Raw genomic sequence first — 71,178 nt, 5'->3', positions numbered from 1 at the left:
TATATTAACTACCTAAAACAAGGATGACAGAGACCATCCGTGGGAAAAAAAAAGTATTTGACATGTTTTTTAGTGTTTTAGTTCAGCCCAAGTCCCATCTACTAACATGGAGGAGGTGGAGCTTATGACCTATACTGCAGCCAGTCACCAGGGGGAGCTCTGCTTGCTTTGGCTTCACTTTTGAGGAGCTGCTGTCCATCTTTATTTACAGTCTATGGTATGAATATGTGGAGAGGAGATTGTAAAGAGCACGAGAAGAGGTGGAATTATTTTCGTCCAACATCCCAATGCCTCAGTTTCTTCCCACCCATGGGGAGGAGACAGACTATATTAAGAGTGTGTGACTTATAAAATTAATTCACTATTTTTTTATTAGTGCCACCTGAAATCCATATTAATGTTGTGTCGTGGTTATTCTAGGGTTCAGTGAAGGCCATCTACTGAAAAGAAATGAACTACAAATGATGCATGTCATGTTTTTTGTATATATCAAAGTGATGGAAACATCAGAGGAAATTGCAGGGTTATATATTTACAGAGTGATAGCTGGTGGAAAAACATGCACAAAACCACACATCAGAGACATGGCAGCAGTTCCTTAGGCAAAGGCTAATTAGGCTTTTCTCTGCTCATGCATTTTTGCATTTGTATGCAGTAAAACTTAGGTGAGGACTAACCATTACAGTGAAAATAAAACTAATTTGCTCAAAGGAAACACAGTAAACACAGCAGGTCGTGGACGGCAAAGAGATCAAGTGGGAAGGGGGAGGGACAGTGACTCTAGGAAAAATGAGTACAAAGGTAAAGATTAAAAAGACGGTGGGCAAGAAAGCAAATGAAACGAACATGAAAAAAATACCTTTTTAAAGGCAGATGCGGAGGTCATTCTTGCTGTGAGGCAGCAGGTGAACACAAGTCTCTTACTCTCCCTTTTGTCAAATTACCGATACATTCATCCTCCCTTTTGAAAGCACATCCAGAGCAGATGCATGAAGCTGTGTTAGCCAGCGGTACATCATACATCTTAATAGTCTGAAATAACATGCATGCTAACAAAAACATTTCCAACTGAGCCACTTCCTGCATTGTGCATCTAACATGACTCATGCCCTCTTACTCCTTTTGATCCAGTGGTACTGTAACTCCTTAGATGCTAAACCTTTGTTCAGTAGCCATGTATTCATTGACTTTTAGGAAACAAATGAAGCCTCCGTCGCTCCAAGTCAATTTTCTATAACAAGCTGTGGTGGCGCTTCTGCTCCGATGCTGCTTGTTCCAGACACATTCTGTGAATGCGGGGAGTGGAGCCCGTAGTCTGATATGCCAATCAGGTGAGATTCAAAATTAGTGTCAGGCCTGCGCTCACCCTTATGAAAGGTAATAAGGAGAATCGAGGCTCTGGCTTGATTCTTCATAATAATGAGGATGAAATCCTGCTCATTAGAGTTGTTTCGAGCTCACGTTTCAAGCTTTTATGCTTTTAATTGAGCTGATTTCTCCTGCATCTTGTTTTTAGTCTGTTCGTTTCATTCTTTATATTTCTTTCTTTTCATTTTTTTATTGTTGTAAGTTAGAGAAACCTGCAAATAATTTAATTGTTTCTGCTGTTTACTCTGCATATGACAATAAACATTTTGAATATTGAATCCTAGAATTCTGTTGAAGCCTCACATCAAATAGGGTTTGCGTGTTGGAAAGGACAGGATATCTCAAAAGGGTGTATGTTTGACTTTCTGTCAAATATTTGCTTAACAGTTAAAAAGCGTATTACCATTATTGGTTTTAAAGCGGCGCCTGTTCTCTGGGTATACTTGCACACGGAGGGAACAATGTTCTTGGCAGGATTCTTGAAGAACTCGCGCAGTTCTTCTGTGGATCGTCTCAGCTGTTTCTGTCTCTACATGTAATCCTGACTCCATGACGCTGAGATCAGGGCTCTGTGGGGGTCAGACCATCTGCTGCAGGGCTCTTTGTCCTTCTTGTTGCTGAAGATAGTTCTTTATGACGTTGGCTGTATGTTTGAGACCCCTCCCTGCTGGTGTTGTGTCCTGTCTTGCATATCCCCACTTTAAAAGTGCTGTTTAAATCCACATATTCTCATTTGATCTCAATCACTTAACTATTTCCTAAATTCTCCTATAGGCTAATACTGTTTATTCTGTTTGCACAAATGTAAAATAATATTCATAATCTTATAATCCCTTGTGTATGAATCATTATGTTCTTGCTGGTTTACAGTGAGTCCTTTCAAATCCTTAGTAAGACCCTCTTTTGTTAAATTAGCACAAATCAGTAAAAATCCTTAAGCAGCACAGTGGCACAGTGGGTAGCGCTTCTCAGGGCCTTTCTGTGTGGAGTTTGCATGTTCTCCTTGTGTTTGCGTGGGTTTTTTCCCGGCACTCCAGTTTCCTCCCATCATCAAAACATGGGTGCTAGGCGCCTTTCTAGGCTGGTGGCGGTGCACGGTCGCAGCGGCTCAGGACTAACCCTTCATCCGACCATGCAATTTCGTTGTATGATGTATAGTGTATACGTTGTATAATGACAAATAAAGCACTTTACCTTTACCTTAGTTTGAATGGATTAAAGACGTCAACTTGTTTTCAGGCTATAGGCTACTTATTGCCATTCTCTTTTCACCACATAAAGAAAAGAATAATAAAAGAAAATGTTTGCTTTGTCAAATGTTTTTTTTTATTCAAAACACGTCTGTTTCAGAGTATTATCATATCATCGCGCTCACATATGTAGTGCTGAGATGTAATGGTAATGTGCGATCAAGCAAGTCCAGGTCTCTAAATCCGAGAAAACAATTTTTTTTTTAGAGTGGGTGATTTATGCATGCGTACCGATTCAGATGGTCGCAGTGAGTTTCTAATGTCTTCTTGTTACTGTAAGGTTGCCAGCCCCTGGGAAATCACACAATGTGATTGTTTTGTCAGTATTAAACCAGAAAAACACTGCTGGCTGACTGTATTTTGGAAATTTTTTGAGAGCCAGTCCTGCTGTTTCCCCCGCTGCCACCAGTCATTATGCTGGTCCAATCCACTCCTGGCACTGACTAACTTCCCAACATTAGAGTGGTGTAGATGTTCTCATCAAACTCTCTGCATGAAATAAGTCTATTTTTGAAAGTGTGGGAACTGTACCACTGACTCTGGTACAACAATATGAAGAACAAACAAAAGTCCCATTCATCTTTATCAAAGAGCCGAGACCGATCAGTTTCAGAATCAATTTCTGCGCAGATTTGGCTAAGGTGAGGATCAGGATGACTAGGAGGACATCATCAATGTCCTCCTAGTCATCCTGATCCAAGTCTGATTCTCATATATATTTCCATTTCTATTGTACCTCTTATTGAAGTGTTCCACTCCCTGACACTCAACACCGGCGCCTTCCCAGCGCACTGCTGCCACCTCATTGCCTCACAGCGGGGATCATGGTAAATGGTTAATGAGCTGTGCCGGCTTTCTTCCATACATAGTACTTTCAGTTACAGCTGATAAGCTCACTTCTTGTTTCATTAGGCGACAAAATCTTTTGTCCGACATTTAATAGCTGTCTTTTGACAACTCTTGGCCTTCTGTTGCTGAGTATCTTGTTTTAATAGCCACTCTGCCATGTAGCACAGATTTACTAAGTTCGGCTCCGATGCTGTTCTTCCTCAAAAATCTGCCATCGCACTCAAGTGAATTTTATTATTATTATTTTTTTTTCAAGAAACAGATGTTAATTTTTTTTCAGGCTACTTCCTTCTGCTGCAATTACAGGGATTTCCCCAAAGGAAAAAAAACACAGTACCAGATACCAGAATACCAGATGGTGCTTACACCCATAAATACTCTTCTCCATGTTTGTGTCTGGCATTTAGTATTCCTTTTGACAGAATTTTGAAAATTTCAGAATTTTGGATTGCTTTGCCAGTTAGATAGTATACACCCATCAGGCATAACATTATGACTACCTTCCTAATATTGTGTGGGTCTCCCTTGTGTATCTAAAACAGTTGTGACTCATCTTCTGAGGGTGTCCTGTGGTGTCTGGCAACACAATGTGGATCAGGCTTGTTCCAGTGCATCCCACAGTTTGGGATCTAGTGAATTTGGAGGCCAGGTCAACACCATGTGCAGATTTTCATGTTTTTTGAGTTGTTCCTAAACCATTTTTGTGTGTGTGCCTTTGTCAGGCTCGTGCCATCAAGTAGTGTCATTGCTATGGGGTGGGGGTGCCTGGTCTGGTCTAGGTGGTTGGTACATGTCTAAGTAACATCCACAGGAATGCCAGGTACAAAAGTTAATCCAGAAAATTCAGTTGTTTTTTGAATTGCATATGTAGCTTAAAAGTAGGATAATTAAATTCTCCACTCTTAAAAGAATAACGAATCCTAATGCTTAAAAATCAAAATCCCCAAAGTGACTGAGTAAAGGTATTTCTTTATAGTCAGAAGCTTGCAATCAGTGCATAAGTTGCGTTCACCCACCTCATTGTTGTAGAAAAGCATTTATCAAAGCCCATCTTAGGAAGTTTTATATTTGAGAAGTATGTGGAAGTAAGATTTAGGGTTTCTACTTGAGCCCAAGTATAATGTTTGAGATATATTTAAAATTCAAATGGTTACTAGCCTGTTAGGCAGTGACAGCTCAAACTGCACGTATTGATCTTGGGGGGGTGGATCTGAGAGATATGGCTGCACATAGATTGTAGCGTGCCGGCTGCCAATTGCCTGTCAGCAAAACATTGAACGTTGACAACACATTGTATTCCTGCCTGGTCTTACTTGTGTTCTCCCAGGGAATATGGAGGGATAAGGAGGCAGATCTGGACTATTGAGATGCAGTCACGGGAAACAGACTGCAGAATCTGTTGCCTTGCCAACCAAACCCCTCAGAGTGTGAGGGTTAAATGTAAAAGATTCCCTGCCAATGCAAATATAGGTTGCCATCTGTTTTCATTACACTCCTTTTGTTGCGTATTCTAAAACATGCAAGAATGTGGCATGTAGGTGTTCAGATCAGTGGTCCCTTTCAACGGGATCCTAATTTGACTGATGCTGTCAGAGCCATTTGCATATTTGGATAGTAATTACAACACTACCGCATGCGTTTCAAGACACTGGGACTTGAAAGTGAACATATGTAGGCTCCTTTGTATAGCACACCTCATATGCATCATATAACATACAAAATGTGTGATGACAACTGATTAACTTCACTGAATTTACCCGCATATCAGCGTTGTCTGACACTCCTTATTGTGCCATTATTCAATCAAATGATTTGATCGGGATTTCACATCGCGTGCTACTACAACCTATCAGCAGAAGATACATCGTACAGTCCTAAGGCACAGTTATCCCAAAATGATCTCAGCTCAACACTCTTCTTTATTTAGACTCCACTGTGCCACATGATTTTTTTTCTCTGCCCTCAAATTGAAAGCGAACTTTTGAGAAATTGCGAAAATTCTGCGGTCTGCTTAATTTCTGTCTTTGACTGTTAATCTCCAGTGGAGCCGATAGAGATATGGTGGAGGCAAGAATACAGCAAACTTGTTGCTTAGGAACAGTGAGAAATAACCCTAACTTTTCTTGAAGCATCTGATCTTATCTCCCGTGGTGTGCTTGGTCGTGTGTTTGTGCGTGCATGCACATGCTTTTGCATGTGTGTGTGTGTGTGTGTGTGTGTGTGTGTGTGTGTAGTGGAAGGTGGGGGTTGGGGGAGTCAGGTTTAGCAGAGGTTGTTTCTAGGCAACTGTTTTTTTTTTTTTTTTTTAATATGAAACTAGTTTGTTTTTCTGTGTTTTCTGTCTTTTCCTATTCATTATCTCCTACTTTTCCCACAAATGTTATTTGTCTTCATTTAGGCAGGGTTAACTGGTTCTGTGGTGTTTGACCCAGCCAGACTCTTTGATGAGAAAATAGCAATGGAGCTGCTTTCTGCTGTTTGGAGAAGACAAGTTTCAGGCGCTCATTATTACATTCAGGGGGAGCCGTCTGGACCGGCAGACCAAGCAATTGTTTGGGGTACTGTGAAAAAAAAATAAAAAAAAGAAACCGTAGGCTAACGGATTGCTACCTATTGGCAATAAACCCCTCCTTTCTACCCATATGACAGATTTTTGTGCAGATATTTTTCAATACAGATCAGAAGCAACCCATGTGGATTCTCACACTCTAAACCCTCAGTTTTTACATGTATTTGTTTGCCTCTCCAGTCGACACTATGGTTTTATCTTCTCATTTTTAAGCTCTGGCTGACAATGTGCAATAAACTTTTCGCTCCAGTGTATTTTTATTCAGCCAGCTTTTCTGTGCAGATGCCTGGAGCAAGCATGAACTGATGATTGAGCATATGACCCAACCAGTTGTTGGCTGGCTGCCTAGTTCTGCCTCAGATGCGAGCGCTTCGTTAAATTAACAACCCAGGCTGCGCTTGAGCAACCAAACAAATAAATACGCCTTTGTCTTCATCAGGTTTCAAGCGATATCAAGCCCGTCGTACACTTGTTGGGGGTGACATGCGTGTGTCATGCAGCGATTTGAAATGTCATCTCGTGACCTTATTATGTTCTTGTTTTAATTAAACCTGCGCTTGTGTGTCTCTGTGTGTGTGTGTGTGTGTGAGAGAGAGCGAGTGCAACAGGTGTAGATAAATTTTAATAATGTTTCAGGGAATTTCTCCACCTTTACATGCATGCATGCATCTTATGTAAAACATCTCAGCTTTATATTGTATAACACATGAGTTGCATCGTTCTTGTGAGATAATTAAACACTAATTTATTTTATCACTGCTGAGTGTGCACAGCGGAAACCTAGTGTACTCTCCTATACACATTCACTTTCACAGTAGAAGCAGAGCAGCGACTAATTACAGCGTCTACCCCCTACCTCTCCACACACGCGTACACATCACATTGATTGAACTGATGTCTTTCACAGAAGAACCCCTTTGATCCGAGTTTTAATTGGCTATATGTGAGGTGTTTAATTATGATCTTCAAACTGGATGTTTCGAAAGAACCGGTGGTGGATTCAGTGCTTTGTCACAGCCTAATTAAAAGTCCCTTTCTCAGCCGACATGATCTCCACATCACCCAAACATGCTCAGTGTGCATGCCAGTGTGCAAGCGCACTAATAGCAAGTTTGAACGTAGAATCCCTGTAATTATCCAGGGCTGTCCTTTGCCCTCATGATCGAGACAGTTTGATGAAAACGCATTTTATAAACCGCCCTCAGTGTTGATGGGTTCCTGCTGCCATCTCGTCACACGTACTGTAGGTTAACTTTAATTAATGGATTAGAAATATTGTTGGACTTTTTCTAATAATGTGGAATTTGTTGCTCTTTGTGACCTTCTTCTGCACATTTCTAGCTTTTTAGTTGATAAATGTTCATCAAGTGTGTATAATCCAGAGATAACAATGCAAATAAGTCTCGCACTATGCCTTCATTCTTGACAAAATCTGATATACGTACTTTATTAAATACACAAGGATGATTTCAGTAAACCATTAGGTATAATAAGTGAAAAGATGTGTGTAACTGTAAGGTACATTTAAGACTTGAGAATAAACTTTTAATGCTTAAACTTGCCTAATCAGAGCGCACTAGTATTGCCAGTATTGCAAGAATAAAAACCCCAGCCAATAAATGAATGAAAAATCTTTTTCCTCTAACTGATTTACACTTTTGAGTGATTCCTTTGCGTGTTATGTCCCGCTCCAGTATCCAGATTCAGCAGGGAATATATCCAATTAAAGAAGCAAAATGCTTTAATTGTGGCACAAGTCTGACGTCAAACCACTTGAGTCTATTTCAGCGGTGTCCCAGAACAAGGGTGGAAAGGACTAAGCCGCTGGCCTAATTTTAATGCAGTTAAAAGAGAGAAAAACACGTGCTATATTCTGTTCATTGGTTTGTTTTGTTTTGATCTCTGACTGGTTTTAACTCAAGTCAAAAATCTGTAGTTCCTCACAAAGTATCCACACATCGTTTCATGAATCTCTCTCTTCTTGTTACTTCACAGCTTAAATGTAACTTTGCTTCAACAGGCGTGAAAGTCAGAAACTCTACTAAGCAGCCTACAATGAGACAGTGCCCTCTGTTGGAGGAATAATGAAATGATAGCTTTGATCATTCGAAATCAAGCCCATCATGAACTTTAATGCATTGCTATTGTGGTTGTGTTAAGGTCAGTGGGAGGAGGTACTTTCTGAACTTTGGCATATTAGTATATAACAAAAGTTTTAAACTTTCATACAAAAGAAAAGGCAAAAACACAAATCATAAATAAATGAAAAGTGGCTCATTTGGAGCATACAGCTGGTGCAAAGACAACCTTTCCCTGAACGTCAGCAAAACTAAAGAGATGGTTGTGATGCTGAAGCTGAGAGGGTCAGCAGTTTTAAATTCCTCAGTGATCTCATCACAGAGGACTTGTCCTGGTCACTACACACTGACACTGTTGTCAGGAAAGCTCACCAGAGGCTTTATTTCACAAACAGGTGCACCATCGGGAGGCTGCTGACGGGCTGCATCACAGCACGCTACGGGAACTGTTCCAGTCAAAGCTGGAAAACACTACAGAGGGTGATGGAAACGGCGCAGGACATCACTGGAAACGGTCAGGACATTCAGAGTATTTATCAAAAACGGAGCCTTTCTGGCAAATGGTACAGGAGCCTAGCTGCACGCACCAAAAGACTGAAGGACAGTCTCTGCCAACAGGCCATCAGACTCCTCAACTCACTGACTCACTCTGAAATAGCTTTAATACAATAAATAGGTCATTTTTATCACCTGTCTTGGTTCTAAAAATATCAAGTATCCTCTTGAATGTGTTTTTGTGCCAAGTGAGTCAGCAGATATCTACTGGTTCATAAGATCTTGAGTTCCTATAGATAAGGAGAATAAACACATTCAGCTTGGTGATCAGGCGTGTGTAGACTCAGCTGACCTTGTCGTTGGTCCAAAGTGACTGTCTGTACCTTAGGTGTCATCCAGGTCCATATCTTCTATCCTATTTTAACAGTGTCCTTCAGTCTTTAGGGCCCACATCTCCCAGTCCCTGTCTTCGCTGCCTAAATCAGTCTTTGTAACTTAAACTTAGTTTGTTTCATCTCCTTGACACAAACTTTTAGCTGGTGTCTGACAGTACTAAATAAAAACACTGTTCAAACACTGAAAAAAATTATTCAATGTGATATATAGAGCAGGGAGATGTGCGTCATTACCCTTTCACTGTATGTATGTTGTCTGTTACCGTCCAGTGTTCCCAAGGCAGCTGGTTAATTCCCATTGCACAAACATGTTTAGACAAGAAGTCAAATGTCGTGTTCCCCAGGTAACCCTATCACGTGTTTCCTCCCCAGTGACTGAGTCATCCCAGAGGACCGCTATAAAAAGGAAGAAAGTCACAGGCATTTTATCAGATTGATAGCAGAATTCTTCTTTTATATGTTGGTAACAGTTTGTATCCAACAGTTAAGCACTCAGTGTAAACCAGTAATTTAACACCTCCCTTAAATCAGCAGGTTTTTGTGATAAATTATATCTGAACTTTTTTACATTTATTCTAAGAATCTATAAGAAAACAAGTGGGAAGATATTCTCAAATCAAGATTTGCCAAGCTGATAGACTCTTATCCAAACAGACTGAGTGCTGTTATAAAATCAGAGTGTACTTATTAGTGCGTTAGTTTACTCTTGTGCGATTAAGTTATTGAGAGGTCACTTCCTATGTATGGCCCCCCTGAAGTTACTCCTCAGACTGACTGAGGACTGAGCTTTGGCTGGGCCAGTTAAGCACATGAAGCCATGTTGATTTGGATGTGTGCTTTGGATCATAGTGATGTTGAACGGTGTCATTTCTAAAATAATGCCAAAAAGTTCTGATATAATTGATCTTTGTTTATTTCAACAGGGGGTTTTAGACCTTTGTACATAAATATATATAAATTGTCAGTGCTGTGTTTAGTGTACCTTCTTCTGTCTCCAGATATGGAGTACACTTTTACTAGAAAATAAATATGGAAATTAAAAGAGTATTTAATGTATTTTTTTTTACATTTTACAGTGCATGTAAAAGCGTATCTGAATTCTGATGACAAAATAGCTTTTTAGTATAAAAATATATATATTTCTAAAAATATAATTTATATAGTATGTTCTCTGTGTTCAGAAATGATTTTTGTGTGTCTGCTTTGTTTGTTTTGTGGAGGTTAAGCTTCATTCACTGTGTAATGTTTGATGCAATGACTGTGGAATTCGTGCAACACAACTGGCTTTTAAGCCAATTTTTCCTACATGCAATTCATACAAGTTTGATATGACTACATGAAACCTTCAGTGTCCATACTATTGACTGTATATAGGCTGTAACACACTGTCATAACACAGAGGAGCCTTTTCAGCTTAGTGTGACATCCAGTGTATAACAATTAAACTGATGACATGTGAAACATTTGCATACGTATTCAGGAAATTTTCCACTAAGGAAGTACGGCGATCAGGCATAACATTATGACCACCTTCCTAATATTGTGTAGGTCTCCCTTGTGCCTCATCAGAGAATGGACATGGGCCTTCTGAGGGTGTCCTGTGATGTCTGGCAACAGGATGTTGTTAATGGGGCCTTTGGGTCCTATGGGTTGAAGAGAGGGGCCTCTGTGGGTCAGGCTTGTTCCAGCGCATCCCACACATACTTGATCAGTTTGGGATCTAGAGAATTTGGAGGCCAGATCAACACCTTGTGCTGTTTTTATTTATTTATTTAGTTGTTCCTAAACCGTTTTTGTGTGTATGCCTGTGTCAGGCTGCATCCTGCTGGGGATGGCTGCTGCAATCAAGGAGTGTCATTGCTATGGGGTGGGGGTGCCTGGTCTGGTCTAGGTGGGTGGTACATGTCTAAGTAACATCCACATGAATGCCAGGTCCAAAAGTTTCCCAGCAGAACATTGTATTGTCACAAGATGGTCAATGTTATTCACTTCTCCTGTCAGTGGTTTTAATGTTGTGGCTGACCAGTGTAGGCTGTAACACACTGACACAACACAGAGGGGCCCTTTCAGCTCAGCGTGACAACCAGTGTATAGCCGTTACACTAATGAAATGTAAGACATTTGCGTGCGTTTCAGACATTTTCCACTAAGGAAGTAGAAACAGATGGGGCCCATTTTTAAGCTTGTTTTAAGAAAACCATTTTTAAGAAAGTTTTGAAGACAAAGCTCTCCTTTATCAAGCAAATGAAGACAAAAGGGGGTAAATACTGGACATGTTCAGATGGACACAATGAATGAATAATAACACGTTGTAGCCGCTGGATGTGTAATTAAGAAAGTTCACACCACAATAACTGACAGTTTCCGCTGCCCCAAGTGGGAACAAAAACACAGCTGCTGCCGGTTTACACGTGTTAAATGTGTTTAAAAATACAAAAATAAACAAAACAAAATAACTTAAAACGCTATATGTGGAAATATATATATTTTTAAGTCTTGCTTAATTAAAGTAGTACCAAAGACATTTAAGTGGGTTCAGGAGCGCAGTGCACGTCCACGGTCTCTGTGGGCGGAGCTAACTGGTCATGTGATCAGTGCAGCCGACATGTGGCTCCCAAGAACGGCAGTGTTGTTGGGTGTAGTGGGGAACAGAGGAGTATTGAGAAGCATGGTGAGTACATACTGCGCGATTTTATCGATAATGCATGTCTTCCGGATTATGTTTAGTGTGGCGTAGTCAGTTAATATAACCGCTGCTGCCTGAGTGCTGGAAAACAAGTAGGTCATATTTAGATCTTCTATTTTTACTTGCGGTGCAGCAGAGAAATGGGTCCGATGTTGACGCAGCTACCAACGCTACCGTAATGGCAGCGTCTGGGCTTCTGGCAGCGTAGCGGTCCAGTGGGCGGATTTAGCTAACTGTTCACCCCCGTAGAGAGTCTCAGCAGCCCCAAAATCACACTCATATCCACCGTATGTTCTGTAATAATAGCAGGAGTATAGCTGTTAGCTAACAGGGCAGTAGCCTTAAGGATCTTGAGTTAAAGTTGCTAATAATCCGTAGTGATAATCAGTGATTTTTTTGTTTGTCCCGCAATGCGATTAAAGGCTCAGTCGAGATATAACGTTTACGCTGACTTTACGCTGATCAGATCTTTAAGTTGTTTGTTTCCTCATCGCTTGAGTTAGACAAACATTCTTGTAGGTCAGAGCTGTTTTCGGCTTAAACCTGTTTTGAATGGAAATTTACGAGTGGGGACAGGGATGATGACACAAATGGGCCTAAGTGCAGTGTCTTGAGAAGTGACTAACAGTCTTTCTTGCCTTTCCCGTCATTTATGATTCATCTTGGATTTATTAATACGTTTACCCTTTGGCTTACTTTTCTGGACTTTAGACCTGACATACCGCTGTCTTCAGTTGTTCCTAATCACACACACTCTTACATAATCTCCATTCTTCATCTGTGTGCAGTGTGCTCAGGCGGTGGACTGGCAAAGTGCCAAGACCATCTATGAGTTCTCTGCCAAGGACATTGATGGGAATGAGGTGTCTCTTGAGAAATACAGGTAAATCAGTTTATTTTAACAGGGTCATCTGCTCTGTATCAATACTTAGTTTGATCTTATGTTTGTTCCATGTTTTTTTTTGTTTTTTTAACTCTGACAGAGGGAATGTGTGCATCATTGTAAATGTGGCCTCTAAATGAGGAAAGACCAGGGTAAACTACACTCAGCTAGCGGGAATGCACGCCTCCTATGCTGAGAAAGGTTTACGCATCCTGGGCTTCCCCTGCAACCAGTTTGGAGGACAGGTAACGTGGATAAACACCAATAGCAGCTCAGATTCTGGGTTTCTTTTTTTTTTTTTTTGTGTGCTATATCAATCAGATATTGTTGCCATGGATGAGAGCAGGCATACGGCACACCCCTGTCACCAGAACAACCACATGGGTGGGGGAAAAGAAACGGCCGTGAAAGTGTCTGTGTCAGATTGATAAAAACTAGTGGCGCCAGCCTAAAAGCTTCTGGTAAAAGATTTCTTTACTTCCCCAAAGCAAATCTTGGTAACAGAGTAGACCTGTGGTTTAAACCATCTGTGCAGAAGATAAGATATAACAGCTGCAAAGAAATGTGGTATTCTTATGAAATGACCATGGCTGCAAGATTTGAATTTACAGCCAATCAAATTAGAGGCCTGCTTTCACCCAGATAGCAGCAGGGCTGTTTTCTCTACGTGAAAAGTTACCAGTGCTGCTGTTAAACTGTCAAAACTTAAAATACTTGTTGTTAATCTTAAACCTTTACTCCATCTCACTATTCTCCTTTTCCCAAAACGGTCAGGCTACATTGCAGCCATTTAAATAGTTTTTAAATGGAGTGATTTTTCTGCCATTTCAAAGCATATAAGCTGGACTCTTACATGTTTTGGATTTTTCTGGAGAGTTTTATTTGGAACATATTTTTTAACATGGCAGTGTATTTCTTTTTTTCTTTCATTTTAATTATTGATATATATGTTTTGTTTTGTTTTTTGTTTTTGTTTTAATTTAGGAGCCAGGGACAGAAGCAGAGATTAAAGAGTTCGCCAAAGGTTACAATGCTGAGTTTGATCTCTTCAGTAAGATTGAGGTGAATGGAGACAACGCTCATCCTTTGTGGAAGTGGATGAAGGCTCAGCCCAAAGGCAAGGGAACCCTGGGAAAGTGAGTTATTATTCTACTTTTCTTGACTTGAAAAAAAAATAAAAAAATTATTTCTATCCATGTTTCTTTGAGTTGCACATTATCGTTATTAAGGGTGAGATGTAATTAAATAATTTTTTGTGGTGTTGAGTCATGCACAAAAAAATGCATGATCAAAAATTCATAATTATGGCATTTCACTTAAATTTCATCATAGTCTGAGGACATTTACAGTTTAAAGCAGGGTGTTGTAATGTTAAAAAATAAAATCTCAATTTTAAATTAAAGTGTAAGTTCCTGGAGGAGCAAGTCCCAGGTAATAATTTAATCTATCATGCTTGGCGGATGTCATGTGTAACTCATTTTGTAATTATTTCTTAAAAGTTACCTTCTTTCAGAGAATAGTTTGTTGCAATTTTCAGTTTGTAACTGGTATGCTGCCATGACACTGTTGCGCCCTGAAATAGGAACACGACCGGTCACATCCTGTTGAGTTTGTTACTTCTTCCCACCCTCCTCATCTTCCTCTTTTTACAGCATGTAAATACTTTCATTGGTTTCATGTTAATATATTAATGCGGTCTGCATTTATCATACCATACAAATGAATAGTGTAGGAGTGTCTTCTGATAGTGGGCTGACTGAGTGATGGTGAAAGTGATTTAAGCCGCTGTGAGGACACCCATTAGTGTGTAGATAACAGTTATAAATGCTCGAGTTTCACATTTTATCAATTGCCATCTTCATTTTTTTTTATTTTTTTTTTAAAGCCCTAAGCGATTTATGAGAGGGAGAGCAAGGGGTGGATATGACTGTGAGGACATTGCACGCCCACGTGGTAGTGAGCTGTCACTTAAAAGATATCCTCGCACTAAAGCATATCATACCTTATAGTGTGTTTGACTCTAAATGACCAGATTTTATTAATTTAACATAATGCTATACTGAAGAAGGCTTAAAATGAGCAATCGGCACTTAAAACTATAAGCTTGTTTGGAAAATGTTTGCTGAGGTAATTGAATTTTTTCATGGAGCCCTATATAATTAGGTATTTTTGCCACCAGTGGAGTCGCCCCCTGCTGGTCAATAGAAAGAAGGTTCTGTCCTCCTGTCATAAGAGAAATGAACGCCGTTGTAGTCCCCCTGAAATCCAGCTAAGAAAGAAATGTCAATCTTGGCGATTTTATGCAGTAACATTTTTATTTTTTTTTTTTCTGTTTCCACAGTAACATCAAATGGAACTTCACAAAGGTAACTTTCTAATACAGCTGTCCATATACCCTTTCAGAGCCATATTAACATTTTCTGAAATGTCTTCCAAGGCTGCAAAGGCTTCAAAAAATATTTTGATATATTTTTTTCTTCAACAGTTTCTTATAAATAAAGAGGGACAGGTGGTGAAGAGATATGGCCCAACAGATGATCCCAGCGTAAGTCATGCTGTGTTTTTTCTTTTTTTTCAACTTTGTTTATTGAACAAAGCAAACAAAGTAGCAAACCATTACCAAAGTAATTGTGCATCCATGCAATTTTACAGCTACTCGTCGTCCCTCTTGTCCCTTCCCACGCCGTGACGATGTGTTTTTAATATTTCATTGCATGCAGTTTCCTGCTGTTTGAATTGGTTACTGCTTTGTTAAATGTCAATTGGTATTCATTTATTCAGACATTTTGTAGTGAACAATTATCTGCAATTTACCACCTCTGTCATAGTAATATTTATTATTTCTATCTTTGCAGGTGGTGGAGAAAGACCTGCCCACTTACTTGTAATCACATGATCTCCTGTGTGTTCGTTTGACTCCTGACCCTCTCCCATGGACTTCAGGGTATTTGTGTGTGCGTGTGCCTGGGCCAGTGACGGCCTGTCTGTAACCCCAACACTGGGAAAGGCAGTGCCTGATGAACCCAAGCGTGCAACTTATTTCCAGAGCCCACTCACACCAAACCTTGTAAGGCCATAATGAGAGGGCACTCAGTAGTTACTCAAAGCAAAAACACTTCCCATCTTTGTTCGAACTCCAAACAGCCATTCCTTTTTCTAATACCAATGCCATCAAGTTCTTTCTTCCATGTGTAATTGTCAGTCTCACAAAAAACTACTGATAATATTGTTTGCACTTAACTTTTAAAACTCCTCACTTATGTGTTGACATTAGAAAATAAATGCTGTCCTATATCATCATCTGCCAGTTTCTGTCTATCTTAATGACAGTAGTGTGCTCCTGTTGCCTGTCAGTATTAAGCTAATCTATTTCCTTCTGTATTTTCTAAGTGGGTTTTTTTGTTTATTTTAAAATCACAATATTAATAGTGGGAAAGTAGCTAATGCATTACAGTTCTATTGAAGATGTATATATTTTTGGATCCTGGCTATGTTATTGTTCTATATGATCCCAATTCTGACTAAATGAATGTTATGCTAGTAATTAGGCTAACAGTAGCCAGTTTGATTAAATTAGCCACAATATACTGCGCCACTGAATTAAAGCCTTTAAACGTGAGGGCCCACAAGTAGGTAGAGAATTACGTTGTGAACTTAGACTCGTGTGAACAACATTTACTGTAGAAAAAAAATAATAGATATGCCTGTTTTGTGTACACTCGGTTAGCTTATCTAACAATAAGGGTGCAATTCCCCTATTCACAACTTTGAGGTAGTATTTCGACTTTTTTTTTTTTTTTTTTTTACTATTTATTTTTCCCAAGCAGTAATCGGTAACTGGTGGTCGTCGCCGTTAAATATTGATTTATTCTTTTTTTTTTATTAAAATATAAGAATTAATCTCAAGTATCATGTTTCAACTGTATCCGGTTACTATGATCAGTTGGCTGGTGCTGTAGCGGCACGCGCACCAGCCGTTGCGTGAGAACGTTGACGCAGAGAGCAGCGGCGGAGATGATCGCCACCGCTGGCCCTGAGCATGCCCGCGTCTCCGCGCTCACACTGCTCCAAATATACCCGTCCGCGGAGTTGTGTCCCCCGCAATTCACCGACAGATATTAAATAAGACGAAATGGCAGGATTTATAGATCGTCTGAAAGCGCGTACCGCAACATCTGGCTCTCGCTGAGGAAAGACGCGGCTTCGTGTCGTCGTCACGAGCCGTCCTGGAGATGGACTGGGGAACTGCGGAACCCGAGGATGACGGGAGCGAGGCAGCGGCCGGCGGCTCCTGTCTGCAGCTCGACTTCGAGGACACCGGTTTGTATCCATTTAAGTCGAACTGTCAAAACAGCCCCATAGTTTCGGTGTGCTTATTCAAACCTAGCTAGTGACGGCAGGTGAACCGAGTTGAAAATAAGTGGGCAGCATCCTGACACGCTATGACACAGTATGTAAATGTGGCTAGACCCACCGATTTAAAGGAATATTTTTTTCCACCAAGGCGGATAAAGAAAACAGCAGTCTAGTTAAAGAAACTAAGCTGTGGAAATGAATAATAAATTGGTTGATTAGATAACAGTGTCAAGATTCAAGTCACTGATGTTCAGTTGTAAATGTTGGGGACTCACGATGAAGCTGGGATCAGTGTTATTTTGCCTGCGCATGCCTTTGGAGCTGTTCACTTGCAGGCTATAAACACACATGCAGTCGCTTGTATACATCAACAGGAGCTGTGTTTTCCGTGTGTGCTACTGAGCATCCTCTACTGTATTTTCCCCAGCTGTCATTTTGTTCCCCCTCAGTCTGTCTTCATTATTCTTACTCTTCCCTCTTTCTCGCTAAATCTGAAGAGTGCCTTATGTAATCTGATGGGGAATTATAATATAAATCACACACTAAATCCCCCATGGGTATCAATTTCCATCATTTCTGTGGATGTCATTGCAACAAATGCAGCGGGGGAATGCATGACATGATTATGTTGTTTATGTGGGCATGTCACAGGAACAAAGCAGATGTGGTCATCAACAGTTGACGGGGAAGCTGACTTTGCATGTTAAATTGGATGTTTGTGCACTGATGATTATTATTAAGTCCACCGGATTATACTTGTATGCAGAGAGCCTTGGGGCATCAAAATCTACTCCTGTGTTTAGTGTCACATTAATGTCACAGCAACAGGCCGCCATTTTCCCAGATAAGGGAAAGATCTAATCCTCTTTGCTATGACACACACACACAAGCCTCGAGGCATATTTCTCTTAACATTGACATAAAACACATCATTACAAGCATATCTAAGTGAGCTTTCAATAAGTCTGCATTTCCGGTTTTTAAACTCCTAATGCATAAAAAAATAAATTGTCTCACAAGCAGTCACAGATGTTACAGTGAGCGTGTCCTGCTTGTTGTTTGCAGCTCACTGACACATTATTCTGGCTTGACCCTAATCCCACAGAGACTCTTTTGTTTGTGCGCCTGTCCTGGGATACTCCTCCTCATTGTTCTCCCAACAGGCGTTGTTGCAATGTTAATCTGCAGGTTACAGGTGAGGGTAACCTGATGAATGACAGGCCTTTTCGTGCCATCACAATAAATAAATAATACTTCTTTTTTTTTTATTTATGTTTTTTGCATAATTTCACCACACTCTTGTTCTTTTTTTTTTCTGTGAACAAAATACATTTATTTACCTTCAATGATGACAGTCAGCTAGTGTGGTCCATGTCTCTACACATAGTGGATAAATTACCATTAATGTTTGTACAATACATAAATTAATTTTGCACAGAGGATGAACATTAACAACTGTGGAGGTCCCCTGATTTTTGTGATGAAGTAATGCCTCACAGAGTCACAAATTTGGGGGCAGACTTATCTTTGTTATTAATACAGTTAAATCAATCAAAGAGTCAAAGTGGGGGTATTGTTGTATGGTACATGATTCCAGAGGACTACACTAAGATAATCCTTTAATATATCCCACAGTGGGGAAGTTTGCAGTGTTACAAGACAAAGTGAACATTAAATAAACAATAAGGTTAATGTTTTCTGGATTTTATATCAAATAAATTAGAATTTTGGTACGATTCTTGCATTTTCTTTCTGTCTACTAGCCCATCAGAGAAGTCGTTATTTTATTTATCACGCCTTAGTGACAGTAACATCTGCTTCAGTGTGCGCTGTCTACTTTACCGTGGCTTAAAGATTCATTATCCCGGCTCTGTCTGTCTCTGTGGCACTATGAAGTACTATGAACTGTCTCTTTTCTCGTTCACTTCCTTCCTTTCTGCTCTCTTCATCCTCTTACACGGACGCATACAGACTCTGTCCATTTCCGTCCTTCATGCCGGTTGGAAAGATTCCTCCTAATCCGTGCGTGTGATTGGTTGATGATGTGGTCTGGAGACTTCAGCCAATGACAGACCTCAGATTAGAGAGGAAGTCAATCCAATAGAGTTTTTACCTTCTCTGTACAAATCACACTGTTCCAGGAATAGAAAACACTGACTGCACATTGCAGCAGTCTGACTGCTGAATGTCAGAGTTGGGTTTTGGTCTTTTCTCTTTTCCTGGACTATCAAACTGTTGGTAACCAGTAGGCACTGAGCTCTTCTGCTGGTGAGTTTACCACCAAATTATTTGGAACAAAGTTAACGAAAGCTGTAAAATTAGCATCTATCTGAGTGCTATAAAGGCTTTATGTGTTTTCTCTGTTAAATAAATCATTATTGAGCTGAAGGATGTGGAAAATCCCAAAGACCGTTTAAATTTAAGTTTAAATGTATGCGCTGATAGAAAGTCTGAGTAGGCTGTGTAGTAGTGTCATGTTGTGCTTATGATCTTTCCAGCTCCTTCTAACTGTCAGACATAAGTGTCATGACATATGGCATCAGCATTATAAGTCAGGTTAGCTTATTTCTCATAGAAACTCAGTATATTCAGTATATTTTTGCTGTGGTGTCTGTTGCATTTGTGAATAATACCTAAACTGCTGATAAAGACAGAGGTCAACACAAGCTCTCTGGCTTAGAATGTTCTGGGTGTACACACAAGCCATGTGAGTCTGATGCCAGAGCTAGCATATCCACCCAAATGCCTAAATAATGCATTGATTTAGGCACTTCTTAATCCGTGTATCCTGCACCTTCTCCTTATATCCACAGATTCAACCAAGAAGAGTCAAATAACCGAGGTGAGAGGACACTTCACACTATACACCTGTCCTTCTCACCTGTCTCTGTGGCTTTGTTCTTCTCTTTCATTTGGCCTTGTGTTGCTGAGTGGTTTAATTCAGCATAACCTTGAAAGGGACAATATATAATATATAGTACATTACCCATATCACATATAAATGAGCTTTTCCCTTTTCTTCTCTTATAACAGATGCCGTCCCCATTTGGCCCCGCTCATGAAAAGAAGATTGGTCACAGGAGGGTAGATGCCTCTGGCGAGACAACATACAAGAAGGTAGGCAGTTCTTCTTTGTCTTTTGTCTAAAATGTTGCTTGTAGGATTCCTTGGCATCACGATTTCATCAACTAATATCCACCCACGCTGTGTTATGTTGTTCTTTTCTTTGTTCTCTGCCTCCAGACCGCCTCCTCTGCCTTGAAAGGGGCCATCCAGTTGGGTATTGGATATACTGTTGGCAACCTCAGCTCCAAGCCTGAGCGAGATGTGCTCATGCAGGACTTCTATGTGGTTGAAAGCATCTTCTTCCCCAGGTGCGTCTTCGTGAATAGATGTGCATACGTGTTTGCGTGTGTGCGACGTACTGAATGTAATCTCTCCTCTTCTTTTACTCTTCCCGTTGCTCCCACCTTGACTCAAACAGCGAAGGCAGTAATCTCACACCAGCCCACCACTTCCCAGACTTCAGGTTCAAAACTTACGCCCCCGTGGCCTTCCGCTACTTCAGAGAGCTGTTTGGGATCCGACCAGATGACTACCTGGTGAGATAATCATTTTCTCACATGACACAAAATACATTTACTGTGTCTTGTAAATTATCGTGCAACTGAAATAGTTGATCTATGCATTTAGCATCAACACTGAATGGGATTTTTACTAAGCACTAATAACTTTCTTTTGAGGATCTAATTTTATTATAAGAGGCACCTTTTATTCTAGTTAAGATTTCACAAAACTGGCCAAAATCTGCTTTTTAAAATAATATTAAGCTTCAGTATGTATGCTGCCAATACATGCAACTCTTATTTCCATTACTATGTTATCACATTTTCTCACATACTGTAGAATGTGCTGTTTATTAGACTGAACCACACAAATTGGGAAGTAAATGAAAGTCATGAGAACATTTAGCACATCACTGACTATTACTGATGCAAACAGCCATACTCATTTATGTCATTAGCTTAGAGATCTGAAAAACAAGAACGTTTTTACTTTGTTCCATCTAACTTGATAACACCATAACATAATATGCGTGTGATACAACCTGACCTGAACTCTAAATATAGATGTGTGTGAAGTGCGAGCACTCGGCAGATGATCAGTGTTGTAATCAAAAAAACATTTTCAGATCTCTGCTGCTCTGCAGATAAAAGGGAAGCTGAGCACAGGAAAACACACAGACATGCTGTCACTCATGCCTTTGCATATCGTGTGTGTCAAGGTGCACACACATGCAGTGACATACCGTGTACTCAGCAGTACATTTAAGCTGACATTTTACCTGTGCCAGAGGGAGATTAGCAGACTAAAGCTTTTCTTTTGAAACTCCCAGCAGACAGTCAAAGTAGTTTGCGTCTGCAAGTGTTTGTGTTGCTGGTGGAGGGGTGTAGTAGCAATGTAACTGCATTTTGTTGACTGAGCCGTAGAAAATTGAGTTTCTTTGTCAGGCAAATTCACCACAAGCCACAGGCAAGTCTCAAGCCTTTAACCAAATGATTTAATTATGTTTAAAGTCCTGAGGAAGTCACTCTTAAATATTCCTTGTAAATTTAAGTCCACTAATGCTATTGGACTGTCTGCTACTGTACATGTGCAGTTAAAGACTTAAGTAAAGACAACTGCTGCTAGTCTGTCAATATGTGAGAAGATGCAATAGCTAAGGTTAGAACAAACACTGCTCTCTGGTGTAAGTGTGAGCGGCCGATACACACTTGCACTTTTAAAACAAAGCTCCCTGTTTGGTGCTGATGAGTAATCTCGCGTGAGTGGGTAGATGTATTCATCTTCCAGTTGGCTAAAGGAGAATTCTATTGGATTAAACGTCATCAGTGATACTTGGATGAAACAAACACCCAATATAAAATGACATGTTCAGATTATTCATTACAAAACATGCAACACGAGCGCAGAAGATTCTATCTTCTGTCAGTCTGTTTCCGTAGCTGTTGTTTATCACACCCATATATTTTCACAGATTGTGCATCAGATTCTCAAACTTGAGGCACGACGCCAGCTTAAACTCTTATGTGTTTGTTTTCCCTGTGTCTGCCTAGTATTCTCTGTGTAACGAGCCACTGATTGAGCTGACAAATCCAGGCGCCAGTGGCTCCATATTCTATGTAACTCGTGACGACGAGTTCATCATCAAAACCGTTCAGCACAAAGAGGCTGAGTTTCTACAGAAACTGCTCCCTGGATACTATATGGTAAGACAACCTGGGCCTCTCACTCATTAGAATCTTTTCAGTTGTATGACACAAATGTTTCTTAAACACAACCAATATTGCCATCCTGAACCCGTGTGTGATTGGAAAAAGTTTTGTGATAGTGAGTCGGTATGTGGGCGTGGTTTGTTTGTGTACATGAGCACATGCTTGTGCAGCAGCTGAAACTTCTAGTCTTCTTTATCCTCTTTATCCAACCCTCGGGTTTTGGCTCTAGTCAGCGGTGACGTCAGCAGGTGGCTTTGTGATCTGTAGGAGCAGAGACCTACGCTAAGTACTCCTTAATGGGTTAAGCATGCACACGTTAGAGACACGCATGTGTGGGCTGAGGCCTGAGGATGGATCACGCTGTCTGACAGGTGCACGTTACAGGGGTTGAAATTAACAACTGTCCAATAATGTTTTGTATTTTTTTCCTTTCTCTTCATCTGCTGTGCCAAACCACTCTCCAGAATCTGAACCAGAACCCCCGGACTTTGCTGCCTAAGTTCTTTGGCCTCTACTGCGTCCAGTGTGGGGGCAAGAACATCAGACTTATTGTGATGAACAACATCTTACCACGCTCTGTACGCATGCACCTCAAGTTTGACCTGAAGGGCTCCACATACAAGAGACGAGCATCCAAGAAGGAGAGAGAGAAGTCCAAGCCCACTTATAAAGATCTGGACTTTCTGAGTGATGTCCCTGAGGGCCTCACCATGGACCATGACACGTACAGCGCTCTGGTCAAAACACTTCAAAGAGACTGCCTGGTGAGAGAGAGACAGATAGCGAGGAGTTTGACGCACATATTTTTTTTTTTTAAAAGAAGAATAACAATGTGCATTTCATTTTGTTTTAATGAAGTAGCCCAGCCATCTGCACATAAACTATTCTGCTCAGTAGCTGACTCATAAATAAAGATTAGGGGTATCATTAAATTATAAGAAATGATAAAAGAATAGAGGAAGGGGCTTCAAAGTTGCTTATGTTAATTTTTACCATGCCTCAGGCTTTAAAACCGAATGCAAGGCTAAAGTTGGACATACTTAAAGTCATTATGACTTCTTGTGTTGTGCTTGACTTCAGGTTCTGGAAAGTTTTAAGATTATGGACTACAGTTTGCTGCTTGGGATCCACAATAAGACCCAAGCAGAGAGAGAGAATCAGTCACAGGGCTCGCCTGCAGGAGGCGGGGATGAGAAGAAGCCTGCAGGGCAGAGGGCCTTGTATTCCACTGCCATGGAGTCGATACAGGGAGGCTCCACATGCAGGGACACTCTGGACCATGATGACACGTAAGTCACCATTTGATAATGTTAACCCTCATCGGCACATCGTGTCCACACATTGGTAACTTTTCCTCTCTGCCTAGTATGGGAGGTATTCCAGCTGTGAGTGGGAAAGGAGAGCGTCTTCTGCTGTTCATTGGAATCATTGATATTCTGCAGTCATACAGGTAGGCAGTCAGCCTGTGTGATGCATTTTAAACAGTATGCCACTAGAAGATGGAAAAAGCTGAGGACTATGTAGGAGCAGAGGTAGCACCATCCTCTTTTAACTAAGCATCAGGATTCAAACCCTTTCTCTAAATTGTGACCATTTCTTTCAACAATATTTCTATGGTGTTACAAGTGTCTCAGTTAATTTTATAAAGATATGTTGGTGTTTAAACTATTCTAAATAGCATTTTAATAGCATTTTAAACCTAAATAAATAACTTTAGGTTGTATTTCAGTCAGGAAGTGTGTGATCTAACAGTAATCCAGACATGATGTACAAGGAATTTAAACAGACTAATAGAGATCATGGAGATAAAATAAAGGGTAATTCCACATGTCAAGTGTGATGACACAGAGGTGTCAGCCACCTAACATGAAATCTGATCTGTTAAAACACATCTTAAAATGCACATGTAGCCCTTGATTTGGGACTGAGTTGCCAGGTAACCACAGCAAAGCAACTGTCTGAACGGATAAATAATTGAATTGTCTTGTCTGACAGAATGATCAAGAAACTGGAGCACTCTTGGAAGTCCCTCATCCATGACGGGGTGAGTGGCTTTCACATAACTGTTAAGTAATGGTCTGTCTCCAAGCAAACCACACTAAACCATAGCAGATTTTTTATAAATGTTATGTAACTGGTTGAGAAGCTTCATGCTCTTTACGCTGTCTCTTTTATTATTCATTGCCTTCACCCCCCACAGGACACTGTGTCAGTTCACAGACCTAGTTTCTATGCTGAAAGATTCTACAAATTCTGTAGCACAGTCGTCTTCAAGAAGAGCTCCTGTGAGTTTTCACGTATCTCTAAACCTTGTTAACTGATAATACATATTTTTGTTTTGCCAAGTATTTTTAAAGCTGCGAATGAGTACAATAAACCAAATCCTGGCTTTATACAGCGTTGCGATCGTCTCCATCAAAGAGAGGACGAGGAGCGCTCTCCATGTCCAAGTCCAGTGCTGGGGCCAGCTCAGCCGGGAAGCGTCCTTCAATGAGTGATGAAAGGCAGGACAATTTGGACAACTTGGAGAACCTAAGAGGAGCTCGCAACTTCCCTGTGCTGGAGGACAATGGTATGACTTCTTCTAAACTCTGCTTGTTAACCATGCCACACAGTCATTGTATAAAATGAACTGACAAGACAAGAAAAATGTAGCCCTCCTCATGGCCTTCATAAATGTTTATCAAGGCTTGCTGTTGTTGGGCCAAAGCCCGTGAGGAAATGTCCATGCAGCATTCTGATGCTGATTAAATAAAATAGCAGTAGATATAGTGTGAACTTTGGAGTGCTTGTTTTCCCCTGTTTCACTGCGTCCTTCAGAACTTAGCACAACACACTATTAGCCTCAATTGTTTGCTGTTGAGTGCTCCATTTCCTCTTTAAATGAAATGAAGTGAACCTTTATTGATCTCTGCGGAGAAATAGAAATGAAGCAGCAGGATGGTTGGAGGGCCACAGCAAGAAAGTAAAACTAACAAATCAAACCTGCATGTGCATGAACACATTAGGATTACATAATGTGCAGCAATACCATAAATTATATTGCTACAATAAATAAAGTTGCTAGACCTTCAAAAATAATTACTGAATACAAATGTACCCAGTTAATGGACCCACTGTGCCAGATGGGCAACGCCAAACATGTAATATTTACTGATTCTAAAAGTAATGAGATACATGGAGCGTGTTAGAGTGAATGAAAATGTGGTACGAACGCACACTTCTGCTTCCTTGGCTGCATATTTAGTTTTAATAGACTGATTTCTGTTGAAGGAATCGTGTTCGCATATTTTAATCTCCTTTCCACGTGTCTCATCATCTCTTACTCAATTCTGCCCCTCAGGGAAAGAGCCTCCCTGCACTCCTCCATCATTTGAAGATGCTACTACAGCATCTATCGCTACCACTCTCTCATCCAACAACTCCCTGCCCACCACCCCGTTCGATACACCAGAGCACCCACGCTACAGGAGACAAACGTATTCACCGAACATGGCCAGGTGAGAATCATTTTATAATGATATGATACTGTTTTTATATCTGATCGGTCCGATGACAATATTCTACTTCTTCGATATGTGGTCTGTATTTTTCACACACTCTGTTTTCTCATGTGCTTTCAGGGCGCAAAAAGAGGTTGTTGAAATTCATGGTGAAAGACAGGACACCATAACGGTGGAGGTGGAGCTCAGGTACACATGTATACATGATGAAAATACCAGGATAATATCCAAATCTGTCTGGGTGGTCTTTTAATAGTGACCTTTGTCTTGCTTCACACAGTAAAATCCCAAAAAGCACGGAGCTCACGCAGATGACAGAAAGTACCTCACCCAGTCATCTATCCCCCGATCATCAGCTTCATCACAAGTCTTCTCCTCCCTCTATTAGTCCATCCTCTGCATATTCCTCCTCTACCCTTCCTCCTTCCTTTGTGTCCACCTCTGCAGCTCAGTCCGTTGGACAGTCGTCCTCCACTCTTTCTTCCTCCATCCGTCCATCCACCAAACCCCTCACCTCTCCCACAGCTGCTCAGTCTTGCACTCCTCTTTCTCCAGTCTCCAATTCAGCTGCACCATCCACACTTCTCACTTCAGCTCCAAACGCCTCCCCCCTCCCTCCCGCCTCAGCATTTACTCCCATCTGCCCGGCGTCTCCGCGCTCCTCTCACCATCTCCCCTCAACTCCTCCCTCCTCGGTCCCTCCGAGCCCCCAGGTGCCTCGGCAGGCACTGCGTACGTCGTGCAATCAGCTGTCTGTGTCCAGCAGCCACAACTCATTGGAAGGGGAGGTGCAGGTTTCCGACATATACTTTGTAAGTTCCCGTTACCGTGCTTCAGTGCTTCAGGTTTGGTTTTGCTGATAGTGTTCAAAGTGACATAACAACCCATTACAAGGGAATTAAAACAAACTAAAACGAATGAGTACATATCCAGGGAGTAAAGCTCATTTTCCCTCTGTTTCTCTTTGATCTATTGGGTCTTTTGCAGTGGGCCAGTCAGGACAGCGTGGTAGAGTTATGATGGTGAGGGGGGCTGTGTGAGCTGCAGTGTGCACGTAGTATGGGAATTGCTTCTGAGCATGAGGCTGCCAACAGCCATAGTTCATGCTTTTGAATGCATCAGCAAAACACGGGTTGTCTTTCCTGCACAGCATGAGTTATATCTGTCAGTCTGCATTCATCTGTCCTCAACTCACTTTGTTACAACATGGCACTCAGTCTCTCAGTCGTTTTCCACGCTTTATTTCTGCTTTGCTATCATCTCACGTCATTCTTTACACACCTCCTCTTTTGTATAATGATTTAATGCCTTCATTTTCATGTCCACCTTTGTTTTCATCTGTGTGTGTGTGTGTGTGTGTGTGTCCATCCATCAGTATGCAGATGGCAGATATTGGGTGTACTCTCCAGTTCTTGGCCGTCGTAAGCTAAACTCTAGCTCAAGTTACAATGTAAGTCTCCACCAAGGTAGTTAGAGTCATTTGTAACGCTAGACGTATCTATGTACCGTTATCCACTGGGACTATCAAAAGCAAAGCTACTTGTGAATGTTCAGAAGTTCTTATGAATGCAGTTGCAGCGTATATCACTGTGACTTATTTAGTGCTGAGGTCTGCAAAAATAAAAGCACTGCATATAAAAACTGCAGCTTCTGAAGGTCTTTCATCTGCATTTAAACAGAGCATGGGATTATATGTAACATTCCCGTTAACGTTACTAGTAAACGGCCATTTCATTGTTTGAGGGTCTTGGACCTTCGGTTAGTTCAACTGTAGCTTGTCTTGACTTCTAGTGATCCTTTGAGATTTCTTCCCTATAGCACTTAGGTAATACTGGAGGTGAAGATCTGATTATTGTTCCTGAAATTTGAAAATGTCTTATTTATTAAAGCTCTCAAAGTGTGATTTTAAACAAATATTTCTCAGTTACATCTGTATACGTAAAGTGGATGCCACTTGCACTTTATATAGAGATACTTTCCATTTTATAATCATAAGCCTGTTGAAAGCTGGAGTAACTTGGCTGATCTGCATCATCAGGACTGTACTGGACTGATTCGATCATATGTCATTGACAGTGCTGGCAACATGGGCAAACAGCTCCACAGCTGGTATCAGCTTCCAGTGTTTGTGAGCTCTGATTAGTGCACAGAAATGAGTATGATATCACCTCCAGAGCCCTCAGCATGCACATCTGCACAGTGCCGCTTCAAATTGTTCTATTATGCAGAACATCTCTTCAATTTATTTTTCGTCCCTTTTTTTTCTCTTTTCTTGTTCTGCTGTCCTCTGCTGGCTATATTGGGTAATAGCAGACTCAGGAGGATCGGAGCTGGGTGTACTCTCCTCTGCACGGCAGCTCAGAGTCCAGAAGGGGCTCAGATGGAGAAAGTGAGACAGTACGTGTACAGTTCATTCATGATTTAAATTTTATTTGCAGAAAATAAATGAGTGGATGCATTTGTTTGCTATTCTTCTATTTTCTAATATCAACCATCCCCTTCTTCTTCTGCACTATTTCTCCTTCAGTAACTCACAGTGGATACAGCATTGATGGTTGGAGCCAGAGGCTGTCTACATATACAAAAGATGTGAGGTTTTAATAATAAAACCACCAGGACACTATGAAGATTTAATGCTGGTTGCCAGAGCTGCATGTGGGGAGCTTGCTTTGCGAAAAGCAAACAAAAATGAATGAACTTTGGGACAAAGCATTCAGGTATAAAATAATTCAACCATGCTTTTACTCATACGTGTCTGTACATTCATAACTGTCCAAATATTACAGAAAAGCATTATAATACGCATTGGTTCTGGACAATCCGACTGAGGTCAAGCAGAGAAACAAAACAATCAGATGAGTGACACTGTGAATGGCTTTGGAAATCATTTAAATGTAAATTCTAGTTCAGATCCCAAAGTTTCCAAAGATACAGAAAACACTTTCTGCCTCTTCTAAGGATTCGTGTCTCCGTGCCCGCAAGCCAAGCAAGGTAACCCAGACGTTCGTCTCCCCGGCTCTGGTTATGCAATGTGGACGTACAATGATTTAACTACTTCAGACTTCCTTCATGCATTTAGTTTTCACTAGGGGCATGTCAGAGCTGTGTATCGTTTTATTTTTAGCACTTTATCAATGTATATGTGGCTGAGGTCTCTTGAAACTGTGTACGTTTTTTGTTATCTCCTTATCAGTTGTTGATTGAAAACACACTCAGACACAGTTAATGTTGTGTGTGCTGCGTATGCACAGTGTTCTGATCCCTCCAGTGGTGTGTGATGGTCCACCTAACAAGCTTTGGAATTGCCTTACTAACACATTATTGTGAACATTTTTTGATATTATCTGGTCATGTGTACTCATTGGAGAGAAAAAAACTAAACAATGCAGTATAGGAAATGCAAAAAAATAAAATAAAATAATGTATTCAGACTAAATACCAAGTATTTGGAGCAGAGATGAAACAACATGGCAGCCATGCTTTAACACATTTACAGGATTAAGAACAAAGAGAGAGCGAAGAAAAAAAATATTATCAAATCATCTTTTGTGACTTGTGCGTGCCCGTATGTGTGCATGTGTTTGCATGCAGATGACGTGTGACTGGGAGACATACAAGTCTTTGGGTGTTCTGTCCTGCCTATTTCTCAAATTGTCAAGAGGTGTTGTTGTTGTTGTTGTAGGCCATGGAAGTTTGAACCAGCTATAAGCATGTTGGCTGCGTGAGGAAAAACAGACACAGATACTCCTGTCTTTAATGACGCCAGATTAATCAGAAATCAGTATGCTGAATTAAAATGTCAGTTTACATAGAGAATTCAGACAATACCATCCCTCTTCCAAACACTGTGATACATGGTGTGGACAAGTCTCAACATAATTAGACTTCCTGACTGTGTCCTGAGGCACCTCTTCCATATTACTGTATTATTTGAGTCTGCTGAAGTTAACCTGCCTGATTGTAGGCAACAGGAGTTTGTAGCTAATCACTGTGTTAAAGATAATAAAGATTATATTGTGTAAAAAAAATTTTTTTTTTTAATATTTTTCTAAATTCACTTTCACAAACCAGTAGTTGTGAAGACAAATTGTCCACTAGATGGCGCCACAGTGTCTCAGAAAGCATCAACCCTGCTACTTCTTGACTGGAATCCCATACAGTACTTTTGGTTATTTGAAAATTCACTCCTCTTAGTAGATTGTAAAATTGAACTAAACAAAGACATATGCTGGAATATGAGCTTCCTGAAGGTTGTGATTCATTTCATTGTGTTCCTGATGGGCCATAAAAACCGAGGCTCATATTTAACCTCACATCACGCTGACATTTTAACGCACACAAACGTAATGATATAAAATCTTGATTGCTTTACTGAGGATGACGTTGTTTATCAGTGCAGGCCTCGCTGCTAAAAATAAAGATTCACAGGTTCAGTGTGGGATCAACAGAAAATTACTGGGATATTTATTCTCTCCATACACACAGAAGTACAGTTAGTTCTGTTAAATACAACCAAGTGAGATCACTGTACGCCTCTTGTGTGTGCATGTAAAAGTGTAAGCAAGGAGTCAGGGGCTGCGAATGTCACCCAGGGTGACAAGTCAGTCTGATGGAATGTGTGATGGGTGAGGATCAGCTGCTCCCTTCCCCATTGTCCTAGAATGAAATTGTCACCGGCTGGGCTTTTCACTCTCTTTTTATCCTTCTACCTGTGAAAGTCCACACACATGCACTTAATCCCTTTGCTCCTTCACCAGCCTCCATTGTCTTACCAGTTGATTCTCAGCCCTGTGGGGCACTGTCTGACTACGGAACAGAGTTATTACTCTAAATGTGTGGTGCTCACAGCAAACTGCATAAATAAATCAGTGGCATTTGATGAATAGCTTCTTATGCTTCTCTGCTGCTGAATTTCATATTAAAACATTCATTTCATTGTCTAAGCTGCACTGATCTCTGCAATAAATACTCACTTAGAACACCAAAGGTGTATTAATCCGCGACTGAAAATAGTCCCCAACAAATGCAGTTATTGTTTATTCAATGTTTGCCAAAATATACATCAGTACCTAGCTTTTTAAAAAAAAAAAAAAGAAGAAGTTGTTCACCCTGTTTGCCAACCCTTTTTAGGGTTGTTGACAGAAAGCTACTGGGACAACAAGTATTTTTCCATCTTTATTCTTTAAGGACCAGGAAATAAGGGTGTCAGACTTGCACCGTGCTTTTTCGGGTGGAGTTTGCACGTTGTAGCCCCAGGCTGTTCTGATTATCTTCCACAGCCCAGTCGCACGAACATCAGACGGATTGGAGATTATGAATATGTTTCTTCGTAAGCCTACTTCTGTTCCTCCCCCTGTTTTCTGCTTGTATGCAGGCTGGGACAGGCTTCAGACACCTGTGACTCTGAATGGGAATAACATCATCATGATAATAGCAACACAAAGCATATAAAAAGAAGAAGCGGCTGATGCGAGCGATCAGGAGTGGCGAACTTCTCATTAAACGACAAAAAAAAAAATAAAAATCATGAATTTTAAGAAAAATTGTGGCGCAGCATCAGCAGCGTCTGTACCTGGGGTGAATGGGCCATCACCAGGCCGAGCTTTCATCTGCAGGAAGCCTAAACAAATGCCTTTGTTCTTTCAAAGGAAAGAGGGGCGAAAGCCACAACAAACAGGGTGAGTGTGCAGCGTGTGCACGTGAAAAGAAGAGAGGGAGCGAGAGAAAGCCGAGCGAGATCAAAGCAGGGGGTATGTTTTTGAATCTGTGAGTGGGAGGTGAAGGCTCACCTACCCAGAATGCCTTGCCTCCCTCCTTCCAGCCCACTCAGGTTTTTAGGAGCATCACTTTCCTTTGCAGCCAGATTGTGTTTTGATACTACATCCAGCTATTCTAAGAGGGCCTTGGAATGGTGACTTGATGTGAACCGGCAGTCGGTGTTGTGTGATACGTTCCCCGCGTCGCCCACACGCGGTTCAACCTGTGAGCTCTTGACAATGCAGTGTGCCGAAACAAAAAGGCTGCAAAAAGTCAACAGAGTCTTTTTTTGGCTGGAGAAGATTCCTGCTAAGTTGGATCCGAGCCCATCCCCCCAACTTTTACCAAGTCTCGTGAAGGGATCGAAGCGTCTCTATTTAACTCGGCATGAGAAGCTGCAAGCAGATGTCTGTCCGTCCACGCAGAGGGAATGCCGTGCCCCCTCACACACAGATGAAAAGCCGTGAAAGTCTCTGTGTTGCGTTGTCAGTGTCTTAAGGCAGTGTTTATCTTTGGCAGGCTGAAGAAAACAAAGCCATCGATTTCTAATCCTAATCCCCTTCTCCTGCTCCTCTCCTATTGATCATCTATCCATCCTTAATGAGATGGAGGGATGGAGGGCTGATGAAGGGCAAAACTTTCCCTAACAGTGTGCTATCACCTTTCGGCTCTCTCCATCCTTTTTTTTTTTTCAGTCCGTCTCTCTCACTAAGCTGACATTCTGTGCGACGGAACAGAAAATAATCGCCGCCTGGTACTTTTGTAGAGGTTCATCAAACCTGGAGGCTCTCTGAGATGTCAGCGTTTGCCAATATATTGAAATTGGATGACATGGATGAATGCACTGGACTCACAGAGGCACACACACCGATTTGCCACAACATTATGACCACTGACAGCCAGGAGAAGTAAATAACATTGGCCATCTTGTGACAATTGACAATAGCCATGTACCACCCACATAGACCAGACCAGGCCAGGCACCCCATAGCAATGACACTCCTTAATGGCAGCAGCCATCCCCAGCAGGATGCAGCCTGACACAGACGAGCACACAAAAACAGTTTGGAACAACTCAAAAAAACATGAAGAACAGCACAAGGTGTTGACCTGGCCTCCAAATTCACTAGATCCCAAACTGATCAAGTATCTGTGGGATGATCCACAGAGGCCCCTCTCCTCAACCCATAGGACCCAAAGGCCCCCACTAACAACATTGTGTTTCCAGACACCACAGGACACCCTCAGAAGACCCATGTCCATTCTCTGATGAGTCACAACTGTTTTGGAGGCACAAGGGAGACCTACACAATATTAGGAAGGTGGTCATAATGTTATGCCTAATTGGTGTACGTGAAAACACAGTGAGAGAAGATTGAGTTTCTGTCAGTCCAAACACCGCTTATTAGATTTCTTCCTGTGTGGTACCATGTCTCTTGACATTCGCTCATCTCAGTGATCTTAAAACAAACATTGCTAACGCTGTGGTAGACCCATGGTTTCCGACTTGAGGTCCAAACCTCCAAACACTCATGGGCAATTAAGGGTATGTATATACGTGTAGAAAGATGTTTGTTTTGGTTTTCGCTAAAATCCAGTAGGCTAATTAGAAGGTCACACCTCTGTCATCTCTAAACCTCTGTGACCCACCTCTCAATCAGTACCGTCAGGTCAGTTGAATTACCCTCCACCCAGCTAATTGAACACAGTTTTGGATCAAACACGCATTTCCAAAAAAAACAAACAAGAATAAATGCAGCTGGACTTGTCAAGGTTCAGTGAAGACGTTCCACCATCATCCAAGTGGCTTCTTTAGTTCTAAATGACTGGTGGTTGGTGCACACTTGTTAATAACCACATACTCACTCGCAACTAGAGGAAGTTTAACCTGGACCAGATTAACCTGGATTGTGTCTTGCTTTTATACAATTTAATGGTTCTCTGACAACCCATAGTTGGCCAGAATCTCCAGACTCGGGGTATGAATAGAGGTGAAACTGTTTAGGGACAGATGTAAAGACTGTGTTGTAAGTGGCTGATAAGTGATGTCTCAGTCCACCTCCCCTGATCAGAGAGAAGTTTTTGTCGCTTGTTCTTCAGGTGTAGGTGACAAGCTGAGCCCTGACCTGTACTGGACTCTACAAGTCCAGTTGCTCATGTTTTGGCTTTGGCTTTTGGACATACCACGACTCGGATGACTGAGAATCTTCACAGACATCAACACGTTGAATCAAACGTCATGCAGAGCCAAGGCAGTCTCAATGCTTCTCCTAGATACAAGTTAAAAGGGCTTAAAGTCTGACTTGGTTTCATTTAGCAGCTTCTGTCCATTGATGGAGCTAAAAGGAGAACGGTGTGGATTTACAAGTAATGAAACTCAGCATGGGCGGCACAGTGGAGAGGTGGTTGGCACTGATGCCTCACAGCGAGAAGGTCCCGGGTTCGAATCCATTTCTGTTCTCCCTGTGTCTGCGTGGGTTCTCTCCAGCTTCCTCCCACCATCCAGAGACATGCTGGTTAGGTTCATTGGTGGTTCTAAATTGGCCGTAGGTGTGCATGTGAATGTGAATGGTTGTCTGTCGCTCAGTGTTAGCCCTGCGATAGACTGGCGACCTGTCCAGGGTGTACCCCACCTCTCGCCCGATAACGGCTGGGATAGGCTCCAGCAGATCGCGTGACCCTCAACAGGAATAAGCAGTTATAGAAGATGAATGAATGAAACTCAGCATTAAGTTCAATCAGCAAGACTATCTCTATCTCGTTTACAGCCTCTCTTCCTGTTTCTCTAATCAGCTGACCACAGGAGTTTAACCAATTGGATTTTGCCACAATCTCAGTCAGCCAATCACGTCATTGCTGTCAAACTTTGAATATGTTTCCCTCTTCTGCAATCAGCTATAATTTCAGTTCAAACTGCTCTGACCCTCCTCTACCCAGTTTAGCCCCAGTGTTCACAGCCAGGGCCCCGGTCCACTCCTCATTCCATCCAGATCTCCATCTTTCTTGTTCTTCCTTCATTGTCACCACCAGCATCTGGTCTAATTGTCAGAGATTCTCACGTTTCTCTTTTTGGGCACTGTAAAATATTTACAATTCAAGTTGTAGGACGTCTTTCCTGATTGCAATTCTACTGTTGCTATGCATCTCTGGGTGAGCAACTGCATGCTGCAGGAAGGGCATTCCATCCATATTGATTTGTTCAAGTTATTTGCTTCATTCCTGCAAGCTGCCATTTTGTTGTATGGGTTGTTGGTATTCCATACCATGACATTTAGGTTAAGCTGCTTGGGAGTCAATGACACCTTGACAGAGCACCTTCTGTGTGTGGGCAGTATTTCAAACCACATTTAAGTTACTGGCATCTAATTAAAATACCTCGCCTGGCGCTTCATATTCTTCATCAATTAAAGCTGTGAAGACCAGAACTCTTCTCCAATCTTCATAGTGTGTATACTTAATGTGTGCTTAATGAAGGCAGGTAACTTACTAGAGAAACCTCTTGAGTAAAATAACAACATGGCACAGGAGGATGGACGCTTGACTTCCTGTGATCCTTTATCCTTCTAAAGCCGTGATCACTGGGTGGTTTGAAAGCACGGAAAAATCTAAACTGACACAATGTCAAACACCCAATTATGTTGTAGGGAACAGAGAGAGGGTCGGGAACACCTGCTGCTGATGTTTGAGATCCTCAGAAGGTATCTGTGTTGTTTGCCCAGAGACTTGTGGGATTAAACTTAACCGCGGTGGTGTTCCCTTTCCGATGGGGGAGGTCCACAAGCCACAGCCACCCACATTCTTTAGGAGTCACCTCTAACAGAAACTCACAGGCGTCTCAGACTGAATTTGAGGTACCGTCCACCTGAGCTGACAAAAAGAGGATTATTGAATCATGGCGCTGCAACCCAAGACGAGAAGCTTTCACTGAAAGAAAAGCAGAAAGCCGAGTCCTCTCTTACAAAAACACTGCTTTGCTTGCAGAACTTTGGAGACAACTGGATGGTTTTGGCTTTATAATGCATGTGACTGCAAAAACGGCTCCCTGAGGATGTTTCTCCCTAAGTGTGTGATAATGGCTGCAACAGAAGTCATTAATAGCGGGCTAATGCGTGTCAGATGCTACCTGTCCAGCAGCAGCGGAGAGAGAGCCAGGACACGAGTGACTGGCCAGCATAATGAGAGGGACATGGCCTGCCAAGTTAGGCAGCTGCTTCTCTAGTGGGACTGAGATGTGTGTGTGTGTGTGCGTGTGTGTGCGTGGGTGAGTGTGTGCACAGATTCTCATTTTCCTGTGCTCTTTTCTACCTCTTCTCCAAACGTGTTTCTCATCAGCAGCATCTCGAAATGCATTCACGCAGACACATGCGCTAGGAGCTCACAGCATCACACACTCGCGCACACACACACCCAGACAACCTCATCAGGCTTACCGTGGGAATGCCTGTGGCATTATGTCAGTTACTGAGGTGATGCTTTTAATCCTGAAACAAATCTAGACTCTGTGCTGTGTGTCTCCGGCTCTGTGCGAGCGAGAGTGCCCGCGCATAAAGCCCAATCTCGCTCCCTTTAGATTACGGCTGGCCGCACAGCAAAGGCACCCCACTGCCACTCCCACATGGAAGAGCGGTCAGGATTAGCCGGCTCTATGCCCGCCCTAATCTGAGGACAAAAACCCACAATCACCTCCCACTGAGACACGCAGACAGAAAGATTCAATTTGATCTGCCCTTCTCAATATAACAAGAGTGGCTTTTAGGGGTAAAATTACTACTGCTCACTCTACCATCAGTCAATGTGGATTCAGCCCTAAACTGTGTCCTTTTTATCCCTAGGATCGATCCCTGTCGGGGCAATTTGGAACACCTACAGGCCGCGCTTTGTGCCAGTAAACACTAAAGTTTACTGCCACCTCTCACGAGTATCTGAACACTTGAAGACAGTTTTTAAATGGTGCATGAATTGTCTTTGGCAAACACCCCTCTCGTTGAATAGAACGATTACATTTGCAATAGTATATGTGTCGAGCCACCATTTCTGCAACCATTTCTGTGAGGCACCTCAGCTAAATGTGAAAACTGACCATCTTTGTTAGCATGCTAATACAATATGCCACTTGGCGCTAATCACATAGCGCAGCTCAGGCAGATGGCAGTGTCGTTAGTTTGGAAGGTATTTAGTCATGAACTAAAGCTAGGCAATGCATGAGTTACATTTCTGACTCATTTTAAGATGGAAAACTAATAGATCATCAGTGGCTGCAATCCATCTTAAGGTGGACAAGAAAATTGGAGCCAAATATCATGGCACTCTCTTCTTATAGTTGCATGTCACTTAGAGTCAGTAATATTAACCCCGCGGTGCCAGTGGAGCACGGTTTGGAGAATACCAACACCATTTTACTTGACCTGAAGTGCAAATAGTGATGACACCTGTGACTGGCATCAATACCCGATACTTGGCGTGGCTTTAGTCATTGGAGTTTCGAGAAATTCTAGAAAGTAGCAGGATACGAGAAACCGCGAGAACTGGCCATTGTTGCAGCATCCTTGCAATTGTTCTTCTCAAAACCACTAGCAAGCACCAGATAGTGCCAAGAATCCTACTCAACCTGTTCAAGAACAAGAGCTAATTCACTGGAAAAGACCTCTAAGAGTCTTCCTCTGAGAACCATGAAAATCTAAACCGAATTGTATGGCGGTCCATGCAATAATGGTGGCATTTCACCGAACAACTAACGCGGTGGTGCTAGAGGAAACGTCATGTAATGTCGGCAGGAACCTCTGAGGAATGTTGTGGCTTTTAGTCAAAAGCCGTGTGTCTGCAGAATACTAGCCAGCTGGATGCCAGACGAACTCCCCCTGCCCACCAGACAGAAAGTTGGTTTGGAGTCACTCCATTGGGAACTGATTATGCTGCAGCAAAGATCTGATCATTTGGGTGGGCTTCATGCGGTGATTGGCGGAGTAACAGCAAAAAACCAAACTCATACACGTCATCTGAGAGCCATGGACTTAAATTTGATTCCAGCAAAATGGCTCTGATTAGTTGAAAAATCCGTTGAAAAACATCCCATAATGAAATCCAAATGCTGTGTTACCAGACTCGTATCCTAATAAGAATTGAGTCTGTCTACCCCGGGCTAATGAAAATACAACAACATCTGAAATACTTAAACATACATTTATCCAGCATTAGCGAGCGGTGATTTCCAGAGGAACAGATGCCAGTCTATCATTTTCTAATAGAGTTCAGTGCGTTGATGCGTCATCACAAAACCCTACCTGCTAAATGTGTCTCATCATTTGACAGACGCTGCCCGTTCCATTGCCCCGAGCCAAGGCTGCTCTGTCCCTCTGTCTCCTTTTTCTCTTTCCGTCTTTCTCATAGGCATCTGCCTCATTAACCACCATCAGCATTTTGTTTGCGCCGTGTGATTTGGATGTATTGAGATGGAAGCGGGGGATCGTGTGGGTGAGTGATTGTGTGTGTGTGCGCGCTCACTTGTTGTGTGCACGCAGGAAACTCTCATTAGGCTGGAAAAACATTGACATTTTTGCCAGAAACCAGATCATATCTTCCCTTCCTTTATATATCAAAGGCTTCCTCCAATCAACTCCCTGGGGTCTGTGTGTGTGTATAATATTTAAATTTATATACCGTGTGTGGTAGTGTAGTGGGAGACAGATGTTTGCTGATTCGACAAGTTTGCTCTGCAAACTCAGCCTAATTTAGCTGACAAAAAAAACATGATGCCACACAGACGCTCATGGTGACAGCCCACTCTTAATTTCCTCTCCTTTTAATTCAAGTTCCTTCTCCTCCAAGTTTTTTCTTCCCTCCCACTCTTTCTCCGTCTCCACCTCTTTCTCACTGTGTGTCTGTTCTCCCTTTTGCACACACTCGAGCCCAGCGCTGTGTGATTACACCAGCAGCCTCTCAACTGGGTGCTCTTCTGGAGTTGTTTTCCTTGTTACAGACACCTCTGAGTAAGTCTCAACTTTCACAGAGGACACTTTCTTCTGGCTAACTTGGATATGATGACCATAAAGCATCTCAGGCGTCGTGGGATACCCTAGATAGTGTAACATATAGCGTACCTTAAACACATTACGGCGCAAAACTCGTGTTCAAACAAAATTAAAACCTATATACATGGATGGGTTTGGCATTTATTGCAATGCAATATGGCACTCGTTACAATATCTCCTCAGTGTTTCTATTTTACAATGTACAAACTAGATTTAAAAAAAAAAGGACCATAAATAAACAAAAATGCTTCATGTCGCTAATTCTTAGCATCAAACAAGAGACGTATACACACGCACCAATGGACGACATTCTAGTCTAAAAGTCTAATTCAACAGAAACATAGTTTGTTCAGTTCGAAATAAAAAAAAAAAGGAAAAATTAAAACACAAGTAAATCAATCAGTTTGTTAGCGCGATCCTTCAGTATGAAACTAGTAAGAGCTTGTAATGGTACATTCTGTCAGGCTCCTCCCACTCTCTCTTTAACTTTGCATATTAAGATTCAAAGACAGCTGACATCTTAACAAGGGAGTTGGACGCATTCACACATGCAGGCGCGCGCGCACACACACACACACACACACGAGCAAACACAAAACACGTTTTATTCAAGTCGAGCACAAAGCAGCAGAAGAGAAAAAAAAATAAAAGTTGGAAGCCATTCTGCTTATGCACATGTCAGCCTTCACAAAACAGATAAGAAAACAAGGCGGAATGGAACCGGGTAAGCGGATGAGGCGCCACTCTAAGCTCTCGGGGTAGCTTTACGCTATCTGCGGCCTCGTCCAGATCATGGTTTATAGAAAACTCCACACGATGGAAGTTCACAAAAGTGCTGCTTCTCTCTCTTCTCCTTCCTTCTTCTTCTCCTCCTCCTCCTCCTCACATTGTATTTTTTTTATATTACTCCATTCCTTGTAGTTCCACTGGTGAAAAGTCCCTCTAAAGTGCACAGATGAGGTAAATGAAATTCTCAAAACAGGTTTGTATCCGTTCGCCGGCTCAGACCGGAACCATAGAGTGTTGCATGTGTTGCATCTGAGACAGCATTTCCTGCTGCACACTGGCAATTAGTATGTCCTGATGTGACGGCGTGATTATTCCAAGTCTGTCCATCTCCCTGCGGGCGCACAGACAAGAGACGTACGTTCAGACACACATAGGAGCAACGTGCAGCATTTAAAGGAAGAGGTCAGCTGTTGTTTTCTTGTTAACATCACCAAATCCATGAACACTGGCAGACACCGTCATCTAGGAGGACTTACTATTTGGGGTTCAGTAGCTGCTAACAGTGCCTAGCAATTAGACTACAGCCATATAATCAAGATGTTTGTGTCGCCTAATATACTTCATGCTATTACAGCACTTGAAGATCAAAGCAACAAAGCAGCAGAAACAAGAAATTGCCTCTTTGAGGATGCTCAGTGACTCAGAAATGCAGCTGGAGCCTTGATTTAAGCCTCACAAGAATAGTTCTAATATGCCTGAATGGTACATAGGGTTAAATTTACTTGCAGGAGAATTGTTGATATGAATAAAAAGTTTCCTTTAAATGAAGGAATGTTTCATTACTCCTTTAACATATATTGTGATACTGTATGTCAGAACCGTCAGTGTTATTGTCGACAAGTGAAACCAGAGGTTGACAGACTGAGACGTTCAGACCTTCCATTAACAATCGTCCTGGGAAATCCCATTCAAGTGACCTTCTTAAGGTACGAGTGTGAACAAACCCAGGACACGTTGAGAACGGATGTGAGAGATCTGAGCTCTGACCACATTTGGAGGTGGCCTGGGTCACATTAGCCCACACCACTTTGGCAGTGTGAACACACGGTGCGCCCTGAGTCACATCAGAGACCGCCTACTCGGCAGGGGTGTGTTTTTGCGTCAGCTGAGGTTTGCCTCATTCGTCTCAAAGTCAGCAACACACACAGCTATGATAAATGATCGACTGAAAAGGAGAAAGCACCGTCTGTTCATCAGTAATGAGAGGCTTATAAAGTATTTTGACCTTAATCAAATCTAAGCAAGGGTTAATAAACGAGTAGGTATTTATTATGAGTACACTGTGTGTGATTCTGTCATTAAATAATGTATCAGCGTGTTGTTAATTATTGATGCAATCATGCTGATGTCTAAGGAGCTTTGTGGAGTTAAGTGTATTCCCTCAATCATCACCGGTGCCCTTATTTATCTTTATTATGGGAGATTGCGGTGCGTGTGGAAGCTTCCAAGCGCCGAGTTATAATCTGACGTCAGGGCGAAGATCAGTAAATAATATCTTAACGTGTGTGCCCATGTCAAAAAACAGAGGTGTTTGTGGTTCTGAAACAGCGATAGAGATCTATCAAAGATAGATAGATAGATAGATAGTAGCTGTTAACATACTGTACAGCACCCCAAATGGTGTTGCTGTTTATTTACATGCAGAGCACAAAACTGAGATGTGAACACAGGCACTTTAAGACCTGGGGCACTTGCGATCAGTCTGCCCGGGTCGGATGTTTATGCAAGGTCAGGAAAGGTTGGAAATCTATAACAACAGACATGCCGGATGCAACAGAACTGTCATTTTGAGAAGTCAGCTTTTTTTCATCTTAAACATTAGAGCGCTTCTGTTGCTTGTTTTGACTCAAGGCTGAATGCTGAGTAAAAGAGCGACTCCGTTTGTGCCATTTCTGTCTTTGCATTCAGAAATTTGTTGAGTCAGTGCCAGCGTGTCCCTCGCTTCACTGTGTCTTCACACGAAGGTACACTTACTGGTGTGTGAGCGCCAGGAGACTGTCAAGGCTGGTGTAACCCGCTGCTGCCAGGGTGTCCCTGTACCTCTCCAGCCCGATGGACTGCAGCCACTCACACACCGACCACTCTGGCACGCACACCTCTGGCAGGACTGACACACACACCTCTGAAGCCACCCCTGACTCCAACATTGTGCCTGTGGGTCTGAGAGATGTAGAAAGAGACAGTAGGTTGGCGGTTGCAAGGTACTAAAATAGGAGTGTGAATTCATAATTGACGGAGAACCGTGCGTGTAAGCCTAATAATGAAAAATGTAGGCGTGAGAGTTAGCACAGTGAGGCTACGTGCAGCAACTCATCTACTTGTCCTCTCGTATGTTGAGATTCATGGCTGTGCTTACATGTACATTATGTACCTGTCCCCTCCTGTCCGCCGCAGAGTGCCAGGGTTGCGGATGAGTTTGTCCAACATGTTGAGTATCTGGCTGAAGGTGGGTCTGTCTGCTCGCTCTCTCTCCCAACAGTCCAGCATGAGCTGGTGCAGCACCACGGGGCAGTCCATGGGTGCAGGCAGTCGGTAGCCCTCTTCTATCGCTTTAATTACCTGAAGAAAGGACACAAGTGAAGGCTTTCATTTATGGTAAGACTTTCACCTATGGGTTGAGGGGAGGGGCCTCTGTGGATCATCCCACAGATACTTGATCAGTCTGGGATCTAGGGAATTTGGAAGCCAGGTCAACACCTTGTGTTAGTTTTCATGTTTTTGTGTTAAACAGTTTTTGTGTGTGTGCCTGTGCATCCTGCTGGGGATCGTTGCTGCCATCAAGGTGTGTCATTGCTATGGGGTGGGGGTGTCTGGTCTGGTCTAGGTGGGCGGTACATGTCTAAGTAACATCCGCATGAATGCCAGGTCCAAACGTTTCCCAGCAGAACACTGAATTGTCAAAAGATGGTCAGTGTTATGTTAAACAGTTTGGTTATAGCAATAACTGAACAATGCAGTGTCAGCAGAGAGTATTTATTAGTGTTGTAGGGTACCAGAGTTCTGTGCATGAACGACATGTTAAGTAACATCTATATGTTGAGAAGGCGCTCTGCTGTTGCCAGACACCTCAGACTCTCTGAAGGCATACAACAACCTATTCAACCTCAGGTAAACGGCTGGGTTATATAATCATGAGCTTATAAATAGAAGTCGTATCGGTCCGTGGGTAATGTGTGTTCTCACTGCACAAGAATTGCTTCGGGGAGCGGCTGCAGGAGAGCTGAGACCACCCTCCTTCATGGGGAAACACACCAAGTTTAGCAGCAACAAACTAGGTGTGAAAATACCATCATAATAGTGATGATCAGACTGCAAGCTCAGATCTTTTTTTTTAATATATCAAATTGTATCCAGATGGTTTTTTTAGCAAGTCTAGCAAACCACATTTGAAGTGATCTCAAATGCGACTCCAATCAGATTTCTACCGAAGCGTCAGGACCTTCACATCAGAAAATGTCTTTTGCTTTACTTGACGTACATCGACTATGTTAAATCCAGAGTGACAGAAACCATGCTGCTACAGTCAGGACGCTATGGAGGACAACACAGAGAACAAAATTCCCTAGATAAGACGCCAAAATAAATTGCTGGGAATCTACCAGAAGAAGACGATTTAAAGCCGCACCACCAGCGTAGGTACGTAGTTTATGACACCAACATCTTATTTAGAGCGACGCATGCAGATAAGTTGGTGAAGTCTGGAAACACAAATCAAATCTGATCACTCACAAACAAGAGTGCTGACTATCTGTCCTCAGGACCCGATCTGAGAAACACATCTGACTTGGCAGCAGTCTGAATATAGTTTATGGTTCATCCTCTGAGAACCAGGAATGTCTGTAACAGTGCAAATATGCATACTCCACTGCAGTGCACGGTAGTTATTGTGACGGTGCACTGTCTTCACATTTAGTTCATGAATAAATCAGTGTACTTCACGGTTTGCACAGTCATGTAATGATGATCCACCGAAGGTCATCAATCAAACTGTTACTGCCAATTAAACTTCATGAAAACAAAGCACAAACATTCCCCAAAGATTTATTACTTTCTTGTTGTTTTCCAAGATCTTCTCAGAGTTGTCTCGCCATCGACTGCAATTGATTTTAATTTTCTGCAGCTGCGAGCAGTTCCGCTGTATCCCATGTGCATCATGTACCTATAACGTCCAGCTGCAGCGCACTCAGAAGTCCAGGAGATTTGCTAAAGTTTAATATGGAAATAATACACGGCCTCAGGATGTAATCTGTCATGGCTGAGTAGTTACACAGAAAAAAAGGTTTAAAGGCATTTCACTTATTTATGGTTGTAAGACAAGTCCTTACTCCAGTATCTTACTGAAATTCGTGCACCAAAAAAGGAGAGCAGCGCTGCTTGTACGCCTTTAAAAAGGAAGGTTATCGGGCTGGTTCTTTGACTAGATCGAACTGAACAAGCTTCGATAGACTGATTTGCTGTGGAACATCAATTTTTCTGTCAGATCTCAGTAACTGTTCAGCGAAAACAGATGCCATCACGCTCAAGTTTATGAGGCTTGCGGGCTCGGCTGAGCAGCAAATTCACCAAAGTCTTGATATTTATATTCATTAAAATGCCCTGTGATCTGTGAATTAATCCTTGGCTTGTTGCCCTCCCTACCAGGGACTGCAAAGCAAAATTTACAACTTTCAAACAGTGCAGAGGTCAAAGACACTCGTCAGAACGAAGTACACAGAGAACTGTTTATTTTCCTCCAGAAGTCTCCTCTTAAAACATGATAAGGAAGTTCTGCCTCTTTCATTAATTTCTCTATTTAAATGGAGTTTATTTAAAAAGTTTCATTTGCCTTTCTCACAAAGTCACAACACACAACCCACTGAGTGTTGTGTGTTGTGTGTTGTTAATGGAAATTTCTAATTAATGGTAATACTTGTGATCGTTAAAAGAGGTCTATTAACGGTGGCAACTTGATGGGCTCATTGTGTCTTTTCAATCCCGTGTTTTATTTTGATATTTACTGTCCATCTTTCCTTTCAGGATGGCGCTTCATTACACATCCAGTTGCACAGGCAGCTTTTATGTTTGAAAAGAAAATAGGGCTTTAGTCATTAGTCTGACACTGTAAATAAAACGTTATATTTCAAGAAGCAGGTCATTCTTTTGTCCGTGAGGCATCTCACAGGTTGGGCGATATAAAAATGACTCACGTCCTGGTTGTTCATGTCCCAGTAGGGTCTCTCTCCGTATGAAACCACCTCCCACATGACGATGCCGTAGCTCCACACATCACTGGCCGTGGAGAACTTCCTGTAGGCTATAGCTTCTGGAGCAGTCCATCTGATGGGGATCTTCCCTCCGGGGGAAAGATAGGTCCCAGTGGCCTCCTAAAACAGCAGTAAACATCAGCCTGGTTCATTGAATAATGGAGTTTTTTTTTTAGTTATATCTTTTATTGATTCACTGGTTCATTTATCCAGTTGAAGAAAAAAACTGCACATCTGAAGATCTGTCCAATTCTACAATACATCTGTTTTCAGTTAGTCACAGATCTTTGGCAGCCTTTAAATATAGATGTGTGAACTAAAGATGTGACAGCCTGTAAATATTGAATGCAAGCGATAAAGAATTTGCAATATTTTATGTAGGTGCTCACATCCACTTTTGAGCATCTCTTCCTTTCTTACCCTTGTAGTGTAGGCGGCCTCTGGGTCGTCCTCCAGGACTCGGCTCAGGCCAAAGTCAGACACCTTGCACACCAGGTTGCTGTTGACCAGGATGTTTCGAGCTGCCAGGTCTCTGTGAACGTAGCTCATGTCTGACAGGTACTTCATACCGGAGGCGATGCCGCGCAGCATGCCGACCAGCTGGATCACTGTGAACTGGCCGTCGTGTTTCTGATAGACGAAGGGACAGGTCAACATCCTACAGGTGGCTACACATGCACGGATGATTTGGTACTTTCTGGAAAATACTGCTCAAAACCAGTCTGGGTGCCAGATAGACAGAAGATAATACAGTGATGTAGTCATGGGAGCGGCGTGGAGTTGAATTTGTTTCCAACTAAGTTTCTTTCAGTGGTTGAAGAACTATTCAAATGCATCTAAGAGTTTTTTTTTTTCCAGTATCGGTTGACTCACACCCCATAACGAGTCTGGTAACATGGAATTTAGATTACATAAGAACAGAGTCCGGATATATTTGTTTCATAATAAACAATGACAGCACAATAAAATGCACGTACCCGAAGGAATGCATCCAGGGATCCATTTTCCATGTACTCTGTGATTATCATCAGTGGCTTACCTAAACAAATAAGAAGTTTTCAATATGATGCCAAATCCCACCTTGCACATTAAGTTATGTAACCCAAACATTATATATCCTGCTCACATCTCGTGACGACACCCTCCAGCCTGATGATGTTGGGGTGGTCGAACTGTCCCATGATGGAGGCCTCGGACAGGAAGTCCCTCCTCTGTTTGTCAGAGTACCCCGCCTTCAAACTCTTGATGGCCACGTAGATCTCCCTCTTCCCCTGCACGCGCAGCCGACCGCTGCACACCTCCCCAAACTCTCCTGCACGCATAGGGCAAACAGCACCGTCAGCGCCAAGTAAGCATGAGTGTGTGGGTTTTTGTGTGTGTTCGAACGCACCCATGCCAATAACCTTCTCGATGTGAATGCTGCTAACGTCAATCTCTTTGGCAAACTCGTGGATCGCCTGATCTGGGTCCTCGTAGGTGAACGGGTCCACGTAGATTTTGACTCCTGCCACGGAAGAGAAGCGAGTGAGGAGAGGGGACGAGGGAGGAGAAGCACGAATGCAGAGGAGTGTGAGAAATATGAGTTGTGTAACCGCATATGTTATGTAAATGCCTTCGGCTGTATGTGTAAAAGATATGTGCAGGTTGATCTGAGAGAAAAGAAGCAAAAGAGCATCCATCTGCCTCTCTGTGCGTGCGTGTGCAGTACCTGGATTAAGATGCTTCTCCTCCTCTGAGTCCTGCTTAGTCTTGCTGTACTTGCTCCTCCTGATGAGAAAAAATAATGATATTCAACAAACAGACACAGAAGACAAGCGAGAGCCTTCATGTTTTCACCTGCCGTTATTACAGTGATATTATACAATTAAGAGAACCGACAAAGGGCCGTATATGTCACTCTGTTTTTAACTTTGTGTGTTTCTTTTCCAGTAGGGCAGTGCCTCCATTTGGTTTTTAAGGATTTGCCGCAATAGAAAGCGGTGACAATGAGAACAGAGAGCGACGGGCTGCAGGAAAGCACAGAACCGCCAGATGAAAGCGTTTATGGGAGAGAGGGAGGAGGGGCGACGCCTCAGGTAGCGCAAGATAAAAGGTGTTTTCCATTAAACAAAGAAACTGTCAAAAACACCTTTGTGGCTGAGCAGGTGTGTGCGTGAATGTGTGTGTTTGTGGGCACCTGCGCGCGCTCGCGGGTGCGCACGGCAGCGGAAGCTGACACACAAGCTGTGCTGCTGAAGAGACAGTAATGACAAGTCAGGGACAAAGGGATTATCACTGTCTCCACGCTAATCCCCTTTAAAAGCTCCAGGTAGCACACACATTATTATTTAGCCACACAATAGCAGGGGAGCTGTGTGTGCTGTTTGTGTGCATTGTGGCAGTTTGTTAAATAGCATAAGGACGTCAGTGATGGGAGACTTTAAACTAACGAGTCTATAGGTGTGTAGTCCATTATACTTGTGTGCGTAAGTGTGTGTGTGTGTGTGTGTGTATATACCTGCGACTAATGATGAAGACAGCTGCAGATATCAGCAGTAAAATTCCAACCCCGCTGACAGACAGCAGCAGGAAGGCAGAGTTAACTCCTTCTCCTATCAGAGGGAAGGGATCTAAATAAGAAAGGACACAGTTGTCACAAACCAAAACCTGATGACTCGTTCATAAAAAATTTTATACATTCTCTAAAACTTCCTGAACATCACTGCAGTCATCGAGTACCTGAATTGGTGGAGAATTCAAACGGAGCACTGAACTCTCCGTATCCGGCGGCCGTGCGAGCGCGCACATGAAACACGTAAACAGTGAGGGGGCTGAGGCCCGTGACATCGACGCTCCGGGAGAAGGTCCTGATTATGCGGTAGGACCTCTCTCTCTGATCCTGATGGGACACAACAAAAAGAGGGGTCTGTTATTCGATGCCCGGCCGCACATTTATCTCCGCCATCGGTGAAATGAGGACATATTGACATTCCAGACGGCTGCTGGAGCAGCATTAACCTGCGGGCTGCTCACCTTTTCATAGAACTTGACCTCGTATTCCAGGATGACCCCGTTGGGTCGATCCGGCTGTTGCCACGACAACGACAAACTGTGCCTGGTGAAATCGGTGGCTTGGATGGATGACACCGGAGAGGGAGCTAAGAGAGAGAGAGAGAGAGACAGATGATGAGCGATAGAAGAGTGACAATACTGTATACACCAATCAGCCATAACATTAAAACCACTAGAGAAGTGAATACCATTGACCGTCTTGTAACAATACAATGTTCTGCTGGGAAACTTCTGGACCTGGCATTCGTCGATTTATGTTACTTAAACATATACCTGGGAGAGACACCCCCACCCCATAGCAATGACACTCCACCAGTAGGATGCAGCCTGACACAGGCACACACACACATAAACGGTTTAGGAACAACTAAAAAAAACATGAAGAACAGCACAAGGTGTTGACCTGGCCTCCAAATTCACTAGATCCCAAACTGATCAAGTATCTGTGGGATGCAGTGGAACTAGCCTGATCCACAGAGGCCCCTCCCCTCAAGCCATAGGACCCACTAACAACATCCTGTTGCCAGACACCACAGGACACCCTCAGAAGGACCATGTCCATTCTCTGTTTTGGAGGCACAGGGGAGACCTACACAATATTAGGAAGGTGGTCATAATGTTATGCATGATCGGTGTATAGACGCATTTACTGGATACTCTGTGATGCCGGTAAAGATGGTGACAGCTTCACAGCTCTGGCTCAGAGTGTACTGCTTGTATGTCAACAATCCTGTTGACCCGGTGCACCTGAGAACTGACCTACATCTCATTCCTTCCTATTCCCCAGAGACGAGCCTCATTCTCTACTCTCTCTCTCTCTCCTTACATCCCTTCATCTCCCCTCCCTTTGTGGCTGTTCATATGATATCTGGCCATATGGTAGCGCAGGTTGGACTCGACACATCGCAGGCACGCTCTCGTGCTGTGCACACACAGCTAAGTTATTTCCCCGGGGCACCTGGAGCTAAGCAGGTGTGCCGGTTTCTAAAATGCCACCATAAAGACTTAAAGCAATGACAGCTGAGAGAGAAAAAGGAGCACGCAGCGAAAACTAATGGAGAGCATGTGCGAGGAACGCCACACACCAGCTGACACCTTCACAAGTAAAATGAAACACTTCATAAAATGTGGGTGCTTTTTCAAATACTTCTGTGGTTCAGCCCGGAGACAAGAAAAATCCCACTCAGCCGGACCATTGCTGTAAAGTGTCAACAATAAGCTGTTCAGTTATTCTGAGTGTACTTCTTTATCCTATCTACTTTCTCTGCAACCAGTTCAGTCTATTTGTATTTAAGTCAATGATTTACTCTTATCAGAGCGCTTTCTGACATCTTCACGAGAACACCCCTGTGATTAATTCAGTTGTTAGGTGTAGGAGGACAGAGTAATAACTATGGCAGCTATGACAGCCATAGTAAGACTTTCCAGTTGAGAGAAAGAGCAAGATGTGTGTCTTGTATCCGTGTTTTCCACCAGTAACCTCCAGTCAATGATGGATGTGTTCTGGCGTGATTGTTAACATTAGTTTCTTCCCCTACAATAATTTTATAAAAGCGAAACAAATGCACATGTTAATGCAGTTCATGTCAGTTCATTTTTCTCCATCAGATGTACTTGAGAAACTTTCCAGTTCTCGTGTGAAACTTGTCTGGATTTTGGAAGCACACACATAAAAAAACATTAAAATGTTTGGAAGGGATTGCAGCAAATAGCATGCATCCCAAATACATTAACTTCAAGCTGTTTTTCCGCATTATGTGGACACTACCGTCATCAAGCACATTTATATCTACACACACAGCTTGTGCACATCATGCTTCTACAGTTTTTGGACATTACTCATGGGGCCTTGGTTCCCTGCGGGCCCCGTGCACTGAGCAGCAGTTTGTATTTTGCTGACCCACTTACGGACAACACCTACGTACCATATAAGCAGATTCTGCCTTACTGCTACAGTCAACAATCTAGCGACCGCACACAAACACTTCTCACCAGCTTGGTTGGTGGTGACGCTGACGGACACGCTCTGCGCTGCCCCTGCGCCACTGGCCTGGGAGACCCCGTTGCGCGCGTGGACGATGAAGGTGTAGTGAGTGTGGGCCCTGAGCTCGCTCACCACCACCCGGGTGGCTTTCAGGGCGGACTGGCCGGGAGAGAAGAGCACATCTGAGCCGCAGGGCAAGCAAAGCTGAGAGCTGGAGATGGAGCTGGAGCTAAGCCGAGGGTAGTCTCCAGGCCTGCTCTGGAAGACACCTCTGCCCAGCTGGGCTTCAGGTCCCACAATCCCCTGGTCTGACTGCATCCCCAGGCCACTCTGCTGAGCCTCAGGTTGGGAGATGTTGCGATTCCTTGAGAGCGCTCTGCCGCCAGTCTGGCTGTGGCTCCCGGTTTGACATATGAGACACTCCACGGTGTAGCTGGTGTCACTTCTTCCTCCCAGCCGGCGAGGGGGGGCCCACTCCAAGACGACCGAGGTCTCATTCACCACAGAGATGAGCTGCTGTGGGGCTGATGGTGGCTCTGAGGAAGAGGAGGGGAAATTTGAGTGTGAGCAGATATGACATATACTGCACGTGGAAATATGCAAAGTATGTGTAGTGGTGGTGGTGGTGGTGGTGGTGGTGGGTGCGGGGGGTTTCTGGCACTACTTGAAATGTAGACATCTGGCATTTGACTGAAATCCTACGGCTTCGAGATGTTTTTGATGGGTTGGATGTTTTCTTCTGTGGCGTTTATGTTGTGTGTGTGTGTGAGTGTGTTTATTTGTGCGTGTTTTCATTTTTCCCAGGCCGAGGAAGCCATGTGCTGTATATAGGCATAATTAAGTTTAACACAAACCAAGGTCTCCAAGTCTGTCACACAGAACTTACTCACAAGTCTGAGAGGGAGAGAGAGTGGGGACGTTTATTCACGTCTCAATGTCTTTAGTTATCACTCCCAGACAGGATGTAGATGGTGGCTTAGTCATAAGTAATGGGATGGTGAAACAGGGGTTGCATTCAGACACAGTTGTGACTGCCTCTGTTTGCTAGAGATAGAGAGTTCGGGAAACAATGTCTGTGCTTTTTGGTTTTATTTGTGAAAAATGCATACACTCATTGTCCGCGTTTTCCCCCTCTGGCTTATCTTACAACCATTTGCATGTGTGTTCTTACGGGTGCAGGCCATGGAGGGAGGGTCGGCGTCTGCACGGTAGAATCCAGAGTGGCAGTCGCAGGCAGTTGCCCCGTCTCTGAGTGAGTGGCTATGTGGGGGACACTTAGCGCATCCTGCATCTGAAGACTTGGACTTATAGAAACCAGCAGAACAGGCTGCAGAGAGTGAGGGAACAAAAAAAAAAAAAAACACACTTAATACACCTGCATCAAAAATGAATGCAGGTACAATATATCAACATGTATCAACATGTTTCTTTGAACACTCATTTAAAGGTGGTATGTGCATTTTTTTGACCACTAGTAGTAATAAAGAGCAATGTTTAGCTTGCAAGCGTGCAGGACAAATATGCACTCACGTGGCACTTTATTAGGTACACTAGTAAAAACAAATGCATTATAACAGTCCTGCACTAAATCTTATCTTCATGAAGGTTATAGCATTTGTTTAAAATAACTGAGAGAGCTGTTGATTCAACTGTGTTTTCATTCTGCAGACTGTAGTTTGTTGTAATACTTTTGAATTGTATTGTGTTGCACCAACACATGTTTCTATTATTTTGACAAGCCCATTTTAGTCAGTGAGTTAAGCTAAATAACAGAAATAATCATAAAGGGGGTATAGTGCAGGACTGTTATATTAGAAAGCATTTGATACACATGAAATAATGACATTTATTCACAGAAAAAACTTCTGAGGCATTCTGAAGCAATTGATTAATCATTTTAAAGACAGCAGGTTTCTAGGCTTCTTTGTCTTCTGTAATATTTAACTGAATCCGACAGAAGAGGCCCAGACAATGTGCACAATCACACATGTGACAAAGTGAAGGTTTCTGTTTTTATGTCATCTCACAGGACGCCAATGAGTGCTGGTCTGCAAATTATTAAAAACAACTACATTCAACACATCTGTTAGTGCCCAGTGATACACATATCTTGTTATTCTGATGTGAAACAAGCAAGATATCTTCAAAAAAGCATCAATGATTAACCATCTTGTAGCATTAAAGTTCACCCTGCTGCAGGCTGAAAGCAGCGCAGCCAACACCACAGGTCAGCCAGGCCCTGACACTTGATACAGATTTCATTGTCTCATGCATTAACAGCTCACAAAGCCTGAATACAAATATTAATCCACGCTTTTTTTTTTTTTTCCCTTTTCTTTTTTTTTTCTTTGGGCAGCTTTCAGATCCAAAGACAAACAACTGTCAAGAAAAATGTCGAGAGAGATATAGATATTGTACGGGGGGGAGGGGCACTTTGACTTCTTTTATCTCCAACTTTGATGAGCAGAGAAAGAAACACCTAAAAGAACACTTACTGATCAGCTCCCACTCACACACAGAGAGACCAGAAACACTAGAACTGAATACATCAAAACTCCAACGTGTGGGCAGCCCACACAAATATAATTGACATTTAAATATATGAAAGCGGAGAAACAGAGAAAGAGAGAGTGTGAGAGAGAGAGAGAGAGACAGTGTGCGAGTGGAGGGAGAGGCATCTTCTCTCTGTATACCGAGGAGTTCAAGCATTGACAGAGCAACAATACAATAAATGAGTGCATAATTATACTGCTTGACATACACTGGTGAAGCGAAAGAGACGGCAGAGCGTGGCTGGTTAGAGCAATTTCTTTTCTCTCTTTAATTTCAGGAGGAAATCCTTCATTTGTTTTCAGTGCAATCATTTTTCAACACCTTCTTTTTCATCATCACACCCTATTCAGCCTCCTTCCTCAATCCCACCGTCTTCCCCCAGCTCTCTCCATTTTTTTTTCCCCCAGCCCTTTCATATTTCCAAGGGAGATGAAGACATCCCAGTGGGAGTGGATAGGAATGTGGGAATGATGTGTGTGTGTGTGTGTGTGTGTGCGTGTAAGTGTGTCAGTATGCTTTATGACACTCTCATCAGTAGATGAGAGGGAGGAAGTCTCCTCTGTAATCTACTCAGACCAACCATCCTGCCCCATCTGCATGAGCCTCCACAGATTTGCTCTTTCACACACTCATTTGCCCTCCCTTTCACATTTCACAACCTCCCTCCTTTGCTCCCATTGCGCTTCCTCCTCGACCTCCACTTATCTGTCTCTGAAAACTCTGCCGCTCCAGCAGTATCTCCGTACACCCCTCTCCTCTCCAAGTGTCAAGGCACGAGGAAGCTTTGAAGGCTGGCTTTATAGCTCCGTATTGATACCAGCTGAAACCAGACCTCACACAAACACACACAGCTGTGCAAGCCGAAACCTGTGAATTCATTCATAACGCGTATACAGCTGATAAGCGTGGCTCTCATGCGGTGCCTGACTCGAGATATTGTGTCGGCTGATATAATCGAAGGCAAGATAAAAACAATAAAAAGGCTGTAGTGCACATTCCTTTGTTTTCAATTAGCCGCGCAGGTAGGTTAGCCACGGGTGGGAAAGACGGGGAATTAAACAGAGTAAAGTGTTTGACCTGCTGAGGAATTTGAGGTTGATTACAGGGCTCAAGAAGACTCTGCCAGGGGGGGTAGCACACTGCCTTTGTCTCTGTCCCATCCAATCCTCTATGAGAATGAAAGAGGATGAGAAAGAAAGGAGCTAGTATTTGAAGCCATAAACTTCCTTCAGCACCCTCTCATGTCTCTATTCTCTCTCTTCTCTGTAGCCTTTTGTGTCTTCTTTAGCGCTGGTTTGGACAGGGACTGGGGGGCGGGTGAGTGCTGGTGACCTGGAATAAGAGCTCATGAGGGCGTCATTAACCCGACATTAACCCTACGCTACCGAGGGCCGCGCGAGAGCCAGAGCTCGGCCGGTAAAGTGGGAGGAATACAGACGCATGCTGATAAGATACGGTGAAATGGAGAATAGATGTGTGCATTTACATTCTGCCCGTTAGACAGGGCAATAATTACTGTAATCAGCTGTTTGGCTGCTGGAGACGAGTAAGAGAAAGTGACAGAGAGTGTAAAGGATGGGGAAGGTTGACTGGGAGAGAGAGAGAGAGAGAGAGGAAAAAGACTGACAAGGAGCGAGAGATAAAGAGGTGAAGAGAAAAAGACGAAGCGAGGAGGAGGAGGAGGGAGAGACACAGAGGGGAAGGTGCCCTCTGATTACTATCAGCTTTGTCTGCATTTGCATATGCATTCTTCTGCTACCTAAAATGCAAATGCAGCTCATTGCAAATCTAACTAAGAGCCTTGTCGGCACACTGTATGCATGCATGTGTGGGGGTGTGTGTGTTTATCCTCCTTGAACCCGTGTTATCTGTCATCATCCCTTGTTCCTTCCCAGCAGAGGGGTGGAGATGGAGGAAGTACCCCCGACTGCTCCAGTCTGACACCTGTCTGCGTGATGGATGGAGGGAGGGACAGATTGACGGATGGACGGACGGCCCGATAGACTGTGACACGAGAAGGAGGGACACTATTAATCACAGGGGTCGTGCCCTCTTTAATTAAAGCCCGCGTAAATGCTGGATGAGATAAGATGCGATCCTTATCTTTTCCTACTGTACGTCTTCACTGAAGTCATCGGCTGCCTCCCCCCCCCCCCCAAAATCACCCTGACATTCCTGTGGAGCTCGGTTTGCCTCATACTTCACAGTGGCACCTTTAGAATTTAAAACCATAGGAAAGAAGAAGTCAGAGGAAGCCGCGGCTTTAAGTTTGACTGAATTTAAATGGTGGTAGAAGAGAAGGTTGAAGGGAGACGTGTGTGGATGTGTGTGTGTGCCTGCCCAAAGCCAACAGCGCGAACATTAGCATGTGAAAGGGGCTCTACAACAATAACCCCCCCCCCCCTCCCTATCAGGCATAGCCACCATCACAACCACCAGCAGCAGAAGCAGCAGCAGCAGCAGCAGCACCCCCACCCCTGACTGTGGATCAGGGAGAAGAGTTAGAGAAGAGAAAGGATGGATAATGAGAGCGAGGGAGAGAGCGGGGCTTGTTCCGATGCCAGAGAGCTGCAGACAGACAGCCCGGTGGTGCTGGCAAAGCTCCTCTACGTTAAGGACAACCTGGGAGAGGGAGACAATGGCGCACACATACTTCGATTGTGACGGAGGTATGCAAACCATCCCCCCACCCCCCAACCTGAGTTTGGCTCACTCCAGATGATCGCCTGTGCCATTCCAGTGTCTTTGCTTCCCGTGCTCGTTCACACACACACACACACACGCACACTGAATCAGCAGTCCAACATGTCCAGAGTCCAGAAATGCGATGCAATAATTAGAGGGACTGAATGCAGCGATTACGCACTCGTTCTATCATCCGCTCGCTCTTCTTTCTTTCTGTCATCTCTCTTTCAGTCTGGCTGCCTCACTCTTCTCCCTCTTTCTGTCCAATCGCTTTCTGCTGTTGACGAGACACTGCAGGTGCGTTGGAGAGACGCACAAGCATGAAATCTCTCTGGACGCGGGGAACACAGAGGCACGCACACACACACACACACATTCAAACACGCTGAAACGCACAGAGACATTCCAAGCCTCCCAGGCAGCGAGCAGGATCGGGGCGAATCAGAAAGGGGAGGCCGGCGGGGAGAAAAGTGAAACAAAAAGCAGAAGGCTCCGCTTTCATTCCGCCTCTCCTTTCTCTCTGTTGTTTCTCTCTTGTCTCTCCTTTCTCGTTTCCGATCCTCCCAGACGGATCGCAGCTGTCAAACTTTTGACGTCTTCATCTACCTCGGTCATGACCCTGCACTCTGAAGCCCAACACACTCTCTGTGTATATATATGTGTGTGTGTGTGTGTGTGTGTGTGTGTAGCTGTCAGTCAGAGTTTTTGACGTCTTCATCAGGCTCAGTCATGACCTCGGTCTTAACCAGGGGTTTAGAAAAGAGGGGGAGTTCCCTCTCTCTTGTGTTTCTCTACTGGTCCCCTTTGCACCCGATGACGGACCCCCAGCGGGGGAGGGGCAGCTCTGTATTGATGCCTTCTGCTGTCAGTGGCCTTCTTTCATCCCCCTTCTCGCCCCATTCAACGCCTAATCCCTTCTTCCTCTCCAGAGCTTCTCCCCTCATCCTCTCCATCCTCATTACGGTGTCAACACTGAAAATGAACTTTTCACATTTAACTAAGGGCCACTCTTTTTTCCATTTCAGTTCGTTTTCTGCGATTGTTAAAGTACAAAGATAAAAGTGCCTCTGCCAATTAAATTAACTCCAGCAAGAATGTTTTTAAGCTACATATCTAAACGATTCACAGCCCTGAACTACTGAACTTCTACTATTATGTCTCATATCAGGCATTTGTCTGAGTCAGAGGAAGGTAAGATTGGCTAAATATCAAGAAAGGAAAACTGGAGAAACAGCTACACTGTCTACATTTAAATTGTAAGAGGATGCCTATCATCACCCTAAAAGCTCACAAATGAAGCGTATTTTCCAAAACATTAAACTATCACTTTCATGCATATTTCCAATTCATCACGTTCACTGCTCAGTCTGCAATCAGTTGTATCTCAGTCCAAGAGTTTCCGTCTTTGTCTGTCTTGTTGACTGAGTGAACGCACGCGAGTCCAGAGAATCCAGAAACCCCCTGACCTCCGTGACGCGGGTTCCTCTCAAATCTATATCTCTTCTCCCTCCGTCCCACTCCGCCCTCGCTTTCACTGCAAACGTTGATCTTAAAACGGGAGAAGTGTTGAGCTTTAATACTGCAGGGTCAGAGCTTTTCGCTGAGCTGCGTTCGGGATTCGTCCAGACGTTGATGGATTTCCACGGAGGCAGCTGCGCCCGGCCAACAACCTGACAGGCAGTGAGACGGAGACGAGAGCCTCAGATAGATAGATGGCACTTCACATCTGCTGGAGGTTCAACGGAGTCAAGGGTCTCTCCTAAATCTAGTTGAGGAGGAACATCTTTCAGGCCTCAGGGACCACCCCGCAGTCCTCCTCCTCTTTTCAGGAGGAACAAATGGGGTAAGTCGGGTGAAGGTTTTAGAGAACATTTGTCACAGGGAGAGTTTTGGCTTCCGTTCTTGGTATTCCATAGAAAAAAAAAGTGTTATTCTCTCTTTATCGCCAACTGGCACGTACTGCATCCCTCTCTTTATGTCCATCTATCTGTCTTTCTCTCTCAGTGTCTCCTCTCTTCTCTTTGAATTATGAGTCTGTTTGTTATACAATTAGCCTGCTGGGATAGGCTTCATAAATAAAACTGAGGGAGCAGATCAGTGAGTTGTTCTCCCCTGCCTCTCTATTGGTCTCCATCCATCTGTATATGTGTGCGTCTGGGTGAACATGTTGTGTGTCTGTTGCGTGCATGCGACTGAATAGGGGGGAGTCGAGCCATGTTGTAAAAGTGTCTCCACCCAGTCTGTTGTCCCCCGATCACCCCACTTTGCAGCACAAACACGCAGATTTAGTAGTCTTCACTATCACAACAAACAGCCTCGTCCAATGTCCACGTCATCCGTGCCACATGTATGTTGGGGAGAGGTGTGAACAGCTTGCATATTTGTTACCGTAAAGTTCAGACCAAATTTGTAGTGTAAGTGAGATAGAAAGACATTTTTGTCCAGATGGCTGTGGCTGTGTCAGAGAACCTCACACTGAGACCCGTGAGCTTTGACTGATACTCAAGATGTAAATGAATCTCTGTTTACAGATTGCAAAAGCTCAACAACCAAACCTGATACAAACAGATGAGGTTCGGATACAATCTGACCGACACAGGCAGACCCCGTACACAGGTTTAACCCCTACCACTGTGTTGGTCTGAGCAGGGTATTAGAATGAGCAGCTCTTTAGCTTAGCCAAACTCAAACTATGGTTCTCAACAGCCACAATCCACATTTATAACTCACTGGCTACCAAGGTACGCCGATCAGGCATAACATTATGACCTCCTAATATTGTGAAGGTCTCCCTTGTGCCTCCAAAACAGTTGTGACTCATCAGAGAATGGGCCTTTGGGTCCTATGGGTTGAGGGGAGGGGCCTCTGTGGATCAGGCTTGTTCCAGTGCATCCCACAGATATTTGGTCAGTCTGAGATGCAAGGAATTTGGAGGCTACGGCCATCGAGAAGTGTCATTGCTATGGGGTGGGGGTGCCTGCTCTCGTCTAGGTGGGTGGTACATGTCTAAGTAACATCCACATGAATGCCAGGTTCAAAAGTTTCCCAGCAGAACATTGTATTGTCACAAGTTCTCCATGTTATGCCTGATCGGTGTATGTCTCATCTGTGGAATTTGAAGTGTAAATCATTCATTTTCTTCTTGAGTGGGCACAGAGCCTTCCTGTAGTGTTCTTGTCACTATAGGCACAAACAGTTTGAGGGAGGTCCCCTGAGAACTACATACTTTGAAGGCTTTTTTTCTGGGTACAATCTCATGACTGATAGGAATGCTGAAGTGAATAATAACCGACTGGCAGTTGGTATAGCAACGTCTCTTAGTTATGCACAAGATACAAAATCATGGCAGTATAGACTCGATTGAACCTTCACTAAACCATCCCATATCTCTGTGTTTGTTTTGTGTCAGTAAGTCACAGGTTCTTCTTGTGTGAAAGTTCTAAGAACTATGATCTTTGTACTCAGTTCCTGCAGTGCAGACACACAGAAAAGGTGTACTTCCTCTGCCAACTATAGGAATTATGAAAAGCTGTTCAAAAGGGGCCTTGTGAGGTTGTCAAGAAATATGGGAAATTGCTAATAGTATTATACAAGATGTTATTTTGTTCGCTTTAAAGGTGCTGGTAAACAGACTCTTGTTACCTTTGATTTGATTGAGCCATTCAAGCTGTTTTTCATCTTTATGCTAACAGTCTCTTTTTTTTCAAGCTTATATTTAACAGGTATTCATGAAAGTAGTCCTAGTTTTCTTATTTAACTCTTATACATGAGGCAAGAAAGTGAAGTGAAGAATTCAAAAATATTGAACTGTTTCCTCATCGTGTCTGAGTAGGTACGATTATCAGAAAATTCTAATCTGCCATCAAAACCAAATTCAGTGGGATTGGCATTTCTAGCATAATGATATATTGTAAAATATTTAATTGGGACTACATGAAACTACGGTGTTTACCAGCTGGGTGTGTCTTAAACACAGGATTTCTGAACATATTCCTTTAAAGTGTCCACTGAATACTTGAGCAGGTTTTAGCAGCAATTACTATACAAACCATATCTCAATGTTTTCCATCATTAGTGTGTGGCCCATTAGGACGAGGTTGTCAAGAAATATGTGAAATAGAAGTGCTAATGATTGTTATACACAGAGACATGGGACTTCCAAGTGGCGACACAAGGGAAGCTTATTTCTGGAGTCTAGGAAGGATGAGTCAGACCACACAACAAAATTATAGCGAAGTAACTCTGTTTGCATTACTTACGTTTACATGCACCGCTCTTCTCTTCATATCCTGGGTAGCAGAGACATCCACCAATAGGAACTAACCATTCTCCATCCGCGCCGCAGTACATTTTAGGTTCCTCTCTTTCTTCCGATTGGTTGACGCAGGATCCCCTGACCTCCACTAAGGAGGACGTGTCTGCCCCGGTGACGGTGTCGGGAAAGGTCGCCAGGTTGCGAATGGTGAGTGGGCAGGTTTTGTAGAAAACTCTGACAGAAACCAAAGCGATGCACGCGCCGACGTCCTGAAAGGCCAGGTAGAAGCCCTTCCTGGTTGTGACTTTTACATCTCGCACCTCAGTGTTCAGTTTCATGATGCGGTCTCCCACATCCACCTGAATTGAAGGAGAATGGAGTCACATTAATGAAATGTGCAGTAAACTGTGTCAGCCCTTGTTAATTCAAAGTGGGACGTTGCTGTTGGAGCACACTGTAGCTGATCTTCACATTTTCAGCCTCTCATTCAGAGGAACATTTATTGATTGCAGAGGTAAAACAAGCTTTAATGCCTGCAACACTGAAATCAGGAGTAATTTTAGCCAGGGCTGGGCAAAAGCAGCCTGCCAACAATTCTTGGACAGCGAAACAGACATCCAAGATAAAAGTGCTTGTAAAACAAATAAAAAAATTACAGCTAAGTGCCACGGGGTTTGATTTTCTGGATAGGAGCAAATTAAAGTGAGTGGAGGAAGGAAGATAAAGAACTGAAAGCCTGACTCAGTCGTTTGGTGTTACCTGGGTGAAGCTCTCGTCTGCAGCCACGGTGTCCACCTTAATGAAGCTGCTCTCTTTGATGTAGCTCTCTCTGTCTTCGTTTGACTCGTGGTAGTACAAATTGAATGTCTCCTACAGGACAAAGGGGGAGTTTACAAAGAGGGGGAGACCGAGGCGTCTATTTATCATCATCATGAGCGCTCATCTTTTCTCTTAATATGATAATGAGGCTTGTGCCTGAATAACCAACAGCTGCACCTAATAATAAAGGTCCATTAGCAGTAGCCTGTCCATTAACTAATTATCACGTTAACACATTAAAAGAGTCACATCTTTCACAGAAATCTTTGTTGCTAAAGGTTTTTAATGTTCTCAGATCGTACAGCGATCGATATGTCCTGCCAGGACCTCCTAAGAATATCCTAATGTACCTTGCAGGTGCCGGTGACGCCCGGCAGGCTGTTACAGTCTCTCAGGGTGAACTTGACTTCGACGTAGACCCGCTGAGCGCCAGACCGAGGGATCCAGTCTGTCCTCAGCCAGTTGTTTTGATTGGGTTCCAGGACGTTGCACACCTGGTACGTTCTGATGGGGATGTTCTTCTCGTCCATGATGCTCACCTCCTCCCACTTCAGGCAGACACATTTGCGTTACTACACAAGCCTCACAACTAATTTTGCATACTGACAGGAAGCTGCTTTGTGATACATCCAATAAATATTCAGAGTGGATTCCTACTTTTTTTTTTTAATGCCAACAACGTAAAACTTTCAATGTGTTGATGTTCAATCAAAGTTATCATTAATCAGTGCACATTAATTGCCCAAATGATCAAGAGTCATTTACAAAAAAGTTTAAAAAAGTTTAGTTTTCATCCATAAAATCTTCCACGTATGACTCTTTTTGACCTTGCATTTAAAAGATTGCTGACATTCAGTTTTTTGATGAGATGCAGATGAATTGCCCTCAAGCACTTGAATGCGCCAACAAAGAAGAATCTTCCACAGTGTTCGTGCTAGCAGCTGTAGGTAATTATAGAATTTTGACAAAACTAAAAGAGATTAAACAATCTCTGTGAGAAGAACGTCAAGGTTTGAAAGCGGCAGAACATAAACTTTAACTCTTTACCATTGAAATACACTTGTGGTGACTACAAAACACGCTAACCGTGAAAAGCATCTTGTTTTTCTGTCGACTTGAAGAACTTTTTGTCTTCGTAAATGCAGATAAACAGGATCAAGCGCATTTCAGACGCTTGGGTGCATTGTCTAATTCCCCGTGGCCATCTGCAACCACGCAGGCTAGCGTTCAGTAATGCATTAATATTCTGCAGTGGACAGTGGTTCAGATTTGTTGCGACTCCAAGGTTTTTCACAGGCGCATTTCCATACGAGCGAAGCAGGCTCAACCTTCACTGCGCCATCCATCTCAATGGAGCCGATTATTTGCCTTGTACTGCGACCCTTCGAATGACCGCTGAGCCTCCCAACTCTAAATTGGCTTTTTATTGCCACTGAATAATAATCTGCTCTCTCCTACTTGTGAGAGCTGTATACACACTAAATGCACCGTGTCCAGAGGGGGGTGAAAGAGAGGGAAAGTAGGAGAATGACAGAATGTGTGTGCGTTTGGGGAAAAGTGGATGTGTGTGTCCCGAGACTGATCGATATGTCATTAGAGTCGATCTAACTGTCCCATATAAGTGTTTTACAGCTATACAGATACATTAATACTGATGTATATGTTGGCAAATCTTCCAAAAGAAATAGCAGTGAAGTAAAAATGTTAGTTTTCATATATTTCTTTGACATTTTTCATAATTCACTTTTTTCTGAAGTAATTAATACTCATTAATAGTCATTTAAATTATATAAAATCTTGCAATCTTGTAGCTCACATTTGAGAATAACTGTTCATGCTAAACTATTGACAGAGGTTTAATAATCTCTGCTGCAACTGTGCACTGATTTATGTACAGTATGTGTGCAATAAGAGTGCATGCATGAGCAAGAGCATGTGCACGTCTTTGTGCATTGTGTATATTGAGGAAGACAGCTGTATAAAAGCTGAAATGGGGTATGATGCCTTCTTGTCTAGTCTCCTTTGGAGTTTTTGTGAGCGCATAGAAACACAGCTGTCGGGGAGAGAAGCTCTGCCCTTGCCCCAACCATACAGAAATGGAGTTTTGCATGTATATGTGTGTGTAGCTAAGGGAAGAGGAAGGTGGGGGGTGGTGGGGGGTTGCCTGTAATCAAAAGCTCAGTGCGTGCAGACCAGGACCCCGTCAATCAAGCAGCATGTGAGAGAACGAGAGCACGGCGACTGGAGAAATAAAGAGTCAAGTTCACCAATAACTCTTAAACCAACAAAGAGCAGAAGAGACGCACAGAAGAAAGATGATGTAGAAATGTAGACGATGGCACTGTGTACTGTGATAAAATGCATAAAAATCTGATGAAATATAAAGCGCATATCTCCAAGATCCACTCTGGCAATTGGTAGTAAAAAATCCCCCCCCAAAAAAAAGAAAAAAAGAAAAAGACACCCACCACCAAGCTGGTTTATACCTTCACTTGTGCCAAACGCAACGCCAGCAATCTCATATTAGCACTTAGTCTTGGTGAACAACAGCGCGTTTCAAAATCTGTGGGATGATTATTTACAGTTTCCAGACCAAGTGTGTGTGTATGTGAGAGTGTGTGTTTTTCCAAAGAGAGAACAGGTTGTAAACAGTCTATCTGTAAAAAAATAAAAAAGAAGAAGCAGCTCCCACTCACCCCTCCCTCTGAAGGACTCGCTGCCCATTTCAGCTCTCCTGGCACTGTCCTGGTATCCAGCAGGGTCACTATAATTGCACATATAGACAAGGAAGTGGTTTAAGGGCAAACAGCCTAAGAGTGCTTGAAGAAAGTTCGAAAGCAATAAAAATGAAGTTGGAAGGCTACAACACACCACAAGGTAAATAAGTGAACATTAAGACTGGGATAATTATGTAAATATCAGGACTTGATTTGGTAGTTTTAGTAATATCTCTCCTCTCAATCACATAGCCTCAGATCTGTCTATATACTGTATTATATAAATATATTATTCCTGTATTGATTTAAGTGTATCCAGGTTTATTCATGGAAAGCAACAAATCGAAAGTAGGCCTATGAATTTCAAGGCTCAACTGAATAAAACAATAAAACGTACACTGGGATCTGCAGTGATTGTGTGGACGCATCCAAAAACAAAACGATTTGTGTGACAGCAGCAATTAGAGAAAGCATGCAGCTCAACTTCTTCATGGCACAAGTGCTCGACATAACAGGACAAATATAAACAACTGAGAAATGTCCCTGCAAAATTTAATAATAAAAAAGCTACTTTTTTGCTGTTTATTATTCATGCAAAATCGCCCCGCTCCTCACGATCCTAGTACGCGCCTGGAGCGCACGCATCGTCTCTCCCAGCGTGCCAGTGCGGAAGACCCGACGATTCCCCTCAGCACTCACCTTCGTTTGGTGGATAAATCCTCGTCCTCGAACCGGAGACCAGTGTTACTATCCATGCGGACGCCGAAAGTAATCGCCATAGGTTTGCAGCCATGTGTGCCGCGTGGAGGCGTGTGCGGTCCCCGTTGGATCTGCGCGCTGGCCGAAGCGGCTCCATCCCGGTGGGAAAAGTGTGTGTGAATGAATCCGAGTGTGAAAGCGAGTTGGATGCAGCAGCGGGTACTGGGGCGGTCTCCTACACTCAGACGCTTCCTTCAGTGGCAACTCAAATGACATGAGCCAAATGACACACAGCACTGTGGCCCATATGGCTAGTTTTGTTGATATGTCTTAAAAGGCAAGTGATGTATTACCACACTGAAAATAATTTTGGAAATAGCTGAAATGATCTGGTAGGCGTGTTCTCCTCTGAAGTCTGGTCTCCTGGTGTTTCAAATGTTGGACAGTGGGGGAAAGCTGTGACACTTTCCTGCACTGTTACTTTAGACTGCGTAATACGTGCGTAAATTTATAAGATTGTAATATTTTTCTCTGAGTTTACCAGAGACACAACACCACAGAAGACCCAAATATCAATCTAAACTGAAACCCTCAAACTGAGTTAAAAAATGGAAGATACAGTAAACAAGTGCACTGGTTCTATCTGTCACTGTTGCGCGTCAGAAGTGGTATTTAGCAGAGATAACCTAAAGGACGCCAGTAGGCATGAGGTCAAAAACGCTTTAAAAAAAAAAAATAATCACACAGCCTGTCACATGCATTTCAAAACATGAATGTGTCACCATTCCCTGATAAAGGGTTCAACTGCCCGAGCGTGGTTGAGGTTATTGGAGCCTCTTTGTCCTGAGGAGCCTAAATGTGAACAGTGTGACTGCAGCGCCACCTGTTGATGGCTGTTGGGTGGATGAGGAGGAGGCATGAATGATCAGGAATATTTCATAGTAGGCTGTTGGATATTTTAAGCCTGTTAGCATGAGGATGAAGAGCTTCAATCATTCCCCTACCATCTGTCGACTGCAGTTTGTAATATATATTTTTTTTATTCAAATCCCAAATGGACATGATAAAGAACTAAGAGCTCATTCGTTCTTTAATATTAAAAAAGGCAGTTAGAAACAAAAAGGCGCAGGGCCCCGGCCTTGTGTAGAAAGCGTGTTGGAGCAAACAAAGAGCAGGCTCATGACCCGTCCTCCTACTCTCTCCCTCCCTCAAAGACTCCGGAGAACAGTCACTCCCGATGGAGGCTCAGCTTGGAAGAGTAAATACTTTAATTTCCATTGATCCGGTTTGGTTTTCGCCTATCTGCCGCCCATTTTAAGTACAGTCGGTGAAGAAGAGACGTGCCCCGTTTAGTTTAGTCCTTGTTTAACATGTATAAAGGTAAGTTCTGATAACCTCAGTTGAAAACCGTGAACAGAGGGCACTAAATACCCAAGTGCTAGGGCCGAATTTGTGGAAAGTGTTTAGACAAGGGACTGTACGTGTGAGTGCATGTGTAAGTGAGTCTCCATCTCGGTCGGTCTCCATCTTGCTTTTGTGTCTTCACAGTTGCTAGGCCGAAACCATCCCAATCCCCTGTAAGGCATCATAATGGACCCAGGAAGAGCATCTGGCACTTTGAGGCGGCAAAAACGATCTCCTCGCCTCGACCTGCCACTCTTCCCCCATCCACCATAATACCGTTTTCACGTTTCATTCTCCCCCAACGCCACGATAGACTGCGCAATCACAAAGACCCAATTAGCCAAGAGGCGATCACGATTTCGCTCTGGGACCGGCGGGCCAATCGCGTTGGGCGGCGTACGGCGAGGGCCTATGGGGCGACGGCGCAGGTGGGTGGGACATGGCTGTGGGGCGGAGGTGACAAAGCGACATGGATGGAGAACACTCCGTTTGTTTCTGGTCATTTGTGTCACCGAAGTTTTGATTGATGACGGTCGGGATGTTTTTCCCACTCTCCCCTGAGATTCCCAGCTCTCAGGAGGGGGTTTCCACAATGATCCCCCTGCCTCGAACCCCTACTTTAAGTTTGGCCCTTAGCCCTACGCCACACATCCACACAGACTTTTTGTTTCATTTGGGGCCACAGATGGCTGCTGCCCACACATCTGTATTGTAGAGCACTAAATATAGGCCATGTGTGTGTTAGTATACATGCACATGTGAACCCGCGTTCACACTCACGGAGCATCTCCAAGTGTCTTTTAGTGGTGAAGACAACATAAAGGACAGGAAGAAATGAAACGAAGCACATACGAAGTAGCCAAATGTAAATTTGTGCATGTGCGTGAGTGTAAAGAGAAAAGCCCGAGGGACGGTAGGTGTGTGGGCGGCTGAGAGAGATGAACAAAAGAAGCAGGGAAGAGAGATGAGGAGCAGCGCATTGCCAGTGAGGATTTGATTGGGTGGGTGGGTGGTGGCGGTGTGTGGCGTGGGGTGTTGGGTGTTGAAAAAGGATCTTCCCTCAAAGCCTCTCTAAGATATTCCTGGAGCGAGCTAGGGTTTCATTTGGCTTGCAGTCCTGCACAGAGTGCTTACATCTCACTGGGAGCTAAAACCATTTAATATTCATACGAGTAGACTGATATTCTCTGGGTTACATGGCAGATAATAGTCAGATTTCTTGAGTCTGTGCGGTGTGAGCGTGTGTGTGGCTGAAGTCCTTGGGTTGACAAAGCGTCATTAGCATGTCAGAGGCGTTTCGTTGGTACCCAGTTCTCTCCGTGACAGCTGCTAGTCTGGCAAATTATTCAGTTAACGTGTGGATGCGGGTGGATGTGCATCCGTGTTTATGTTTATGTGTTCAGTATAAACAAAGGAAGAAGGGGACAGACGGTTTCATCAAAAACACCAAAAGTGTGTGTGCGCTTGTACCGTGCATCGTGTGCTCACTTTGATAACTGAAGAAATCTCCATCACCATCTAGCTTCAGAGCGTACGGGGCTCGCCTGTGTGTGTGTGTGTGCACGTGGAGTGTGTTTGCGCGGCGTGTTTGCATGCGGTTGCATAAACATGGTGTCAGAGTGATGAGATGTTCTCTCCATCCATCTGTTCTGCTGGCATTTACATCTTAAGAGGGCCACAATAGAGGAGAGACAGGCGGAGCGAGACGGACATACAGTAGACAGTGCAGTGAAGAGATTCAGTGATAGTGTTGGTTTTGTCTGTCAGTCACCAGAGTAATAACACGCTCTCAGGTCACCTGGCGAGCTCGGAGCCTCTCCGTTTTGACGTGATCTTTGCACACAGCGCAGGCTTTCCAAGCATCCGCGAGAGGATGTGTGAGAGTGAAGCTGCAGTGTGTCTTCCTGTGGATGTGGTTAGAGAGCTCATTGTTCTGCTCCTCCTTATCTACCGTCTCGGCGGAAGAAACCGTGCCGTTTCCCCCTCAGCGATGTGACCCGGCTGTGATACCGCAAGCCCTCGTCTCCGCAGATAACAGATCACCCTAAAAATACTCCTCTTTCTACGACTCTACTCCCTTCCCCTCCGTTCTCCTCACCTCTTCTGGCTCACTGTATCCTCCGGAGTCTCCCCGGCCAGGAGTTGGCTCAGCCAGACTGAAATACCTCGGGGCGCCTTCTAATGTCACAGAGGTCTTTCTGTGTTTCTGTATTTCCCCCTCTTTTTCCGTCTTCACTCTGTCGGAGGCTGTGGATGTTGCAGTGTTGGTTTGAACGAAACAAGTGTAACTCAAGACTGTTACATCACAAGTTTCTTATAATTTTCCACAATAATTCCTCACCCCCCACCCCCCCATAGCTACTTCAGTCACCCACAGTCTGGACACACGGGGCAGATGGCATGTAGGAGGAAACGGCGAGGACAGAATCTGCCGAGCTCACATAATTACATATCAAGTAATTTACCAAAACTCCTCAATAAAATATTGAAGAGTGCATTGTTTTTCATGCCTCACGGGTTTGACAGTCTGGAACAAAGATAATTATGACAAACTCGGCCGTATCTATTTTGTTTCTTTTTCTTTTTTTTTGAAAGATTTTGCCCCAGCCAAGTGCTTTGAGATTGTTTTCACGGTGAAGTGCTTTTAAGGACACTGACAGTGTCCCCGTTCTGTAGGTTTGAGGAAGTTTCTCGCTAATTTAAAATGCTTTTATTCCAAACTACTTTGCCACGATTTGACATGTGGGGTTAGAAAGCTGCCGTTTTCTTCTTTGTGTGTGTGTGTGTGTGTTTGTGAGAGAGTGTGCGTGCATCCTCGCCTTTCTTTCGGCTCAAGCCCACGCAGGTGACCAGAGGGGGTCTCGTGTGGGTGGACAACTCAATGGTGACCCCCTCTCTCCTTACCCTCACCCCCCTCTTTTTTTTTTTCTTGTCCTCCATCCACCGGCGTGAACTGAAAAAGAAGGAGAGGGGCCCATGAGGAGAAAAAGAAAGGCTTCACTCCCACCATTAAGACGACGATCCCCAAAATAGGATCGAGAAAAAAAAAATGTTTGTTTGTGTTTTGACCTGAAGTAGTTTCTGTAAAGATGCACTAATCAGCATTTTTATGTTAGGCCTAATGACGTGTGATGAAACGGAGTTATTTATAGTGATGAGCCGTCAGAAGAACCGAGAATTCCCCTCTGCTGTACATTTTGGTTCGTTCATACTGCTCCGAGCAAGTTAGTCTTAAAAAGAAGATATTTTCAGTGAGAAATGTTTCAGCAACCCTCTGTGGACCACTTTTCCAGCAGCAGATAATGTTAGCAACTAGCTCACGAACATTGGAGAGGAATTTAGCAAGTGAAAAAAGCCACGTATGAGTTGGTACAGAGCAGAAAAGACTTGTCAGCTCATCAAGAATCTAATCAAATAATACAAACGGGCTGTAAAATTCTGGGCCAGAACCAGTTTCTAAAATATACTGGTTTGACCGATAGCTGATGTTGCCAATGTTGATACTAACAACAATGTTTTTTGTTTGTCATCGTTGTTGTTGATTCCTTGTCTGTATTTATTTATTCTCTCTTTTGCGGTAGGGAACAAAAGTCCTCAGCCAGTCATTACATTATCTTTTAATGAGTAAAAACTCAATTTTGCACATTTAAGAAGTGGCAATAATTCTTCTGTCCACATAGCCCAACAAAAATAACAAGGAAAGTGTAACTGTGCATAACAATCAGTGCAAATAATCAACACAACGTTTAGTCAGCACCAAATGAATGAGACTGATGAGAATGTCTCCTTATATGCTGATATCATGTAATAACCACCTTATTAGGTCGAGGGCAAAACCGCCAACACCCATGACTTGGCGGATCCCTAAAAAAGACATAGTTTGGAAAAAGAAAACACGCACAGTTTTGGTAACTTGAGACATATTTTGTTTTTTCAAACAGTTTCTTCTTTCCAACTTTCCAAGAAACATTCAGGCTCAAAACAGAACAGAAGCAAATCTGCACATTTGAGATTCAGAAACTAAACTGTTGGCATTGCTCTTAAGAAATAATTTAAATTTAATCTTTCAGTTATTATAACAAAATTCTTTCCAATTAAACCAGCAGTTTAAATTTTGTAAGTCCTGTGACGGACTGTTGACCATCCATGTAAAGGCTCCACCCAAGGAAGACCTTCTGCAGAATGATGGATGAATGTTTGATTTTATTATTGATTATCAATTAAATGTCCAGTTGTTTCAGTTCTAAGATGCTTAATAGTGCTCTTAAAAAAATAAAAATAACTGTTTGTAGTGAGGTTGCAACCAAACAGGAAGGTGTGTGTTTGTGTGTCTTTCACTGAGGAAGGAAGGGCGATAAGAGTCCGTGTTTTACAGAGGATTAGCAGGGATTAGGCTGTCGGACCAGACAATTGTCCAGTTTATCATGTCACCTTTTGTTTTATCAGGACGTGCAATAGGTCTTGCACGCATGCATATACACAAACATGATGAGACATGTGGGTAACACTGAGGCAGGATATTTATGGCACACAGTTTCTGTTATGATTTGTAACATCTTGACGAATATTTTGCATTGTACAAGTCTCTGCTGCTGACTGACGCGGGTCAAATCTGAAAACTGAGCCTGATTTTTACTCACGGATAAACAAGTGACTCCTGTTGTTGTTATGACAAAAACAGTCACGCTGACACGGAACTCAAAACATGGACAGTTTTCCTTCACGTCCGTTCATCACGCTCAGCTTCCCGTCCACCAGTGGCCCATGTCAACACTGCCCCCTTATGGGTGTAAGCTGCATACAGAACCTTCCGTTGGTCCTCATCAAGCGCGGCATGAGCTCGTGTGATGTGCTAAACTGAGATGTGTGGGCCTGACTGTCAAGTGGGAGGACAGAGAAGGCTTCAAGGAGGGCACGAGTCACAACGAGAGAAAGCTCAGTCAAAACTAATTTAGGCTCGCTAGGTCGAACAAGGTGACGTCTGATCTAATATCTAATCTGCCAAATCTATCAGCGCACTCCCTTTAACAGTTATCCCCTCACAAAGACATTCATTATGGACATGATAAACATAATACCAGCAGTCAATGGCCGTTTCAGTTCATTTCCTTCCTCTCTAATTAATGTTGGTGGATTCCTTCAGACTCAAAGGCACATTCATTTAAGGGGAAGGGGAAAAAGGTTTCCACACAGTTGAGTTATTTCAGTGAATGCCCTCGGTTGCGAAAACACGATAATTCAGATTCTGGCATGTACACAGCTATTAATCACACAGTTTGCAGTTTATGTGGTGAAAATGTGGAGGCTCATTCAACTGGCAGTCTTGGCTCTGACTGACTCCACGCTAGAACAGCAGGCATCTGCGCTTCTGAGGCGTCCTTGAGCAAGACGCTGAAGCCCTAATCTGTTGCTGGCCTTCGCACCCTTGATTCCTCTGTGAAAAGGGCACACAAAAAAATAGATCTCTGCTTCAGGGATCAGTACAGTGTCCTTCTGACTGGCATGCAACAAAAGGGCAGAATTTTGTTCTTCTATGAAAGAATAATCGCACTCGAGCATTTAAACGTAACCTGGCAACACAGCAAGCTGCTTTTACATATTGTCTGTGGCCCAAATGGGAAAACCAATAGTGAGCGCAAATAATTCATAAATTCATTCATGACTGTAGCAGGAGCTCTCCTTGGTGCCCGAGGCGTTGGATTTTACAACTAGTCGTGCACGGCTTGTACATGAATTTTATGGATACGTACTGTATGCCGGAGAGCGTTTACAACTTTAAGATGTTGTACCTATCTAGGTCGGCTGAGCTAGATCTGGTGTTGTCAGCTTTCCGCAGACTAAATGGGTCACGCTAACGAGGGTGGGGGTTTGACGAGCCTTTCATACTCCATCAGTTCTCGCCACAAAACAATCTCGAGATTGCTGAGTCTGTAAAACACCCTGACTCCTGCTTTAAGCTACATTCTCACACTGTGACACAGTCAGTCTTGTCAACACTACAGCAGCAAGCAAGATGAATATGCAGGCGGAAAAAATGTGAATGAAGAGAAGAACGTGCGACATGATTACCATTAGCTGTGCTGTAGATGGAAAAAATAAATAAAAATCACAGCACGGTTATTAAATATAAATATAGATGAGAGCGCAAGGAGATTATATGAATGCACCATTACACCACTTCCACAGAGATACTCTCACAGGCCCTCAAAAATAAATCTCAGCGTTTTATAGGGGCGCATTAAAGGTTTAATTTGTTATCAAAGTGCCAAGTGTGCAGCTCTGAATGCCATGATGCAATAATGGGCTTCCTGTCCTCAATTTAGGAACCACAGGTTATAAAAAACATATGTGGTGCAACAAGTATATATACCCCTGCGGGGGTTACATTTTGGATCAGTTCTCCGCTGATTCACTGCATTGTCAACATGGCTCCCAGACGCAACATGATCACCCTGATGACCGCTCTGCTCTGCATCATGCTGGGCA

The 71,178-nt window shown here is 43.2% G+C and overlaps 4 protein-coding genes across 8 annotated transcripts in view; 3 read left to right on the top strand and 1 right to left on the bottom strand.

Moving 5' to 3' along the window:
* Window positions 1–11,599: 11,599 nt before the first annotated feature.
* Window positions 11,600–15,940, top strand: LOC311488857 (phospholipid hydroperoxide glutathione peroxidase-like). Its single transcript, XM_084545715.1, has 7 exons — window positions 11,600–11,675; window positions 12,479–12,573; window positions 12,674–12,818; window positions 13,558–13,709; window positions 14,915–14,939; window positions 15,059–15,118; window positions 15,429–15,940. The coding sequence occupies exons 1-7, from the start codon at window positions 11,610–11,612 to the stop codon at window positions 15,459–15,461; spliced, it is 576 nt and encodes a 191-aa protein (XP_084401841.1). The 5' UTR covers window positions 11,600–11,609; the 3' UTR covers window positions 15,462–15,940.
* A 697-nt stretch (window positions 15,941–16,637) lies between these two features.
* Window positions 16,638–29,653, top strand: LOC311489450 (phosphatidylinositol 4-phosphate 5-kinase type-1 gamma-like). The gene is made up of 18 exons (XM_084546526.1): window positions 16,638–16,893; window positions 19,743–19,771; window positions 19,963–20,046; window positions 20,173–20,303; window positions 20,414–20,531; window positions 22,047–22,199; window positions 22,670–22,969; window positions 23,286–23,494; window positions 23,572–23,655; window positions 24,201–24,249; window positions 24,406–24,490; window positions 24,604–24,777; window positions 25,549–25,705; window positions 25,829–25,897; window positions 25,989–26,520; window positions 27,084–27,158; window positions 28,022–28,105; window positions 28,236–29,653. The coding sequence occupies exons 1-18, from the start codon at window positions 16,806–16,808 to the stop codon at window positions 28,236–28,238; spliced, it is 2,424 nt and encodes an 807-aa protein (XP_084402652.1). The 5' UTR covers window positions 16,638–16,805; the 3' UTR covers window positions 28,239–29,653.
* An 8,476-nt stretch (window positions 29,654–38,129) lies between these two features.
* LOC311489484 (ephrin type-A receptor 4-A-like) lies at window positions 38,130–63,613 on the bottom strand. Of its 5 annotated transcripts, none has more exons than XM_084546588.1 (19): window positions 63,289–63,613; window positions 62,569–62,636; window positions 60,223–60,420; window positions 59,813–59,923; window positions 59,058–59,412; window positions 50,732–50,887; window positions 49,569–50,096; window positions 47,538–47,662; window positions 47,244–47,403; window positions 47,023–47,134; window positions 46,234–46,292; window positions 45,916–46,029; window positions 45,652–45,837; window positions 45,503–45,564; window positions 44,946–45,155; window positions 44,469–44,645; window positions 41,639–41,841; window positions 41,257–41,442; window positions 38,130–39,613 (listed from the first exon to the last, which is right to left on the bottom strand). In XM_084546588.1, exons 1-19 carry the CDS (start codon window positions 63,443–63,445, stop codon window positions 39,496–39,498), a joined length of 3,285 nt encoding a protein of 1,094 aa, XP_084402714.1. In that variant the 5' UTR covers window positions 63,446–63,613; the 3' UTR covers window positions 38,130–39,495. The 5 variants fall into 5 exon arrangements, with proteins under 5 accessions (XP_084402714.1, XP_084402715.1, XP_084402712.1 ...); XM_084546589.1 differs by having other exon boundaries at window positions 41,654–41,841; XM_084546586.1 differs by having other exon boundaries at window positions 45,916–46,292.
* A 7,195-nt stretch (window positions 63,614–70,808) lies between these two features.
* LOC311489061 (C-C motif chemokine 20-like) overlaps window positions 70,809–71,178 on the top strand; it is a 3,185-nt gene continuing 2,815 nt past the window's right edge. The window contains exon 1 of the mRNA XM_084545960.1: window positions 70,809–71,178. This exon is cut by the window's right edge and continues 24 nt beyond it. Coding sequence (XP_084402086.1) covers window positions 71,118–71,178 — 61 coding nt within the window. The 5' untranslated portion in view covers window positions 70,809–71,117.

Source organism: Chelon labrosus, assembly GCF_963514085.1.
Source record: "Chelon labrosus genome assembly, chromosome: 6".
NCBI lineage: Eukaryota > Metazoa > Chordata > Actinopteri > Mugiliformes > Mugilidae > Chelon > Chelon labrosus.
This window is presented reverse-complemented; position numbering and strand designations above follow the sequence as displayed.

Bases quoted from the DNA above. Each gene is read 5' to 3' on its own strand.
- LOC311489450 (XM_084546526.1), top strand. From the start codon at position 16,806: ATGGACTGGGGAACTGCGGAACCCGAGGATGACGGGAGCGAGGCAGCG. The intron at 20,304-20,413 runs GTGCGTCTTCGT...TGACTCAAACAG, and splicing joins GAAAGCATCTTCTTCCCCAG to CGAAGGCAGTAATCTCACAC. The intron at 23,495-23,571 runs GTAAGTCACCAT...CTCTCTGCCTAG, and splicing joins ACTCTGGACCATGATGACAC to TATGGGAGGTATTCCAGCTG.
- LOC311489484 (XM_084546585.1), bottom strand. From the start codon at position 63,445: ATGGAGCCGCTTCGGCCAGCGCGCAGATCCAACGGGGACCGCACACGC. The intron at 47,404-47,537 runs GTGAGCAGCCCG...GTGTCCCATCAG, and splicing joins AGGTCAAGTTCTATGAAAAG to GATCAGAGAGAGAGGTCCTA. The intron at 41,443-41,638 runs GTAAGCACAGCC...TACATCTCTCAG, and splicing joins GACAGGTACATAATGTACAT to ACCCACAGGCACAATGTTGG.